The sequence below is a fragment of the Alexandromys fortis genome, unplaced genomic scaffold, assembly GCF_014885135.2.
Source record: "Alexandromys fortis isolate MF-2015 unplaced genomic scaffold, M_Fortis_MF-2015_v1.1 scaffold_39, whole genome shotgun sequence".
NCBI classification, from domain to species: Eukaryota; Metazoa; Chordata; class Mammalia; order Rodentia; family Cricetidae; genus Alexandromys; species Alexandromys fortis.
Genome location: NW_026067918.1, coordinates 13,173,009 through 13,234,117, shown reverse-complemented (window position 1 = coordinate 13,234,117; position 61,109 = coordinate 13,173,009). Strand labels below are relative to the sequence as shown.

The 61,109-nt window shown below is 53.3% G+C and overlaps 5 protein-coding genes and 1 long non-coding RNA gene across 15 annotated transcripts in view; 5 read left to right on the top strand and 1 right to left on the bottom strand.

The window, feature by feature from the left end:
- The first annotated feature begins 5,169 nt into the window (after nt 1-5,169).
- Arhgdia (Rho GDP dissociation inhibitor alpha) lies at nt 5,170-6,414 on the top strand. The gene is given in 4 exon segments (XM_050140359.1): nt 5,170-5,381; nt 5,513-5,892; nt 5,981-6,044; nt 6,129-6,414. Coding segments are annotated over 4 exon segments (834 nt in total). The 5' UTR covers nt 5,170-5,191; the 3' UTR covers nt 6,329-6,414.
- A 5,891-nt stretch (nt 6,415-12,305) lies between these two features.
- On the top strand, nt 12,306-26,270 carry P4hb (prolyl 4-hydroxylase subunit beta). Its single transcript, XM_050140310.1, has 11 exons — nt 12,306-12,482; nt 13,396-13,602; nt 15,582-15,715; nt 15,843-15,980; nt 22,705-22,809; nt 22,895-23,020; nt 23,240-23,440; nt 23,802-23,922; nt 24,023-24,204; nt 24,316-24,402; nt 25,357-26,270. Exons 1-11 carry the CDS (start codon nt 12,332-12,334, stop codon nt 25,432-25,434), a joined length of 1,530 nt encoding a protein of 509 aa, XP_049996267.1. The 5' UTR covers nt 12,306-12,331; the 3' UTR covers nt 25,435-26,270.
- A 6,653-nt stretch (nt 26,271-32,923) lies between these two features.
- On the top strand, nt 32,924-34,830 carry Ppp1r27 (protein phosphatase 1 regulatory subunit 27). The gene is made up of 3 exons (XM_050140316.1): nt 32,924-33,769; nt 33,867-34,017; nt 34,321-34,830. Exons 1-3 carry the CDS (start codon nt 33,580-33,582, stop codon nt 34,442-34,444), a joined length of 465 nt encoding a protein of 154 aa, XP_049996273.1. The 5' UTR covers nt 32,924-33,579; the 3' UTR covers nt 34,445-34,830.
- Nucleotides 34,831-35,146: 316 nt separating this feature from the next.
- On the top strand, nt 35,147-40,975 carry Mcrip1 (MAPK regulated corepressor interacting protein 1). 2 transcript variants are annotated; one of them, XR_007591336.1, is made up of 6 exons: nt 35,147-35,511; nt 39,496-39,547; nt 39,625-39,743; nt 39,928-40,029; nt 40,146-40,260; nt 40,362-40,975. XR_007591336.1 is itself a non-coding variant. In XM_050140314.1 (6 exons), exons 1-5 carry the CDS (start codon nt 35,355-35,357, stop codon nt 40,208-40,210), a joined length of 495 nt encoding a protein of 164 aa, XP_049996271.1. In that variant the 5' UTR covers nt 35,147-35,354; the 3' UTR covers nt 40,211-40,249; nt 40,362-40,975. The 2 variants fall into 2 exon arrangements, 1 of the variants encoding a protein (XP_049996271.1); XM_050140314.1 differs by having other exon boundaries at nt 40,146-40,249.
- A 6,864-nt stretch (nt 40,976-47,839) lies between these two features.
- Nucleotides 47,840-56,531, bottom strand: Gcgr (glucagon receptor). Of its 2 annotated transcripts, none has more exons than XM_050140312.1 (14): nt 56,221-56,531; nt 52,160-52,293; nt 51,945-52,047; nt 50,730-50,837; nt 50,503-50,624; nt 50,300-50,406; nt 50,054-50,210; nt 49,812-49,971; nt 49,678-49,738; nt 49,353-49,422; nt 48,992-49,080; nt 48,734-48,872; nt 48,624-48,665; nt 47,840-48,323 (listed from the first exon to the last, which is right to left on the bottom strand). In XM_050140312.1, exons 2-14 carry the CDS (start codon nt 52,214-52,216, stop codon nt 48,093-48,095), a joined length of 1,446 nt encoding a protein of 481 aa, XP_049996269.1. In that variant the 5' UTR covers nt 52,217-52,293; nt 56,221-56,531; the 3' UTR covers nt 47,840-48,092. The 2 variants fall into 2 exon arrangements, with proteins under 2 accessions (XP_049996269.1, XP_049996268.1); XM_050140311.1 differs by having other exon boundaries at nt 49,678-49,753; nt 56,221-56,345.
- LOC126500421 (uncharacterized) overlaps nt 52,303-61,109 on the top strand; it is a 24,081-nt gene continuing 15,274 nt past the window's right edge. For 7 of the 8 annotated variants that reach the window (XR_007591344.1, XR_007591343.1, XR_007591340.1 and 4 more), the window contains exon 1: nt 55,258-55,600. This is a non-coding gene — a long non-coding RNA (uncharacterized lncRNA). The other variant, XR_007591339.1, reaches the window with a different exon arrangement.

The following is a 61,109-nucleotide window of genomic DNA, read 5'->3' as shown; positions in this document are numbered from 1 at the left end:
CCCTCGCCAGCCCAAAGAGCAATCAGGGTTCTCTGCCCTGTGGGAAGTCCAAGGACCACCCTCCTCCATCCAGGTCTAGTAAGGTGAGCATCCAAACTGCCTAGGCTCCCACAAAGCCAATAAGTGCAGTAGGATCAAAAACCCATTGCCATTGTTCTTGAGGTCAAATCCTCTGCTCTTGAGCAAGTGTTCTTAACCACTGCATCCTCTCTCCAGCCCCTACAACTTTTATTTAGTGTGTGTGCACGCACATGGAGGTCAGGGACAACTTCTTTCACCTTTGGTGAGGATTTGGTTCTCTCACCTTTACATGGCCAGCTTGTGCGGCAAGTGGACCTGCATCCCTTTTACCAGCCAGAGCCCAGCACTCTCGAGCCTCAGGCCAGAGCATCTTGAGTTTGAGGCTGGACTGGGATGCAGGGTGGAGCCCCTTAAAAGACAAAAACAAAAAACAGAAAAAAACAACTGTAGTAAATTTAGTCTTTGTGACTAAATCCTGTGTATTTCTAAGGTTCTTCTCTCAAAACACATCTCTGAAAATGACATCACAGAGCCAAAGTACCAGTGTGGTTTACCTTAAGGTATTCCTTACACTGAGCTTTGTGCTCCTGGGTACTGAACGTGTGTCTCCTCCTTTTGTGATTTTTCAGAAAAGATTAAAATAATATTCCTCTCCTGGTGTGGGAAGTCCGTCTATATATGTGTTGCTTTTATTGGTTAATGAATAAAGAAGCTGCCTTGGCCTGTAATAGGGCAGAGCAGAGCTAGGCAGGGGAAACGAAACTGAATATTGGGAGAAAGAAGGCGGAGTTGGGAGACACCAGGTAGCTCTGCCTGAGACAGATGCGGAACCTTGCCAGTAAGCCATAGCCACGTGACAACACACAGATTAATAGAAATGGGTTAACCAAAGATATAAGAGCTAGCTAGCAATATGCCTTAAGTGATTGGTCTAGCAGTGGCTTAAATAATATAGTTTCTAAGTGATTATTCTGGGTGGCTGGGACCGAACAAGTGGCCTCTAACAACACCCTTTTAGAACAGTACAGAAAATCTAAAGGGAGCACCATGCCTCATTCAAAAGTATCTGATCACACACAGCAGGAATGTGCTTACCACAGACTTCATTGTCCTGGCCATGGGGACTGTCCCAAAGAAAGTCCAGTCCTTTCAGAATGTCTCAAGAAACCAACTGTAGTTCAACTGTGCCCTCCCAAACTTTTTGTTGTTGTTGTTTGTTTTGTTTTTGAGACAGGGTTTCTCTGTGGCTTTAGAGCCTGTCCTGGAACTAGCTCTTGTAGACCAGGCTGGCCTCGAACTCACAGAGATCCGCCTGCCTCTGCCTCCCAAGTGCTGGGATTAAAGGCATGCGCCACCACCGCCCAACATCCTCCCAGACTTTATAGGTGAAAATCCAGACTCTTAAGGTAATTGCATAGAAGGGAGGGCCGCTGGGAGGTGTTCAGTTGCTTGTCTAAGAATATTAATCTACAAAATACCGTGATCCAGAGCTTCCAGCTTCCAAATGTATGCTAAATACATGTTTGTAGGCCATTAGGTCAATGATGGTTTGTTACAGCCACCGAATAGGACTAAAAAGGGAAATTCCCAGACCAAAACAATAGGTTTCCTTGGTTTACTTTGGCTCTGTAATTCTGGGCTGGCAAGTGGTGTCCAAAAGAGCTACACCTCAAAGCCAGCAGTTTTTTTTTTTTTTTTTTTTGTTTGTTTGTTTGTTTTGGTTTTTCGAGACAGGGTTTCACTGTGGCTTTGGAGCCTGTCCTGGCACTAGCTCTTGCAGACCAGGCTGGTCTCGAACTCACAGAGATCCGCCTGCCTCTGCCTCCCGAGTGCTGGGATTAAAGGCGTGCGCCACCATCGCCCGGCAGTTTTGGGGTTTCTTTTAGAAGATTTTTATTTATTTTTTTAAATATTTATTTATTTATTTTGTATACAATATTCTGTCTGTGTGTATGCCTGCAGGCCAGAAGAGGGCACCAGACCCCATTACAGATGGTTGTGAGCCACCATGTGGTTGCTGGGAATTGAACTCAGGACCTTTGGAAGAGCAGGCAATGCTCTTAACCTCCGAGCCATCTCTCCAGCCCCTCGAAGATTTTTAAAATTACTCTTTTGTTTTCTGAGAGACAGGGTTTCTCTGTGTGACTCTGGAGCCTGTCTTGGAACTCGCTCTGTAGACCAGGCTGGCCTTGGACTCCCAGAGATCCGCCCACCTCTGCCTCACAAGTGTGGGGATTAAAGTCATAGATGATCACCACCCTCCATTAATATTTTTTAAGCGCTTGAATCTTAGAAATTGTGATATAAACTGAAAGAATTTACAATCAGGGAAAATACTGACGGGGCTTTTAGATTTTTTGTTCTTTTTTTTTTCTTCAAATGTCAGTCACTGTATCTAGACCCTATGAAAAAGCTTGGTGGCAGGAATAGGCGGGAGAGATGACAGCTCAGCATCTGAGAGCACTGGGTCCTCTTTCAGAGAGGTTCAGGTTCAATTCCCAGTACTCACATGGTCACTCACAGGCGACTAACTCCAACTGCAGAGCATCCAGCGCCCTCTTCCGACCTCTGTTGGTACTGCATGCACGTGGTGTGCAGAGACATAATGCAGGGAAACCATTTACATACATGAAATAAATCTAAAAAATAAAAAAGCTGGGCGATGGTGGCGCACGCCTTTAATCCCAGCACTCGGAGGCAGAGGCAGGCGGATCTCTGTGAGTTCGAGGCCAGCCTGGTCTACAGAGCGACTTCCTGGACTGACTCCAAAGCTACGGAGACCTGTCTAGAAAAACCAAAAAAGTAAAAAAATAAAATAAAGAAGCCACTTTGGAAGATTTGCACTTGGGGTGCTTCAGACTAGGGTGTTGTGGGTGGGTCAGAGTTCAAACCGGGCCCATTCAGGTGCAGGACCACGAGGCTCCTGCAAAGCAAGCACGAGACACGCCTGGGCACACCTGTGCTGCGTGTGGAAGGCAAGCCAAATCTATCAGAGAATAAGAGCGGGGAAAACCAGGTGGTGATGGAGTTTGGTTTTGAAATACTTTGCCATAGAACAGCTAGGATAGGGTATTGCAGATCCAGCTTCCTTGGAGACAAAAATACTTCATGAAATAATTAACCTTAAAAGAAAAAAAATTAAAAAAGAACAAAGAAATAATTAAGCTTGAAAGAACTCTTGGCTTGCTTCAAAGTTGCTGACGTGTGGCCAGAGGCAATAAATGCTTGGCTGAACTAACAAGGCCGTAATTGCTGAAGATACATGATGGGCCACCGCATTCCTAATGTCATCTTTGAAGCCTGATGCCTGCAGCCAGCAGCTGCTGCCCACATGCCTCAGGGCAGGTATGCCCGGCAGAGGACACCAGTGGTGGCTTTTGTTGGATCCCAGTGCGAGGCCACCCTTGGGGGAAGCCACTGTGGCGTGCTCGGCCGGGGTAGCAGGAACTGAACCTTCAGGGGGAACTGGCGCTGCTGCCACCACCGCACGACAGGAAGGCCCTCGGCTAGGTCGGGTCCTTCCTTCCTGCAGACTGCGGAGCGCACGCGCTCGGTCCCCGGAGCGAGGCGCCCTCCACGGTGCAGCCGGGGACAATGGGACAGGGCGCGGGCGCAGCTACGGCGGAGCCCTGGGGGCCAGGGTGGCCGCGCGCCGCCGCTCTGGAGGACACGGCCCTCGTCTCGCAGGCACAGGCACCGGACACTCGGTGCCAGGCGCGACGCGGCCGCCCCACGCGGGACGCGCCCACGAGGCCCGCCGCAAAATGGCGACCGCGCCGACCGGCGCCCCCTGCCGGCGCATGCGCAGGGCGGCCCCGCCCGCGAGAGCGGAAGTCTTGTGACCCCGGAAGTGACCGTCGGAGCGGCGGGCAGCGGACGACGTTCGTCACTTGGTGCGGGAGGGAGCGCGAGAGCGGCGGTCGAGCCTCCGGTGAGTGGGCGCCTTGCGCGGGCGCGGGGCGGCGCGGCGCGCGAGGGGAGCGGGGCGGCTTTGTGCGGCGGCCCCGGCGGCAGCGGCGCTCGCGGGCGGGCGGACAGGCGGGCGGGGCGCGGTCACGACAGCGGGCGGGGCAGGCTCGGGGCGCCTCGGAGGTCCCGTCCGAAGGGTCGCGGCTGCCCAGGCCAGGGCGCCAGGTGCCCGTGGGACCCAATCCCCGGCCACGCGGGCGGGGTCCGGCGTGGAAGCCTCGCCCGGAGCTCCCGCCGCGCGGCCCCGCCCCGCCCGGATTGCGGGCCCTGCGGAAGTGCGGGCCGCGCCCTGGATGCTGTCGCCCGCGGCCACGCTTGGCCGCGTCGGGCGGGGTCGCCCGGAGCCTCACGGTGTCGGACCCCCGCTTTCTGTGTTTGTTTGGCGGACACCTCGCGGAGGGACGACGGCGTGGGGGCCTTGTGGCCGGGCTGTCCGCTCATCACTGCGCATCGCCTGCAGGGATCCGAGTGGGTTTCTGGGAGGAGACATTGGGGGAAATCTGCGGAACTGAAAGACACCCGAGGCGCTTCCGTCCGGGTTGGTTCTGCACCGCCACTGACGCCTTAGGGTCAGGGCCCAGAAACAGGTTCCTGAGATTTATTTACTAGCGGTGCACCAGCTCCCGAGTTGCATTCGCAGACCCTCACAAGCGAGGACCACCGTGCAATTTAGGATCTCCTTTGGGCTCTTAGGATTTAGAGCGGTCGCCACATAGTTGAGCTTAGGACGGCAATCGATTGGCAGGAACGCTCAGACGCTTGTCCTGCACGTGGTTTAGACACAGAGCATCCTCCTTTAGGAGAACTTACCTCCCGGACCCAGTAAGAGTGTCTTGGGATTAGAGCCTGGGCAGCTGGGGGCAGCAGGAGGCCCCAAGGGAGGTAGTGATCCATCCGCCAGTTCAGTTCGGTCTGGAGGCTCCTCATTCTTTAAGGGGAGGAAAGGTGTTTTGCTTCTGTGAGGCACAGGCTGTGGTCCCCATTTTGTTGCTTGTGATGTACCTAGGGTGTCGCCCTCTCAGCTGAGCCTCTGAGTTAGTTGAGCAGTGGCAGCAGCCTCCTGTGTCCTCACGAAGTTCCCCACGCGTGTTTACCTCCATCATTCCCTGCCGGTGTCAGGGTCTCCCTAGGGTGGAAGGCCTCCAGGCGGCCATCGTCCCACTCACTCCCTACCCACAGGTGTCCCAGGCTAGCGGTGAGCATGGCAGAACAGGAGCCCACTGCTGAGCAGCTTGCCCAGATAGCGGCCGAGAATGAGGAGGATGAGCACTCCGTCAACTACAAGCCCCCAGCCCAGAAGAGCATCCAGGAGATCCAGGAACTGGACAAGGATGATGAGAGCCTTCGGAAGTACAAGGAGGCCCTGCTGGGCCGAGTGGCTGTCTCTGCAGGTAGGTGGGTTGGAATAAGGATGTCACCTGACCCTGCCACCACCCCCTTTCCAGTTGGCCTCCCTCCCTTCAGAGAGTTGAAAAAAATCTAAGGAATGGGGCCCTGACTCTTGACGACTCTTACTCTCCAGACCCCAATGTCCCCAACGTCATTGTGACCCGCCTGACCTTGGTGTGCAGCTCTTCCCCGGGCCCTCTGGAACTGGACCTGACAGGTGAGTGGGTCCTGGAGTCCCTGGGTGGGGCAGCTGGCATCCAGTCGCTGCCCCTAAAAATACTTTTCTGCACTGGTGCCCTCTGGTGGGACAGAGGAGAAGTGCAACTAGGTGCTCTCCAAGGCTCTGCTTTGTGTCAAGGAAGGGGCTGTGGGAAGTGAGTGTGGGGGCAGGGTGGGAAGCCTCCAAGCCTTCAGCTGAACCTCCTCCCCAAAACAGGTGATCTGGAGAGCTTCAAGAAACAGTCATTTGTGTTGAAGGAAGGTGTGGAGTACCGGATAAAAATCTCTTTCCGGGTAAGGGAGAGGCTTCGTGAGGCCCGGCAAAGCGGGGCAGAGGAGCAGGACTGGGGAGCCAGCTGACCCTTGCTCTGTGTTCCCACAGGTGAACAGAGAGATTGTGTCAGGCATGAAGTACATCCAGCACACATACAGGAAAGGGGTCAAAAGTAAGTGGGTGCACTGTGGAGTGGGAGCTTGTGGGTTTGGGGAGAGGCTCACAGCACCGTGACCTTGTCCTTCCTGCCCCGCAGTTGACAAGACTGACTACATGGTCGGGAGCTACGGACCCCGGGCTGAGGAGTACGAGTTCCTCACACCCATGGAGGAGGCCCCCAAAGGCATGCTGGCGCGGGGCAGTTACAACATCAAGTCCCGCTTCACAGACGACGACAAGACTGACCACCTGTCCTGGGAGTGGAACCTCACCATCAAAAAGGAATGGAAGGACTGAGTTCCAGCTGGGAGGCGGGCAGGGCGACGGACAGACAGAAGGACCGACATGCCCCATCCCAAACCCCTACCCCCGCCCCCCCAAACCAAAGTGCTGACAGGACCCTCCCTCACCATTCCTCCCTGGTCCTCTCAGGCAGGCAGCTCTTCTGTCTGCCCCTCCTCCACCTCCTGCCTGCAGGCCCCTGTGGTCTCCAGTGTCACATTGCTGCTTCTGCCTGTGCGGTGGGGGAGGGGTTCCAGCCCAGGCCTCCAATCTGCTGTGTCCCTCCAGGTTCCCTCTGTCTTCCCTTCCTCAGGCCCTGGCTTCTAGAATGGAATGGAACACTGGGTTGCCCAGCCCAGTTGTCTCTGCCCCAGCTGAGCTAGGTTGCTCGGCGTGGGCAGGGTTGGGCTGTCTGTCCTTTAGCCCCACCACTCCCTGGCCAGGTCATCCATCACTGTCAGTCACTGTCTAACCATGATGCCTTAACATGTGGAACGTGTACTGGGGGCCGTCGCTAACTCTTAACTCCCCTGTCTGCATGAGCATGTGGTCTCCCCTGTCCTTGCCTTGTCTGCCATCCCCATCCTGGTGACCCACCCACGGAGGCCTGGGGTGCTGCTGTTGCTTCCTGCAGGCCTGGCCAGCTCTTCCCCCTCCCCGTGGCCAGGGTTGGGGTGGCTCCAGTAGCTAGGGGAGGGTCAATTGCCAAAACACAATGCCTCCAGCCCCATCTAGGAGGCAGGATAGGGTGCCTCATTCCTCTGCCTTCTCTGTCCTTAGAGGCAGCACTCGAAGCCCCTGCCCCAACAGAGAGCCCCTGAGGGACAAAGCCAGCCGAGCCTTACTTGTCTCACCTGGGCCCTAGGGCCTGAACCTCGTGCCTGGCCTGTCAGTATTTATTGCCTCCATCTGGGCCAGCTGGCCTGATGCCTCTGCCCTGGCTCTTGGTGCCACCATCCCTGGGCAGGCCCTCCCTGGACCCAGCCAGGACAAACGTGGGACCAAGTGCACACAGTTGGGAGCTGTCTCCTGTGCCTCCCCTCCCCCTCCCCGGTCCCCCGTGTGGAGTCTGCCAGGCCTAGGCCTCAACAGGCAGAGGAGCCTGTCCCTGCTTCTCTTCTGACTGGGAAATAAACACCCCTGAAGGAGTCTGGGGTGGTGTGGTCTATGCTCCTTGTGGGGCTTGGAGGGAATGGCAAGGCTCCCGTGGTGGGTGGAGTTCTCTGGCTAGGGGTGGCCTGCTGCTCACAGCCTTGTTGTGTCTTTGCTACTGGCTTCCTGTAGAGAAGTGAATATAAAAGAAACCCCGGAACCATGGTGACCTGACTCATTAATCTAGACCCTCCTGGGAGTTGGCCCTGGGCACAGAGGGATCACTAGGGTCAGCACGCCCTAGCAGGAGCTTGTCCTCAGGATGTAGTCTCACCGGCCACGCCTGGATGTCTTCACTTGGGTTCTCTCACACAGATGTCAACAGAATAGGGGCTCCACTAGAAGATCTAGAACCTTAAGAGACTGATCTGGGTCCGCACAACTTGTGTGGCTGGAACAGGAAGTTGGTACCCCAGAAGCCTCGCTCCACATTCGAGTATGGAGCTCTCTAGAGCATCTACAAGGCTAGGGACAGGCCCATTGCCCCATGTGGAAGCTTGTAGAGGAACCCTGAGAAGCGCCTGGGCCTTAACCAGTGCAGCATTAGCTGCTGCATAGCCCTGCAATGACCACAGGGAGGCAGGATTACATGTCTGAGCACAATGAAAGACAACCTCAAAGCCCTGCCCTGCCCTGCCCTTACAGGGATGTGTGCTCAGTGACCAGAAAACACCAAGCAGGAGTCACACCAGAAACTTAATTTTGACCTGGTGCCAGTTTTGGAAGCCACCCTCTGGTTAAGTTGTTCAGTAAGTAAAGTGGTTGTACTATCCATGCAGCTAGCAGTGGTCAGCTGCTACCCTGGAGCTTCCCAGGCTGGCTTTTGGGGTCCACCACTGTTGGCCAGTGGAGTGAAACTGCTGGCCTTTTATAAGTCAGGGGCCATGTCAGTCATCCCTACCAGTCCATGGGAACCCACAGAATAGTGGAGCCACTAACCTGTTAGTATTAGCCCCTCGCAGTAAGCAGCCAAATTGTTGACCCAAGCCTCTCCCAGAAATGTTCCTGGCACCATCAGGCAGGCCTTAGCAGGGTGAGGCTCTTTCCCCAAGCCCTGCAGCTTGACAAAGCCAGGACCGGCCAGTCAACTCTTAAAACTTTAATCTGTCAGCAATTGTTTATTGAGGAGGGGCTTATGAAGTTCACATCGGATCAAGAAACTTAATCTTACAACTCGAGGTTCGTCCTAGCCTGGTAGGTGTGTGAACTCAGACCCTGAGTGCCAAGTGTGCAAGCACACTGCCAACAACTAGGACTTTGCCCTGGCTCCTCCCTGAGCAGGTTAACTTACGATGTCCTAATAAAGTGCATGACGTGTTCCTTAGGTCCCAAGTCTAACCAGATCTCACCCCAAACCCCAGGAGCCAGAGGCAGGGGCCTCCCCATCCACTTCCCTCTATCCATGGCTCCAGGAATTCCCTCGTTTCTAGCTTCTCAGGCACCTCCAGATGGGCCTCCCTCCCCAAGGAAGGTCATGGTTGTAGGTAGTAGCAGTCACTGAGCAGTCAGTCGGCTTCCATGGTGTACGTAAGTAATCAGCTATTTTGATTTACAAGAACCTTCTCCAGCCGGGCGGTGGTGGCGCAAGCCTTTAATCCCAGCACTTGGGAGGCAGAGGCAGGCGGATCTCTGTGAGTTCGAGGCCAGCCTGGTCTACAGAGCTAGTTCCAGGACAGGCTCCAAAGCCACAGAGAAACCCTGTCTCGAAAAAACCAAAAAAAAAAAAAAAAAAGAACCTTCTCCATGCCCAGCATCATCCCATATCAGGGCTACTCTACCCGTGGGCTATGTATACCATGTCCTGCTTCCCGCTTCCCCCTAGGCTGTCACCAGCTCTCAGCTCATGCTCCAGTACAGATGTTGTGACCAGTGGCACCAACCTGCTGTTCACCCTACCGGACACCTGGAAAAATAGCAGTAATACTCAAAACCCTTAGCTCTGAGTGAGACTCTTTCCTGAAGGATATCCTGATACAGTTCTAAAAGTGGCCAGACAAATGGGCTCCAGCCGGTGTGGGTCTCGCATGACCTGGACTCTAGGTCCAAACTACCTCTTCTGCAGTGGGAGCTGCTCTTAGAAGTTATCAGCTTGGCCCTCAAGGCTACAGCCCATAGATGTTCAGATGATCCAACCTGCATTCTTTGGGTTGGGACATAATACCTCTATGTTATTTGGCTACTCAACAATCCCAGAGGGTCCAGGAATTTCAGGCCTCCCTCTGGCTTCTCAAGAACACGCTGCTGTGCCTGTTTGGGTCTGTGTAGAAGACCAATGCAGAAAGTAGACATTCATCAGTCTAAGATACTATGAGCACACGGGGAGGGGGGTGTTTTAGGGCTGGCCCCTCTTTCACACAATGTCAGTACCCCTACCTAGCTGTTATCCAGACAGGGCAGTTGCCTACACTGAGAGCCTTGTCCATCCTGTGCCTGCCCTAACAGCCCAGAGATAAGCTGAGATCTGATCCTATTTACTTCAGCCTGTCTTGTATATACCTGGAATGCTCCCGGGATGGTCCACTTCTTTTTTGTATTCTACTCTGTGTCCTGGAGGCAAGTTATCTTTAAACTATCACACTCAAAGCCCTACTCTGTTTACCTCCATAGACAAAACACCCCACCCCTACTTGTCCTTCAGCTCCTGGTACTCACCAGGTGTAGCTGAATGTACCTGTAAGTCCAGTGATTTAGGAGGTGGAGGCACCAAAATTGCTAAAAGTTCAGGGCCACACTGGTCTACACAGTTTCGAGACAATAGGACTACAGAGAGAGAGAGAGAGAGAGAGAGAGAGAGAGAGAGAGAGAGAGAGAGAGAGGGGGGGGGGGGGGGGGGGGGGGGGGGGGGGGGGGGGGGGGGGGGGGGGGGGGGAGGGAGGAAGAAACTTAAAAATAAAACAGAAGAATTTATCCATCTGCCTCTCCCATGCTGGGATTACAAGGGAACACTACCATACCAGCTGACTTTCTCTTCTCTGTCTTGGCTCCAAATTACAGTTTGTAAAACAGGTCAAGGCAACCACAAAACTACTGGAGATGGCGCAGCAGACCTGAAACAATTTCTATCACACCCAAGAGCAGGAGTGTGAACAGGTACTCCAGTTAGACAGAGAAAGGGAGACACACCTAGCCCAGCTGCTGCGGGACTGGGTACATCTGCTCATAAGCCCTCCTGGGCCTGTAGTCACCCTTTGGACACACGAAGGTTTTCCAGGGGGCACAACCAGTCTCTGACTCTCACCCTCCCTACCCTGGATGTGGTTGGGGCACAAGGGGCTTGGTCTTCAAGATAGAAACTCTAAGCAGAGTTACATGTAGGAAAGGTGGTAACACATGCCTTCATTTTGTGTCTCAAAAGAAACTATCAAAATACAGACGCATACTTAGGTTTCAACGTTTCTGAGAGCAGTATATTATGAGTCAATGTGTAGAGACTTAACATGGGAGTGCTTCCTGTCTAGTGACCCTTAGCTATCAGGACTGTTTCTGTAGTAGGAAGTGCAGAAAGGGGAGGCTGCCAGAAGGGAGCAAACAGAGCATGGGGGTGGGGGTGTGCAAGTCGGGTGACAGGCGTCGTGCAGTAAGGAAAAGAGTGGGCTGAACGTTGACAGGGATTGCTCACAGCTGTCACCCCAAGCACTCAGCCGGCTGGGGCAGCGCTTGAACTATCGCTTCAAGCTCGAGGCCATTGAATTCCAAGCAAATCAGGTCTAGAGTGGCTCAAACCCAAAAGACAGTGATGAATCTGGGATAAGTCGAGATAAAACGTGAGTCTCGTCTGTAACCCTAAAGGTTGGTTTACAGAAGTCAAAGTTTCCATTATTTAGCCCAACACACACAAATGCCACTTCAACATGAGGAACTGCTTTCTCCACTTCCCAATCGGGCTTCCACGAAGTCTGGGGCGCACTCTACTCCGCAGCTGTCTCGGGGGCGGGGGATGGCCGCAGTCCCTCGGACAACCAAGGATCGAAAAGAAGCGCCCAGGACGGTGGTGGCGCACGCCTTTGATCCCAGCACTCAGGAGGCAGGGGGATCTCTGTGAGTTCGAGGGTAGCCTGGTCTACAGAGCGAGTTCCAGGTCAGCCAGGGCTACACAGAAAAACCCTGTCTCGAAAAAAAGCAAAAACAAAATAAAGAGCCCGGCAACGTGCCCGCAGCCTGTGGGGACACCGAGCTGGAACCACGACGCCAACGAGCGGACCACGGAGCATAGACGTGGGCAGGGGCTGCACGGGCCGCACGCGCACAGGAAGTTGCATCACCCGGCTTCCGGGCGGGGCCGCAGGGGCGGGGCCAGTACGGAAACGCGGTCCAGTCAGAATGCAACACGAGGGGCTTCGGAGGCGCAGGCGTAGCTCCGCCCAGGAGCTCGGGGCTCCGCCCCACTGCCACGTTCGACGGAGAAACGCGCAGGGTGCGCGCATCTCTCGGCCAATCAGGAGCCACAGGGCCGGGCCGTGGAAAGGCTGCGGCCGCCCCAGAAGTCTGGAAGGCGTGGGAAAAAGTCGCCAGTCAGAAGTCCAGAAAGAGAAAGTTCGCCTCTGCCAGCCAATCAGAGGCGGGGGAGCGCGGTGCGTGTGCGCGCCCGCGCGCGCACTCGGGCCAATCCCGGGCGAGAACGGGCAGGCCTCCCGGTCTCCTCGGACCGTGCGGCGGAGAGGGCGGGCCCCTCGGCGTCTCGGCCAATCAGACGGCGCGGCGGGGCGCAGGCGCGCGGCGGCCGACGCGCGCGGCGAGGGGGAGGTGTGGGCGCGTCCCCGGCCCAAGATTTATAAAGGCGAGGTCTGGACCTACACGCGCGCTCTCGTCGCTTTGGCTGTCCCGGCGGCTCCAACCTAACCGCCCCGCCCGCTGCCGACGTCCGACATGCTGAGCCGTTCTCTGCTGTGCCTGGCCCTGGCCTGGGTGGCCAGGGTGGGCGCAGACGCCCCGGAGGAGGAGGACAACGTCCTGGTGCTGAAGAAGAGCAACTTCGCAGAGGCGCTGGCGGCGCACAACTACCTGCTGGTGGAGTTCTGTGAGTGAGCCGCGGGCCCGGGCGGGCAGGGCCCCTGGTCCACGGACCGCAGCTCAGGGCCGCACTCGGCGGCACCCAGCGCTGCCCGGTGCGGTGGCCCGTAGTTCCCGGCTTGTCCCAGGGAGCACAGGCTGGCGGGTTCCGGACTGGACCTCGCTGGGAGCACCTACTGTCAGCTTCTCTGCTTCCAAGCCTTCCAGAGAGCATCCTTCCCACCCAAAGTGGAAATCGTTGTGTTCAGGGCTCTTGGAAGGTGGCTGAGTGGCTTAGGATCAGGAAGGTGTCTGTGCCCGACGTCTGCATGGCCCGATCCGTCTGTTAGCTGGGAAGAACAGGATGGGCTGTGTGAGCAGTAGCAATGCCGATAGAACAGGTCCAGCCCTGTTTACTATGCCCACCCTCCGTGTAGCTTGCCCTCGCCTCCTCACTGGGAAGTAGGCCAGGTCCTAAGCCTTACTTCTCTTTACAAGTGTGTGAACTCCAGCACAGCTGCCAGGCTGCTTTGACAGATTGTCACGTTCCCACACTAGAAAGAGTAGATTCTGATAGGCATCTGGGCTAGTTCTTGCTAGGGATAGTGCTGGGCCAGCAACCTTTTAACCTTCCCTGCATTCTTAGTGGGGAATCCGAGGGATACATTGACCCTGATTACTGGAGACAATGGGACGTTACAAGTCAGGATTATTTTGCCGTGTTGGTGGTCACAGGGCAAAGTAGGGGTTGGAGTTGTCACTCATGGCCTCTGTCCTGATATTGCCCAAGAGCACCAGCTATCAGCTCAGTCTCGTGTCTGCGTTAAGAGGGGTTATCTTGGTCTGCTGATAAGGTTTTTATGAAAGGGAGGTACAAAGTAGAAAGGGGAGCAATAGACCTGGGTCAAGGACCGCCTTCCAGTGACCTGCTTCCTTCTCAGATGCCCCATGGTGTGGCCACTGCAAAGCCCTGGCCCCTGAGTATGCCAAAGCTGCCGCGAAACTGAAGGCGGAAGGTTCTGAGATTCGACTAGCGAAGGTGGATGCCACGGAAGAGTCTGACCTGGCTCAGCAGTATGGCGTCCGTGGCTACCCTACAATCAAGTTCTTCAAGAATGGAGACACAGCCTCCCCCAAGGAATACACAGGTGTGACCCTAGCGCTGCCCTCCAATGACTGTGTAGGCTTGGGGAGCTAAGCCAGAAGTGTGTCTTAGTGGCTGGGAACCTTCGCAGAGGCTTGGGAGCCCCAGAAGTGTGCCTTAGTGGCCGGGAACCTTTGCAGAGGTTTGGGGGGACCCTGTTGGCATCTGAGGACCATGGGAAGAAAGTTCCCTTTTTGGAGTACCTGACAGGAAGAGTGTCACATCTGTGATGACCCCAGAGTGGCATGTTGGCTGAGGCTTATCTTAGGATTGACCAATTAGGGGAGGGAGGCGACTGCCTCTCTGAATGCACGGGGCTTTGGGCTATTGGTCCTCACAGAAAATAGTGCTTCCAGATAGTGTAGGCGTGGCACTCCGGCTGCTTCATAGGCATCGCTCACAGTGTGTGCCAATACCTGGCCAAGCATTCGCTGCACTTCCCTTTGGAACCCTTTCACAGCCTCAACATCCGAGTCGTTGGTGACAGCCTGCAAATCGAAGCTTCCAGTTGTCACCCAGCCACTGCTAAAGCTATTTTCATAGCGGCTGGGCCTTCACATAGGCAATTCATTAGTTACTGCCCGCAGAAGACGACTTGGGTCTCCAAAGCCAGTTTCCTGAAATAGCCACTCAAAGCCATGTGCTGGGTGGCGTGAAAGCAACTTACCCTGTGCTGTAAAATCCTTTGAGCAGCCTTGTACTGGTCAGTGTCAGCCGCTCTGGTCACTTTCCTCGGCTGTCTGTGGTCTCTACTTTTTACGTGAGTTCACTGTCGGGGTAGTAAGTTCGTGGTCCAGAACTTTGCTCATGCCTGTGGCCGGCGCCTGGGAAGCAGAGGCAGGACTGTCTCGCAAGTTTGAGGCCAGTCTAGTTTGGGTGCCAAGCCATCCAGATCTGCAGAGTAAGACCCCACCTGAAAAGTACGCAGTTCAGTTGGGAGAGTTCTTGCGTGGTGTGTATGAAGACCTGGATACAGTCCCCACCCCTGAATAAACTGGGCATGGCGACATTTTATTGTGTGTGCGTGCACAGGCTCCAGAAACACTGTTTATTGTATCTTGTGCATTCTGTGTTGGATTCTTGGAACTGGAGTTACAGGCGGTTGTGGGCCACCCATTGTGGGTACTGACAACCATACACAGGTCCTCTTGAAGAGCAGCAAATGTTCTTTTTTGTTTTGTTTTTTGAGACACGGTTTCTTAGTTTAGCACTGGCTGTCCTGGAACACAGAGATCTGGGATCCCAAATGCTGGGTTTAAAGGCGTGAGCCACTACACCTGGCTTCAGCAAGTGTTCTTAACAATTGAGTCATCTCTCCAGCCCCCACAAACAAAATTTAAAGAAAAAAACATTTTTGTTTTTAGCCAGGTAGTAGTGGAACACCCAGAGTCATGGTAGATCCAATGTGCAGACCAGCCTTAATTAGTCCAAGTGACCAGTCCAGGAGGAGAGCATCACCTGTCAGCCTCTACCTCAAGGAAGAAGCAGGCCTTCTCTCTCCTCACTGTGTCAGTCAAGCACTCCATATCTTTCCAGTTCTTACCCATCTGAGAATTGGGTAGGGCCAGACAGAAACTCCTGGCCCACCCAGGTGTTGGGGTCAAGTTGAGCCTGTTTTAGGGTGGCAGAGCTTGCACTGGGGTTGACTAACCACATCTCCAGGGTGTAACCCGGTGTGGAGCAGTGGAGCGGAAACTGAGTGGAAGGAACTCTGGCACTTCAGGAAATTTGGAAAATGCAAGCAGACTGGGGAGAAGCAGCTAGTGGGCAAGCCCTGCTTTCCAGATGTGCACACTCCTTTCTTGACAGGCACGGCAGTAGCTTCTGGAATTCAGAGGCTGCGGCCAGTGTTCTGTAGGAGAGCGTCTTGTTCTAGGAATGGGCTGGCCTGTCTTGAGCCTACTGGGCACAGCTCAGAAGAGATGACCCGGTAGGGTGGGCGATACCCTGTCTCACAAGAACTTGCATTTGTTTGGGGCGCAGCTGGCAGGGAAGCTGACGACATTGTGAACTGGCTAAAGAAGCGAACAGGCCCTGCTGCCACAACCCTGTCTGACACTGCGGCTGCGGAGTCCTTGGTGGACTCCAGCGAGGTGGCCGTCATCGGTTTCTTCAAGGTAGAGCTTGCAGAGGGACCTTACAGAGGGAGGATCCTGGCGCTTGGGTGGGCACTCCGCTGCTGCTCCTCAGGAGCTCTGCTCAGAGTTGGGTGTGTGGTCACCTCTGCTTCCCTTCCTCTTCCAGGACGTAGAGTCAGACTCTGCCAAGCAGTTCTTGCTGGCAGCCGAGGCTGTGGATGACATACCTTTCGGAATCACGTCCAACAGTGGTGTGTTCTCCAAGTACCAACTGGGCAAGGATGGAGTGGTCCTCTTTAAGAAGGTGAGTCACCTTGGGCAGCTGTGCCTGGGCAGTTCAGGTGTTGGTCTGCAGGGGGTGGTGTTGCCTGCTTATGTTGGGAAGGACCAAGCTGGCTGATGGGATGGATAGCGATCAAGGGTCTCTGATGCTTCTTGTTGGAGTTAGACTGTGGCAGCCACTTCATACTGTGGCCTCTGGACCAGCTTCCTGTGACAGCCAACACACTAGGCCTCCTGAACAACATAAGGGGTGATTATGGCGAGATGTGACCAAGGTGACTGTTGGAGCCATTTACTCTCCCTCCCTCTCTTTTCCGGTCTTCCCTCTCTTTAAGATAGGGTCTTACCTGTAGCGCTGGCTGACCCGAAACTCGTATAGCCAGGTGGTCTGTAACTCATGGCAGCTCTCCTGACTCCATCTCTCAAGTGTTGAAACTATAGATCTGGTCTGAACCAGGTACCTGACCTGAAAAATCTTTTTTGTTTGTTTTTCGACACAGAGTTTCTCTGTGTAACAATTCTGGCTGTTCTGGCACTCATATTGTAGACCAGGCTAGTCTCAAGCAGATCTGCCTCCTTTGTGCTGCCTCCCAAGTGCTGGGATTAAAGGCCTGCACCACCCAGCTTAAAGATCTTTTTTTTTTTTTGTTTTTTTTGAGACAGTTTCTCTGTGGTTTTGGAGCCTGTCCTGGAACTTAGCTTTTGTAGATCAGGCTGGTCTCGAACTCACGGAGATCTGCCTGCCTCTGCCTCCCAAGTGCTGGGATTTAAGGCGTGCGCCACCACCGCCCGGCTTTAAAGATCATTTTTAAAATTTTAAAATTTATTTTTAATTTTATGTGCATTTGCCAGTATGTATGTCTGAGGGTGTTTGAGCCATCCACTGGGACTGGAGCTTTAGACAAGTGTGAACTGTGTGTGTGTGTGTTTTTTTTTTGTTTTGTTTTTTGTTTTTTCGAGACAGGGTTTCTCTGTGGCTTTGGAGCCTGTCCTGGAACTAGCTCTGTAGACCAGGCTGGTCTCGAACTCACAGAGATCCGCCTGCCTCTGCCCGAGTGCTGGGATTAAAGGCGTGCATCACCATCGCCCAGCGGTGTGAACTGTGTGGGTGCTGGGAATTGAGCTCAGGTCCTCTGGAAGAGCAGCCAGTGCTCTTAACCTCTGAGCCATCTCTCCAGCCCTAAAGATCATTGTTAAGTTCCCAGTCTAGTGACTTTAATTATATCCATGGTACCAAGGAACCTATTGTCGGGACTTTTTCCTCAGCCTAGACAAGAGCTCTGGAGCCTTGGCTATGGATCCATGACCCCTGTATCCTGGCCCCACCCCTGGCAGACCTCCCACTTGAACACCTTCAGATCCTAATCCTGTTGTCAGTTTTTCTGTAGACACCAAGTGTCGTTGCCACGTCTTCCCGTTACAGGGATGCAGCAGACTCTGATCTTTGTCTTACCTGAGAGTCGGGGTGCTGTCTGGGCACCCATACTTTTGCAGCCTAGCTGTACCAAGATGGGGGTGGTGAGAAGCTCATGTCACTCGGGTAGAAGGTGTACCAGGGAGAGAAAATTCTGAGAGGAAATATCTAGGGAGTGGGGAGACAGGAGCTGGTCCTCATGGACTGGAGAATAAAACCCTGGAGTGCTGTCCCCTGTGGGAGGAATGGCACAGAGGGGAAAAAAATACTCTGGGGGTCTGGAGAGATGACTCAGCAGTTGAGAGTACTGGCTGCTGTTCCCGAGGAGTCCAGGTCAATGGTCAATTCCCAGCACCTACATGGCAGCTCATTGACTGTCCGTGACTCCAGTTCCAGGGGGGTCTAACACCCTCACATTCATGCATATAAAATAAAATCAGATTAAAAAATTTTTTTGAAGCCGGGCGGTGGTGGTGCACGCCTTTAATCCCAGCACTCGGGAGGCAGAGGCAGGTGGATCTCTGTGAGTTCGAGGCCAGCCTGGTCTACAAGAGCTAGTTCCAGGATAGGCACCAAAGCTACAGAGAAACCCTATCTCGAAAAACAAACAAACAAACAAAAAAAGAAAAAAAATTTTTTTGAAAAAAAAAAAAAAGAATGATAGCCTGTTCAGGAAAGATGAGCCTAGATGAGAGGGTCCTCTTGGTTTTTAACCATGTTGCTGTGTTTCCTGTCTCTGAAAGGGTTTCACCAGTTTGCAGGTGAAGGCATTTGAAGGTAAAGAACAGATGAGAGCTGTCCTGAGGGCTGGACATTGAGACAGCCACGAACTCGCGTCCCTCAGCTTATCAATCAGTGCTTTTGTCAGCCTCTTCTCTAGCCCTTCGTGGAGACCGTCACCTGGCTGCTACCCTTGCCCACTAGAAGACTTAGGGAGAGAAGAGCTGCTCAATTCCTGGTTGTCTTGGTAGATTTGCCCAGGAGATTTTAATTAAGTGCCTGATTCGAGAAGTGAGAAAGTGCTGGGTGAAGTTTTGATAGGACAAAAGCTCTTTCAGATGTTTTAAAATTTCATCCAAAGCCCACCTTTCATGGTGCACACCTTTAATCCCAGCACTCTGGAGGCAGAAGCAGGCAGATCTCTTGAGTTTGAGGCCAGCCTGATCTACAGAATGAGTTTCATAGCAGCCAGGGCTGTTACACAGATTTTTTTTTTTTTTAAAGATTTATTTATTATGTATGCAGTGCCTGCGTGTATGTCTGCACACCAGAAGAGGGCACCAAATCTTATAGATGGTTGTGAGCCACCATGTGGTTGCTGGGAATTGAACTCAGGACCTCTGGAAGAACAGCCAGTGCTCTTAACCACTGAGCCATCTCTCCAGCCCTTGATTCCCCTACACACACACACACACACACACACACACACACACACACACACACACACACGTGCAGGGTGTCCAGACTTGTTTTGAACTGTGTAGTCGAGGCTGCCCTTGAGTTCCTGATCTCTAGTGTATTCCAACACACTCAGTGATTTGGTTTTGTTTTAGGTTTTTTTCGTTTGCTTGCTTGTTTTGAGTTAATAGACTCACTCTGTTGCCCAGGCTGGCTTCCTACTGTTCTACTGGATTTTCCTGTCTGCCCCAGGGAACTGTCTGAGACAGACTAGTAAGGGCAGATAGTTCCCAGTGAGGCCAGGCCAGCCAGCTACATCTGGATGAGGCCCGCTACTGCTCACTTTCTGTCTTGCTTTGAAGACATGTAGCCTAGACTGAAGAGAGACCTGGGACCAGGGAAGGCTGCCAGAGCCACTGGTGTGGTATAGTGTCTGTCATGACCTGGTGGGGCTGCTGTTTACAGCAGGGACAGCGCTGTAGTGGTATTGAAGGGAGCTGTTTTACCATAGTAGACTGAAGCAATTGTGTGACCTCACTGCCAAGAAGACAGCAGCCCAGCCCAGGTAGTCAGTTTTTCTTGCAACCCTCAGTGGGAGGTGGTGGAGTGAATGGTTCTGCGCAGGAGGAGCCTTGTTGGTAATGGTGACTCCGCATCACACCTGGAGAGTCTGCTGGAGCCTTAGCCAGCTCAGTGTCCCCTCCATGCGGCTGGTGTGGGCACGACAGCATGGACACCTGTACCCTGTGGGCTCCGGTGGAGAGTAAAGACTAGTCCGCTCACCTAGTTTCCTCAGTCCTGCCCCGACTACCTGCTCCTCCTTTATCTTCTTGGTTTTTTAGGTTTTTCATTATGTGGGTATTTACATGTCAGCTGTACGGGTGTGTGCATACAAGTACAGAAGGGAGGGCTCTGGATCCCTTAGAACTGGAGTTACAGGCAGCTGTGAACCGACGGATGTGGGTCCTGGAGTGTCGCAATGCTCCTGAAAGAGTAGTGTGTGCTCCTAGCCACTGAGCCGTCTCTCCAGCCCCCACCTCTTTTTTTTTTTTGTTGTTGTTGTTGTTTTTTCGAGACAGGATTTCTCTGTGGCTTTGGATCCTGTCCAGGAACTAGCTCTGTAGACCAGGCTGGTCTTGAACTCACAGAGATCCGCCTGCCTCTGCCTCCTGAGTGCTGAGATTAAAGGCGTGTGCCAGCCCCCCACCTCTTCTTGAAGTTACTTTGAGGACTAGAGTAGAAGGTGGCCAGTAAGAAAAGATGGGTAGTCAGCCCACCACATCCTTGGATCCAACTGTCTTGGCTCAGAGTGTTGGGAATAAGCTGGACATGGTGGCACAGTCTGTAATCCCAGCACTCAGCATGCTGGGGCAGGAGGATCACAAGTTTGAGGTTAGCCTGGAGCACAGGATAAACCCTGTCTCAAGAAACAAACAAAAAAAACAAATAAAAAAAAACTGGTAGGGTTTTTGTTGTTTATTTTTGTTATTTTTTTGAGACAGGGTTTCTCTGTGTAGCACTGGCTGTCCTGGAACTTACTCTGTAGACCAGGCTGGCCTCGAACTCACAGAGATCCCCCTGCCTCTGCTAACCTAGTGCTGGGATTAAAGGCATGCACCACCACAACCATCTGTAGGACTTCAATCCCACCACTGGAGTTGAGACCAGCCTCATCTTTGTAAGAGGTTCCAGGTCAGCCAAGGCTACAAATTATACAAAGAGTTATAACTGTATCTAACATGAATAGGCTTTTTCCTCCTTTGTCATTGCCTAAACAATACAGTGTAACAACAAACCATAGAGTATTTACATTGTTAAGAATTACATCATCAGTCAGGCAATGGTGGCACCAGCAGTCAATCCCAACACTTAGGAGGCAGAGGTAGGCGGATCTTTGATCTCTTGAGCTTGGGGCCACTCTGGTTTACAGAGTGAGCTCCAGGGCAGCCAGAGCTACACAAAGAAACCCTGCCTTTAAAAAAAAAAAAAAAATGTGTCATCTACCAGGCTTTAGTCCTAGTACTCCAGAGGCAGAGGCAGCTGGATCTCTGAGCTTGAGGCAAGCCTGGTGATCATAGTAAATTTAAATTCTAGAACAGCCAGGCTGTCCAAAACACTGTCTCAGACAAACCAAAAGTCATCTAGAGAGGATATAGACAGATCACAGGTGCTGTGATCTTTTCCATAAGGGACTTGGCATGTGGATTTTGGATGGGAGGAGTTGAGGAACACCATGTGCCCACACAGATACTAAAGGGCGGGTGGGCGTGACTTATTCCCAGAACCTCACATCAGAGGTCTCAGAGCAGTGATGGACTCGTGGGATTTTCACTTGAAAAGTTTTAAGAAAGCGTTTTCTCCGCGGAACTTGTTTCTTGTCCACTCCGTATGTGAAGCTGTGGCTTGGATGGTCTAAGCTGTCCCGTCCCGAAGCTATGGAGGTGGAGCACTGTTTCTGCTTTGTGACCTCAGAATGCCTTAATCTGGTGGTGCTGATGGTTAAGGATCCCAAGAGCTTGTATGTGCGGATTCCATTTGTCATTCGTATTATGTTAGAGCCAGGTGTCCCACACCTGTAGTCCAACACTCTGGAGGCTAAGGCGTGAGAATTGGTGAGGGTGCTAGGCCAGCTGGTGCTTTGTGAAGAGACTCTGTCTCCAAACAAGAGATAGGTAGACCTAAGGTGTTACTGGGAATGAAGGTGTGGAGTGGGTTTTTCTTTTTACAGTAGAGCTTGTGATGTGTGGCTGTCTATCTGCTGCAGAGGCTGGGCTGGGAAATCATCTGGCAGCACAGGGAGACACCTGTCTCACGTCAGTCACCATAGGCTATCGATAAGTTCATTCTGTTATCAGGTATAGCATTCATGCGAAACTTTAATTTCCATGTCGGGTCGGTTCAGAGACTAAGTGATGTTTGTGTTCACCAGCTCTTCCCATATCTGGTGTGTATATCCCATATTGGGAGGTAGCTGAGTTCTTTCTGTTCCTTCAGTCTGTTCTGGACACATCCTCCAAGCCCCTTACCCCTTGCTGCAGACTAGGAACACCATGGAAGATGGGTACCAGTAAGTGTGGCTGAGGTGGGAGGATTGGGAGCTTGGGCTGCAGAGCCTCTCGAGAGCAGCTGTGAGTCACTATGGGCGCAGAGATGGCTCAGCACACAGATGTTTCCTCCAAAGCCTGATGACCCAGGTCTAATCCCCCAGTACCTGCCTACATGGTGGACGGACAGACTGACACCGCCAGCTGCCCTCTGACTTCCAACTTGTGTGTATGCACCACGCCTCAAAAAATGCATTAATTTTTTTTTTTTAGATTTACTCATTTAATGTGTATGGATTATTTGCTTACATTTATGTTTATCCGCCACCATGTATGTGCCTGGTGCTTTGGAGGCCAGAAGAGGGCAGTGTTCCCTGGAATTGGAGTTAGAGTCAGTTGTGAGCTGCCATGGCAATTCTAGGAACTGAACTCGGCTCCTCTGGAACAACAGCCAGTGCTTTTATCCATGGAGTCATCTCTCCAGCCAGCATTTGTTTTTCTGCAAAGTAGCTTTATCTAGTAGATGTCCTAGAAGGTCTGGTTTCCTCTCTCACCAGTGTAGTCCCACTCCCGCTCATCCCTAGGAGGATCGTGTTTTGTGGGCCACTGTTTCTGAAACACAAGTGGTTGTTTTCTCAGCTCTGTGTTCTGTGGAGATGCTATCTCTGTAGTGATGCCTGCTGCCCTGGCCTGCAGAGGCGGCACTAACTCATGCCTGTGCCGTTCAGTCAAAGCGGAAGGACCATGAGGTGTGAACATGCCGGCCGTTTGTGGGCTGTCGCTGGGTCCGGTGGTGACTGTGTTCAGTTTAGGCCGTCGGGTACAGTTATTGTCTGTCCTTTGAGGCTGGCTGACCACAGCAAAGCTCACAGCCCCTTTTCTGTCCGTAGTTTGATGAAGGCCGCAACAACTTTGAGGGTGAGATCACCAAGGAGAAGCTGCTAGACTTCATCAAGCACAATCAGCTGCCTTTGGTCATCGAGTTCACTGAACAGGTGAGGCCTCTCTGGAGGAACCCCTGGGAGAATGGTCTGAGAACAGCTCATGGCTCAAACCTAGTAATTGTTGCTTGTCCCACAGACAGCCCCAAAGATTTTTGGAGGTGAAATCAAGACCCACATTCTGCTGTTCCTGCCCAAGAGTGTGTCTGACTATGACGGCAAGCTGGGCAACTTCAAGAAGGCAGCTGAAGGCTTCAAGGGCAAGGTGAGCCACCTCAGGACGTGGGCTGCTTTTCCAGGTGCTAAGAGGCCTGCCTAGTCTCCTGCAGTACTACCCATTTGCCCATTAGGGTCTGCACCATGTGGGTCCACTGGCCTAGCCCTGTTACCCTGGTGAGGCAGCCCCAGACTCACGGTGTACAAAGCCAGTTCAGGGGTGAGCATGTGTCCAGGTTCCATCTGAATATGCCTTTTCTCCCCCAAGATCCTGTTTATCTTCATCGACAGTGACCACACTGACAACCAGCGCATCCTTGAGTTCTTTGGCCTGAAGAAGGAGGAGTGTCCCGCTGTGCGGCTTATTACCCTGGAGGAAGAGATGACCAAGTACAAACCAGAGTCGGATGAGCTGACAGCTGAGAAGATCACAGAATTTTGCCACCACTTCCTGGAGGGCAAAATCAAGGTGTGGAATTGAGCCTGGGCTGTGGTGACACAGCTGACCTTGCAGGATAGCCTCTGCCTCTGGGATCTAGTGTCATGTGCTTCCTGCAGTGCTGCCTTCAAAGTATGAAGACATTAGCATACATTCCTAGAGCCTGTGATGGTCATGTGCCCTAGGATAAATCCCTCCTCATGTGCTAGCCTAGCCACGTGAGCTTCAAGCACCAGGACACATCTGTATTTCAGTTGATCTACCTGGAGACTCTCACCAGATTGCCGGCAGCATTGGCGCTGATGGTTTCTGGGGGACAGCATGGGTCTCAGCTATCCAGGGTTGGGGACTGGGGCAGAGCTGTGCCTGACTGTACTCTCTCTCCCTCTAGCCTCACCTGATGAGCCAGGAACTGCCAGAAGACTGGGACAAACAGCCAGTCAAAGTGCTTGTTGGGAAGAACTTTGAAGAAGTTGCTTTTGATGAGAAGAAGAATGTCTTTGTTGAATTCTGTAAGTGAGGGCTCTGGGGGGCTTACAGATTAGAGAACACATTGTGAACACTGGTGGGTGGCTCTGTCCGCCGTGGCCCTCCAGCACTGCTCTCTTTCAGATGCTCCTTGGTGTGGTCACTGCAAGCAGCTAGCCCCCATTTGGGATAAACTGGGAGAAACCTACAAGGACCATGAGAATATCGTCATTGCTAAGATGGACTCAACAGCCAATGAGGTGGAAGCCGTCAAAGTGCACAGCTTTCCCACCCTCAAGTTCTTCCCAGCCAGTGCAGACAGAACGGTACGCTTCCCACCAGGCCTCAGCTGGGCCGTTGGGCAGGCAGGTCCTCAGAAGCTGCTGTCTGGGGTGGGCCCGGTTCTCTCATTCCTACCCTCTTCTCATTTCCTACAGGTCATTGATTATAACGGTGAGAGGACACTAGACGGTTTCAAGAAATTCCTGGAGAGTGGTGGCCAGGACGGTGCAGGAGACGACGATGTGAGTGTGGTCAGCTCTGGGTCCTTGTGGGAGGTGCCAGCTCAGGCTTTGCCTTGGAGGCTTCGGTGGTCACGTGCCTGGCACAGCTGTGTGTATCCTGGGCCCAGGGACTTAGACTTTGTCTTTGGTGTAAAGGAAATGCTCCATTTGCACCACTTAGACAGCATTTAAAACGTAGAGGGGTTGGTTTTGGTGTCCTGTTTGTTTTCTCTGTGTTGCCCTGACTGCCCTGGAACTTGCTCTGTAGACCAGGCTGGCCTTGAACTCACACAGAGATCTGCCTGTCTTTGCCTTCTCTGTGCTAGAATTTAAGATGTGTACCACCACCACTTAGCCAAAGTAGAGATCTTAGAGGTACCTTTCAAAATGGTCCTACAGGGTTCTCAGTCCCACTTCCGTGGACTTGAACTGGCTAGGTCTGTGTTTGCTCTACGGGTACTACACACTTGTTAGTTCCTGTGGGGATTCTCTGGCCCTAGGCTGGAGACTGGGTTCCCAGGAGCTCTATACTTTCCAGATCAGTTTATGGCCAGCAGCTTGATGTTGCTAATTTGGGGGAAGCAGAGGGCAGGTCAGGATTTGGTAGGGTGGAACTTGAGGAGGCATGAGCGTGTGTCCTTGAGGGGCTGGTGCAGCAGGAAGCGGTGTACAAAGGAGCTGTAGAGTAGAAGACAACACAGAGCCTGGGGAAGTGGCCAGCAGGCAGTGCTTGGCCTCGTGCTGGAGCTGTTGTCCCGCAGGTTTACGATTTTGCAGGTTCCTAGAACCATGCCCAGTTGGAGGTTATGGCGGCTTAGCTGGGCTTCCTGGCTCTGGAAGCCGTGCTGTGTCTTGCCTTATGCTGAAGCCTCGTGCATCCCAATACTCAGTCCTTCACCCAGAGCCACTGCTGGGGGTGGGGGGGGGGTCCACTACGGCGGTGGTGCTCTAACTGGGATTTCTTCCTCCATCCAGGACGTGGACCTAGAAGAGGCTTTGGAGCCCGACATGGAGGAGGACGACGATCAGAAAGCCGTGAAGGACGAACTGTAGTGGGGGAGCAGACCTCGGGGGCCGTGCTCCCCGCAGCCCACATCTCCGGAGCCTGAGCCTCACCTAAGGAGGGAGTGCCATCAGAACCCAGGGAGTCTTTCTGAAGCCACACCCATCCAACACACGTGCACCTAAACCTGTCTCTTTTGCTTTTAAATTTTGAAAGGGATCTCTCTCCAGGCCAGCCCATCTTAAAGAGCTATCTTTTGGTGTGTTTTTGTTTATTTGTTTGTTTTGATTTTTTTTTAATTGTGATGTATTTTTTTATATGTGGATTTTTGTCCCAAGTGCTCACTAAAATATTTGGGGATCTCACACTGGTAATATCCTTCCTGTTAGAGAGGTTTATGCTGCCGCTTCAAATGTCATCTTTCACCTGTTCACCGTGGAAGGCCTCCCTGAGACTCCTGCCCTCTGTGGGAGCGATGGACCTGGGTGGACACAGTCACTCTCCGCCTACCTTGCACTAGTGTTGCCGTGGCAGCATGGCTTTTGTAGATTTCAGTTAACCATGGGACTTACGCATCCTGTCAGAGGGTGGGTCCCTCACGTGTGGAAGAGACGGTGTGGCTGGCTGCTGGGCCCAGGCCAGGCCTGGACGGCCTTCACTCTTCAAGTCAGGACTACCCCCAGCCGGCTGTGGGCACATCACTCTGGCTGCTGGATTTGCCTCCAGCACGGCTGTGGCCTGTGTGAGGCAGAACTGGGACCCTTGATTCCCAGACTGGGAGTCAGCCAAGGACTCTGGGACTGAATCAAACGCCCATTCTTGAGGCATTTCTACCATAATATTGGAATTGAACACATTGGCTAAATAAAGTTGAAATTTTACTACCCATTGTCACCTCTGCTTTCTGTCTCCGAGCCAAGGGAACTGAGCTGAAATCCTCCCAGGAGGGATAGTGAGCTTGTTGGGGTCCCTTGGTCAAGAGGACACCACTACCCCCACTGTCGGCAGAAATGATGGATAACTGCTCACCACACAGGCTATTTGACTCGAGTGCTTCCTCCCTTTGTCTAAGATCAGTACAGTGGCCCCATCACAACCCTGGAGGTAGGCATTATGGACAGGTGATGCTATTGATGGGTGCTGGGTCACTGTAGGACCTACAGTTATCCTCTGCCGTGCATCATGCATGCCTGCATGCACATACGTCATACACAATAACCTCTCTGTGTAGCACTGGCAGTCTTGGAACTCACTCTGTAGACCAAGCTGGCCTCAGACTCACAGAGATCCGCTTGCTTCTGCCTCCCGAGTGCTGGGGAATGCTGGGATTAAAGGCATGCCCCACCACAGCCTAGCCACAATAACTTTAAACTCCGGATTGAAGCAGGTGTGCAGAGACTGGGCATGCAGCTCTCCAAGTAAAGAAAAGTCTGGTAATCTGGGTAGAAGTGGCACACCTTTTATCCTTGTGCTCGGGAGGCAGAGGCAGGCAGATCTCTTGAGTTTGAGGCCAGCCTGGTCTACAGAGTGAGTTGGCAGAAATGTCTACACACAGGAATTCTGTCTCAAAAAAAAAAAAAAGCAATTAAAGAGACATTTCTGGGACTGGATGCAGCTCAGTTGGTAGGGTTCTTGCCTAACATGCATCAGGCTTTAGGTTTGAGGTTTGATCCACAGCGTGTCTGCTGTCCTGGCTTGGGATGTGGGGGCAGTAAGACCAGAAGTTCAAGGTTATTCTCGTCTATATCCTGAAGTTTTGGGGACCCCTGGCCTACATGAAAGCCTATGTTTTACCAGGATGGTGGAGCATGTTTGTAATCTTAGTGCTTAGGAAGTGTAGGCAGGAAAAACAGGAATTCCAGGTCATCCTTGTCTGTACAAATTCACAGATTATGATACTTGATGCCCTCTTCTGGCCTCTCAGGGTACCCTCCCCACATAAATTAAAATGTTTCAAAAGCAAGAGCTAGCAATACAGCTTAGTGCGTAACGTTACCTACCTCCAAGCCTATCTCAAGACATTTCTGCTGGACGTGGTAGAGTGTGTGTGTGTGTGTGTATGTGTGTGTGTGCTCACAGACAATCACATGAGTAACTGGGGAACACCTTCAGGTTCTCTGCAGCAGCAGCAGTGCTCTTCACTGTTGAGTTCTCTCCAGCTTTGGATGCACTTTGAGAACCAGTGCTGGTAAGGCTGAAGCAGGAGAACTGGGGTCGGAGGCCTTAACAAAACAGCCTGGGGATGCTGGGGATGGTGGTGCACATCTTTAATCCCAGCACCTAGGCAAAGGCAGGCGGATCTGTGACTTCGAGGCCAGTGTGGCTTTCATAGTAAGTTCTAGACATTGTAAGACTCTGTCTCAAAAGAAAGAAGGGGTGGGGGAGGCAAGGCATGGTGGTGCATACCTGTAATCCTAGCACTTGAAGAGAAAGTAAAAAGACCATCTTCAGCTACACAAGGAGTCCAGAGACAGCCTGAGCTACATGAGATTATAAAAAAATAAAATAAAAGGAGCTGGAGAGATGGCTCAGTGGTTAAGAGCACCGCCTGCTCTTCCAAAGGTCCTGAGTTCAATTCCCAGCAACCACATGGTGGCTCACAACCATCTGTAATGAGATCTGGTGCCCTCTTCTGGCCTGCAGGCATACATGCATACAGAATATTGTATACATAATAAATAAATATTTAAAAATAAATAAAAAATTAGTTTAACTTGAAGACTTAGTTCAACAGTCTGGGGTTCAATGGTTAAGAGCCAGAAAAATAAAAATAAATACACACACAAGCACATACACTTAGGGCTGAAGAGATGGTTTAGCAGTTAAGAGAGCTTCTGACATCTGCACACTGACATACATGCAGACAAAACACCAGTGAACACAGAATAAATTTAAGCCAAGTGGTGGTGGCATACTCCTGTAATCCCAGCACTCAGAAGGCAGAGACAGGTGGATTTCACATGCAATGGGGATCATGATACTCCTGAGGTTGACTTTCCCAAACTTCCCTTCTGATATGGACACCTTTGGGAGCACCGAGGTGCCCTAGAGTCTCAGGACTGGAGTAGAGGCACACAGGGCCAAAGGGTCACAGGACTCAGGGTGGTCACAGGGGCCCTGAGGTAAAGCTGCAAGCTGCCTGAGGTCAGACAGACAGACACCCTCACCTGTATTTTTTTGTTTGTTTGTTTGTTTGAGACAGGGTTTCTCTGTGGTTTTGGAGCCTGTCCTGGAACTAGCTCTTGTAGACCAGGCTGGTCTCGAACTCACAGAGATCCGCCTGCCTCTGCCTCCCGAGTGCTGGGATTAAAGGCATGCGCCACCACCGCCCAGCACCTGTATTCTTACTACATGCACACTGAAGATATCCAGACCAAGACATTGTCTCAGCACCAAGGCTAGATATTCCCCTGCTGATAGCCATTGTGCCAGACCCAGCTCTTGGAGTGCACTGAAAGGCTTCCTGTATGATTCTCTCCCAGGTCTAGGGGTGTGGGTTGTGTCATTTCCTCCATGGCTGCCTTATCCCTCCATAAAAGCTCCTACAAACCCAGGGATGATCCTCGCTGGCTTGGCATACAAGCAGGGGAAGAGAACTCTGTCACCTCCTCAAGCAGGGCCAATTTCCCAGGTATCTGTCACTCTACAGTCTTCATTCTGACTCAGCAGTTAGGGCAGTTGTCCGCTTACGCTGCCTTCACTGGCTCTTGGTGACTCATCATAGGGCTGGTTTCCAGCTGCTTCTGCTCCAGAAGTTTCAGCAGGGGCCTGCTGGCACAACGGACCTTGGTCCCCTTAAAGTGTGTACTGTCACTGTGGAGTTTGACAGGGGAAGGTATAAATTTTGTCCTCAGAATGTGAGTCAAGGCTGTCAAGGGAATCCATGGGATTGGCTGGAGAGACGGGTCAGCGGTTAAGAGCACTGTCTGCTCTTCCAGAGGACCCAGGTTCAATTCCCAGCATCCATATGGCAGCTCACACCTGTCTGGAACTCCGGTTCCAGGGTTTCTGACATGCATTCACACAGACATGCATTCAGGCAAACATACCAATTAAAAAAAAAAAAGACACAGGACTTCGAGGGAAGAAAACCAGCAGGGCTGTGAGCAGACTGTTTCCAGTCCCAACTATAAAGGTATGCTGTACACCCCTCCCTTAGACAGACAGCGCACCACTGCCCAGCTGTGCAGGGACTTGGTCTCTGGGTAAGAAGGCTCAAATTGGGCAGCCAATGTCACGCGCTCCTGAGAGGAGTGTGACTCACAGATACCTTTCCCCTTTTTGCAGAGGCAGCTGATGGAGCATTCCAGAGCCAGACTGTGCAGGGCAGCTACAGGGTGGTGTCTAAAACCTCTATGGCTGGGATTGGTGGATTAGTCAAGCAACTGAGGCTCTTAGGGGAAATGGTGAAGGTTTAGCAGACTGGGATTTCCCAGTTCCCCCAAATACCCAGAAGCCAACAGCTTGGAATTTAACAACAACAACAAAACCAAAAGCACTTCCCTAAGGGGCTTCAGACCCTGAAGTTGAATTTTTGACTGACCAATTCTGAAGCCTATGCTGGATTACCTAGCACCGCACAGCCCCTGAGTACACGTCACTGCTGGTGACATTACCAGACTTTTTTTCTTTTTCTGGTTTGTTTCAGTTTAGACTTGTGCCACCCCTTCTGGCCTTGAACTCACTATGTAGCTCAGACTGGCTTCGGACTCATGGCAAACAATCTGCCTTAGCCCCCAGAGGTTGTGTTACTATGGCAAATTTGTGTCGAACTTTTCGTTGTTGCTGTTGTTGAGACAGTGTCTGGCTGTCTCGCTAGGCAATACTTTACCCCAGAACTATGTTCCCAGCTCTGGACTTTGATAAATTGGAATTGGGTATGGTAATACAAGCCTGAAATCCCAATGCTTAGGAGCTCAGGCAAGAGGAGTTTTTTGTTGTTGTTGTTGTTTTGTTTTGTTTTTGTTTTGAGACGGTGTTTCTCTGTGTAGTTCTAACTGTCCTGGAACTTGCTCTGTAAACCAAGCTGGCCTTGAACTCTGCCTCTAGTGTGTTGGGACTACTAAAGGTGTGTGCCATCACTGCCCTGCTGGCAAGAAGATTGAAAGTTTGAGGGGTATAAAATGCTGGAGGGCTGGATGGTGGCTCACACCTTTAATCTCAACACAGGCAGAGTCAGGTGGATCTCTGCAAGTTTGGGGCCAGCCTGGTCTACAAAGCAAGTTCCAGGAGAGGCTCTAAAGCTACAAAGAGAAACCCTGTCTTGAAAAACCAAAAAGGAAAAAGAAAAAATGTTGGAGGGAAACCTTTGAATATTTTTTTTTGAAGCTTGAACTTCCTCGTTCTGTTTCCCAAATGCAGGAAGGACAGAAATTGTCACCACTGCAGCTTTGTGTAAATGCTTTAGCCCATTCTTCAGAAAGTAGAAATTCTAAGATCACAGACTAGTAACCTTGTAAGTCCATACTGTCTGAGAGAATCAGGGACAGAGGTCGGTAATTCCAGGCTTTGTTCTAACATCAACCACCATAAGGGGCTTGAACAGCCCACCATGGCTCCTGTTGAAAGTTGAGGAATACCAGGCAAAGGCCTCAGCTCAGAACACACAATTCCCAGGAATACTGTCTGGAAGATTTGGGGGACTCCAACTCAAACAGAAACTCCGAACTCAAGAACCTCTGTGCTCCAAGTGGCCAAGGCTGCACATGCGAAGAGTACCCGGACCTTGTCTCATTGGAGGCAGGCATTCACTGACGGGTGGACGGGCGGGTCTGTGGATCCTCCCTGCTGCTCTGTGGGTGGCACCTTCACTCATATGCTTTCTTAAGATCCTCTGAGCTGGGAGCGCAGACGAAACTTTTCCACAACACACGAAGAGATAATCTTCACATACAAGCGGCGGGGTGAGGTGGGGTGTCTATCACCCAGCTACAGCGAAGAACGTTTAATTTCCCTGCTTTAGGGAAGCAAGTTAGAAGACATGGTGCCTGACTCCTCCTAAGAGACCAGAACTGAGCCCTGGAGATGCAGAGCCACAGAACCAACCGTAACAGATTCTCTCAGGACTGGGGTACACAAACTCAGGAAGTAGCCTCTGAGCACTGAGGGATGGTGGAAACACCCCTGCCAGGCAGGGAGCTCTCATTCAGTGTGTCCTCGGCTTTACACCTAAAGGGTGTGTAACATGTTGGCTTGGTGCTGGCTGGAAAGGAGCCAGGTGATGTAAGGTCAGCTGACTACATTGCCTTCCCAGCTCCCCAGTCTGTCAAGGAGCTACCCAGTTTCGGGCCTCCCGTGACCACCTAGTAGCTTGGGTTTCCCTGCTTCATGCCCTAGCTCCCAGCACTTTTGAGGGTGAGTTTCTTAGAAATAGGGTCATTTTTAGTAAAAATGGATAGGGTGAGGTCACACTGGAGTAGGGTGTACCCTAAGTCTTCGTAAGAACATCTATGGGCGGCGTCTTTATAAGAAGAAATCCGCGCCAGATATGATGGCACATGCCTATAATTCCAGCACTTTTTTTTTTTTTTGAGGAGGCTCAGAGAGGAGAATTATGAGTTGAAGGCTGGCCAACCTGGAAAACAACCACCTTTCCTAAAGGAAAAAAAAAAATTAATGGGGTCGCTCAGTGTGGTGGTGCACATCTGTAATCCCGGCACTTGGGAACTGACGGCAGGGGTGCTCAGGAGTTTGCCTGAGTCACAGTTCAAAAGGGAGTTCCCAGCCAGTGCCTCTGTCTGGAAAACAAACAAACAAGGTGGGGTTAGTTAGGACGTGGACACAGGAATAGAAAGAAGCCGTTAGAGATGAACGGGCAAATATTTTTAGAAGCCAAAGAACACCAAGGACTGGACTGACTTCCGGAGGCTGGGAAGCCTGGAGCAGAGGCTCCCTCAGAACCTCTGGAGTCCTCCCTGGTCTCAGGCTGCCGGGCTCAGGAACCACAAGAGCAAACGCTTGTTTTTCTAGGTTTATTTTTTGAGACAGGGTTTCTCTGTATCTTTGAAACCTGTCCTGGAACTCGCTCTGTAGACCAGGCTGGCCTCAAACTCACACAGATCCACCTGCCTCTGCTTCCCGAGTGCTGGGATTAAAGGGATGCACTACTACCATCCGGTGAGAGCAAACCCTTCTTTGAGAGTTGAGACCCGGGTCTGTGTGACTTGGTCACAGCAACCCTAACGGAGCCAACCGTTAGCTTTCAGGAAGTCAGGGAAAACTGTAGAGTCAGGTTATCCACAGCTCCGTAACCAAGTTTCAGGGCTCCTCTGGCCCAGCTGTATTCCTGCCTTCCATCTACCAGGTAGTCTCATGCCCCCAAGCAAAGCACCACCTGAGACCTTGGCTGAAGCTGTTGCAAAAGCAAGACAGAGTCTGCAGCAAACTAACGTGTGGGGTCCTTCCCTTTCTCCACCTGTAATGGGCACCACCTGGTCTCTTAGGAATGGACTGGATGACACCTTCAACATAGTCTCTAGGAGACTGTCCAGAACCCAGAGGCAGCGTGTGTGTGTGTGTGTGTGTGTGTGTGTGTGTGTGTGTGTGCTCAGGACTGGTAGTGTTGGCCTGCAGGACTGAGATCCCAGCCAGGGCAGCAGCAGTTCCTGTCAGTACGATACACCCCAAAGCGGTTCTGGGAATCTTTAGAAGCTACAAGGGAAGGTTAAGAGCGACATGTTGGGAAATGAACAGCGCTGAGACCTCCTAAATGACAATGGATCAGTGCTTTTCAGATAGCGATGGGGCTCAGCTTCCAGCAGGTAGACAGGTAAGCCATCCTTCAAGGTCGGCCCCTCCTGATGCCCCTGAGCCCACATCCACGGCTTTTCCTGTGGGCTCTCTCCTCGTCCTTCTCCTAGTCCTCTACAAGGCACCTTCTAGGTCCAGCTGCGGACAGGGTGTAGTAGCCAGGAAGGATCTGACCCCTTTGGCCGGACATAGCAACAGGTGTGCTGAAAGATGAGCCACTAAACATGATCCTGTGCTCCGGGAGGGGGGAGCAGCTCGGTTTCAGCCCCTCGCGTCTGCAAGCATGACTGAGCGGCTTTATATAGCCCCGCAAGCCCTATATAAGCTGGAATTGAGGTTCTGTCAAGCCAGAGAGCCTACACACCGATCTGGTCTGGCTGGCATACTTCCCATTCATACCTACTGAAGTAGGGGTCCCACAGAGATAGTCCACCCCAACCCCCGGGATGCCCAGCAGAACTGCCCGCTATGCTCGCTACAGCCCCAGACAGCGGCGGCGGCGGCTGTTGGCCGATCGCAGCGTGCGTTTCCCTAACGATGTTCTCTTCTTGGACCACATCCGTCAAGGCGACCTGGAGCAGGTGGGGCGCTTTATCAGGGCTCGGAAAGTCTCCTTGGACACTATCCACCCCTCAGGTGAGTACGAGTCGCCAGACTGGTCTGTCTATAAAGAGGTAGGGGAAATTCTATGCAGAGGGTTACAGCTTTGACCCTGTCTTCCCACCCTGCCTAGGCCTGGCCGCTCTGCATGAAGCTGTGCTCTCTGGAAACCTGGACTGTGTAAAGCTGCTGGTCAAATACGGTGCGGACATTCACCAGCGAGATGAGACTGGCTGGACACCTCTGCATATCGCTTGCAGCGATGGGTACCCTGACATAGCCAGGTGAGACTATGGAATAGGGCACAGAGGCTCCATCCCACTCCCTCCAGGCTTCAATTGGTCTCCAGCATGTGAACCCCCAAAGATAGCTCTGACGGTGTAGGCAGCAACTCTGAGGGATTCTGGCAGTTTCTACCCGATTGCAACATTAGAGCAAACTGGAAAATCTGGCCATAGCTTCCAAGGGGTCAGGTTTCTCCCTCCTCTGCCTGGAAAGAACAAAAACAAACAGGTGACCCCCAAATTCTAGCCTTCTGTTCCTGGGAGGGCTGAGTAGGCTTTAACCAAAAGCCCTTCACACCCCAGGTATCTCATCTCTTTGGGAGCAGACAGGGATGCAGCCAACGATGATGGCGATCTGCCCTCCGACCTTATTGACCCAGACTTCAAGGACTTGGTGGAACTCTTCAGAGGAACCAGCATGGACTGAGGAACTGAGCCAGCCCTGCCCTTGGGTTTGTGCCTCCCTGGAGGAGAGGCAAGCACCTTGTCCTAGGGGCCAAGGTGTGCGCACTGAGCGTGCCAGGGAGGCAGCCAGGATGCTAGGACTTGTGGGGGCACAATTTCCCCTGCCCCCAAACCCATTTTCTCTGGCCTGACTTTTTCTCCAGGTTTTGCTTTTTTGTTTTGTTTGTTCCTTTTTTATGATGATACTTTTTACTTTTTCAATAAACGTGATTCCCAAGCTGTGATGATGACTAATTAGCGCGGTCCAGTGCCAAACCATCGCCACGCACGCTGAGATGCGGCTTCGTGGAGGCGCAACGCCTCGGGTTAGAGCCGCTGGGACCCGGGCCGCCCCTGTCCCGGTCCAGCCGTCTCCTTTCTCAGACACGCGGGGAAAAACCTCCCCAACCCCGCGTTTCCGGGACGACCTCGCGCGCCTCCGACCTCGCCGTACCCCGTGCGCCGGCGATCACGTGGCCCACGCCGTGCGCGCCTGCGCGACTGCGTCACTTCCGGCCGGCCCACTGGCAGCGGCGGCGGCGGCAGCGGCGGCGAGGAGGGCGAGGTGAGGAGGGCGCGGCGCGGGTGGCGCGGCGGGGCGGGGCGCTGCGGGCTCCGCGGGACCTTGACCGCTCCGCCCCGCCCCGCCCTGGTGTCGCTGGGTCGCCCGGCCGGCGCGGGGAGAGACGAGGCCGGTGTCGCCGCGGGGTGCGGACGTGGCAGCAGCACGGAGGAGCCTCTCTTGCCGGGCCTCCCGCGGGGAGACGACGCCCGCAGTCCCGGGGCAGCCTCCCCGCGGGCTCTTCCCGCTTCTGGGCCGCGCAGGCCCGGCTTCCCAACCCGCGCCCGTGTCTTTGCCCGTTACCTGCCCTGCCCACATCGCTTTTGTGCAGATGCAGTGGCTCTGCGCAAGTCCAGTCCGCAAGGTGGACGGGATGGATGGTGGCCGGAAGTCCCGTGCCCCTGTTGACAAAGCATCCTGGTTCTGGGGCGATCGACCCTCTGGATGCCACCTTTCAGATAGAGGACAAGCTCAAGCAAAGGTCTCCAGTGAGTTAGGATCAGCTGTGAACTTGTGGCTGGGGAGTATCTAGGGCAGAGAGGGAGGCACGCACACACCACACACACACACACACACACACACACACACGACGGAGGGGGGCAGGAGGGGCCTGGGAATACTGTGGTTTGCTAGTCCAGGGAAAGAAGAGGCTGCACCTGACATTCTAGGTCATCATCCGGAAGCACGTCTGTCACTGCACAGCGTCCCTTGCTTGTTTGGTTAGTTATTAAGTAAAGGCCTCGTAATCTGTAAAGGATACAAGACACGGAAGGACGAACCAGAAACTTTGAAGCAGGGACTGATGACACCTGTCTGTAAGCCCAGAACTTGGTGAGGTAGAGTCAGGAGGATCAGAAGTTTAAGACCAGCCGGGACTTTATGAGACCTCTTTTTCTAAAAGGGATGGGGAGTGGAAGGAAGAAAACAAAATTTGGATAGCAGAAATTCCAAAAGAATAATAATGACCAGTCTTTGCACCCTTAGTTCTGGTGGGGGACCCCTGTTGTCGCTTTCGTGGGCAGCAAAGCATGTGCTACATAGCATCATGTCCCTGGCATGTTGAATGCGTTTAGAAAAGTTGAAGTGGGTTTTGGATCCCCCTGCAGCTTGTCCTGTCTCCCCACATTGCCTTCTATGAAGTCCCTGAAGGCCTTGGGTCTCTTAGAAGCTAATGGTTCTGCATAGAATAAACCCAGTCAGTAAGAACTCCCGGTGGGATAGAGGACTGTGAGCAGCCCCACATGGTGTTATTGGGAAGTGGGCATTTCAGAGCAGAGAGGAACCTGATGTAGCATGCAGACAGGAATTGAGGCAAGCTCAGGGAAAATCAGCATCCAGCACCTCGGCCAGCAGCTGCAGCCGTGAAGGCTTTGGGTTGGGTGGGGGCTGGGAGAGCACCTGTGCTAGGTGACAGCTACTTCATCCTCTGCAATAGGCTCTCCAGATGTCTTCTTCCTGGCTAGCTGTGGTAGGAACACGGATAGTATATAAAGTTCCAAGCCCAGGGACTGCCTTATAGTCCTTCCTTGGCAAGGGTCTGCTGTGGCGTGTGTGGTTCTCAGCCCCTGGACCTCCACCTTGTTTAAGTATGAGCTGACACCACATCTGTCTCATACCCAGCGGTCTGCAGCATTCCTTTAGTTACTAGTTTCCACTGGGATGGGGCAGTATGGCTCTGTCGTGGCCATTACCCTGTTGGCTGAAGATCCAGGCTTCAGGTGGCTGTGCATTCGGTGGAGCAGGAGGACCTGGTAAACTGTCCATGGTGACCACTTCACTTTCAGCAGGGAGGACCTCTGTCCAGTGTACCTGTGGTCCCAGGGGACTGGACAGAAGATTAGGGAGTAGGACTTTTAAAAGGCGGCTGTGGAGAAACTGGAGAGAGAAAGAAAGACTTGGTCTGACCTCAGGTGGGACCGTGTTTATTCATGGAGAGCGCTTTGTACCCAGCAGTGCAGATGGCCAAAATGCCTGCAGAGGAAGATGGGATGTGGCCCCTTATAGAGGCGGACTGTACTTCCATGGTCGCAAGGGAAGCTGGGAGGTGTAGTCTTTCAGCAGGAAGCAAGTTTACACCTGACTGCTCTGGGGGCTGTGGTATAGTAGCTGGTGACACAGGAGACACACATGGACCAAGAGCTGTACGACAGTGCACGGCCCAGGTGGACCCAGAGCCGCACGACAGTGCATAGCCCGAGTGGATCCCCTGAGAAGTGTCAGGAAGCTATGCTGCCACTTCAGTCTACAGTGGAGTCGGAAGCTGGGGCCGCAGGGGTGAGTGTGCAGGTCAGAGGAGGGCAGGGCCACAGGTAGGGATGTGTCACTGAGGGTCATCACATCGGAGATATCATCATTGTTAGTTGTGTCTTATTTTATGAGTTTCCCCCCCCAAAATAAAACAAAACACACAAAAGCACCACCACCAACAAAAAAACCAAAAAGTGTGTCTACAAACACAGCAGAGCTTAGTGGTAGCATAAGCTCGTAGCCTAGCTACTCAGGATGCCGATGCAGGAGGATTGCAAGTCCATGGCCTGCTTAGTTAACAGTAAGTTCAAAGACAGCCTGGGCAAATTAGATTCTTCTCAGAAGTAAAGAAGGAAGAGTTTAGACCTAAGGTAGCGCAGTTGCCTAGAGTGCACGAGGCCCCAGAGTTATGGACTTGGATGTTCAGAATTACTGGGACAACCACTTTGAAAGATACAGAGAAAAGAGGTTGTGGGTTGTGCCAGACATAGTGGTAGTTTATGCCTGCAGTTCCAGCCCTGGGGGCTGAAGACAGGAGAACCAGGAGGTCATGGCTGGCCTTGACTACATGGTGATTTTGAGGCCAGCCTGGGCTTCCTGTCTTTAAACACAAACAACAAAAAGACCCAAAAGTACTGTGGAGTTGATGGAATGAGGGATGTATGGCTAGGGCATTGAGACACTTGAAACAGAAGAAAAGCGGGGCTAGGAGGTATTGGGCGTGGAGCCCGGGGTGGTCTTGCCCGACCTCTGCCCCTGCTGCCATCCTAGTGGGAGTCCCACGGTGTAGAGGCCTGGATACTGCATGAATTCTTGTGCAGTAGGGTTCTTTCCCTGGCTGCTCACTCACAATGGATGCCCTTTGTTAGACCACCACCCCATTTACATAGGCTGCTGGGCAGTGGCCTGTGATCTCAGACCCTGCAATGTGCTCAAGTTTGTGGACATCCATGTGCTTCTGCAAACTCTGCCATTATTAGTCCATTGTCCCCGCTTTGGTGCTGGATCCCGACACATTCAGCCTTTTTAGAGACCCTGCTCGCTTGATATCATGTTACTTCATTCCTCGCCAGGAAACATGCTCAGGTTTCTCTGCTTCACCAAACAGAGCCTGCTGCCAGCAGGGCTGGAGCACCCAGGCAGAGGGCATTGGAGGATGTGACCACCAGAGCCCAAGGCTGTATGGGTAGGAGAGGCAGCAGAGAGTAATGACCTGGGGACAGGCACTACCAAGCACCAATGACAGAAAAAGGATGCTTGGTCCCTGGAACTAAGGCCGGGGTTAGCCCCGAGCACTGCCCTGCTGTGTCCTGGATGTAACTGGAGCTCCCCAGCTCGTCTCGCTGCCCCCATCACACCTCAGAGGGCTTTCCTTGTGCTTGATGTCCTGGGCTGGCAGCTTTGGGAAAGACTAAGACAGTGGAGGCAGGGAGCCAGGTTTAGGGAGAGGACAGGTTCTAGAGCTCTTACAAAAGCTGACGTGATGCTGTCGAGGTGTCCACCCATCTGAAGAGTTAATGACGGCTCACTGACCATAGAAGAGCCTTTGGGAAAGCCTGGCGTGGCATGCTTGGGACTGTCTGGGTCTCCTTCCTCTTCAGCATTTGGGGTTGCCCCATCTGGACCAAGGCCAGGCTTAGAACTAACCTTGTATGACTGGTTTTCTCGTCTTGGACTGTGTGTCCTCAGCTGGTTAATTATGAGATTCTGACCCTAAGCATAGATATCCTACCCATTCAGCAGCAAAAATCCTCTGGCCTATAAAGAGGTTGCACCCCCAGGTTCCAGTCACTGGGTCGGGCCAGGCCTGGCTGCTCCCTCCAGGGATGTCTTCCTCCTGGTCTGCTTTGTTTTTGTTCTCTAGTATCCTGGGGTCACTGGTCAGATGTCCCTGAGCTCAGGAAAGCTGATTTTCTCATGTTGCAGTTCCCACGGACAGTGGGGAAGCCGAGTCTTAGGCTTTGCAGAAGAATGCACTGAGTCCTAGTAGCCCTCCGGGGCAGAGCTGGGGTCTGCAGACTGAAGACAGGAGTGGGTGCGAGATGGGGCTGAGCTCATGGCCTCAGTGTCCTCTTGTGCCCTTTGTGTCCTGACTGATACTGACCCCATAGCTGTTCCACTGACGACTCAAGCCTAAGGGTCCTGGTGGACTCAGGGCCGCAGAGGTGGTTCCTGTTTGTGCTGGAAGGGTGACATCTGCAGTGCTTTGGGTTTCTGTTCCACAGGCCGCAGGATTCAGCAGCCAAGCACCAGGACCAGACACCCAGAGATGACCAGGTGGGTGTTAAGTTTATGTGGGGGGGTTGGGACCCCACGTGTCCCACTATCACTTCTCACACTGGAGCTTCCCCCAGCTCGCCTGTCTCCAGAGTCGTCTATAACGGCAAGAGGAACAGCAGTCCCCGCTCCCCCACCAACAGCAGCGAGATCTTCACGCCGGCACACGAGGAGAATGTGCGCTTCATTTATGAAGGTTGGTGAAGCCAATGCAGAGGGCTCTCTCTGCAGGACACCCTCAGCTGACGGGGAAACTGGTGGAGGCGGGATGGGTACCACGGAAGGAGACAGCCGTCTGCTTGGCCCAGCGTCAGGCAGACCCTCTGCACCCGTACTATGGGCTGAGGACTGCAGAGCCCTGACCCACTGTCCTGTTGCAGCCTGGCAGGGTGTTGAACGAGACCTGCGCAGCCAGTTGTCTGGTGGAGAGCGGGGCCTAGTGGAGGAGTATGTGGAGAAGGTTCCCAACCCCAGCCTGAAGAGTGAGTGGGGGACCTGGGGAGCCGCACTGCTGCCCTTCCCAAGGCTCCTCGGTTGGTGCCCCGTGGAGACCGGGTGGGGTTCTGTCCCGAGCACCAACCAGACTGTCTCCTCACAGCCTTCAAGCCCATTGACCTGAGTGACCTGAAGCGCCGGAACACGCAGGATGCCAAGAAGTCCTAGAGTGCCTGGCGCCCCTCCCCTGGCCTCCGGAAGAGCAGGGTGCACGTGATGTTGGTTTCCTCTGCTCCTGGGAGGGGGGAGAGTGCTCTAGTGGGCTGTAGTCCCCAGGGCCAGCAGGATTGGTGACCAAGGCCCTTCCTTTCCTCTCCAGGGTCTCAAGTTGCCCCTGTCACTGGGGGAACAGGGGTCTGGCTATGTCAGCCCTTGTCCCTTTCCCCTGCCAGCTGCATCTTGGGTAGCACCTGGCCCTGCCTACCCAGCCCTCTTTGCTGTTACCTGCCATGCCTCGCGCCTCTCCTTCCTGGCCACCTAAGGTCAGAAAGGAAAAAAGGGACCTCTCTTCGGCTGTTGGGACCTCGAATGACCGGAAATCAGGACTGTGCAATCCCACCTGCATCCAGTGTGGCTCTCTCCGTGGAGCCTGGACGTTTGGGGAGCTCCCTCATCCCACTGTCCATCTCGCCCCTTTCTTGCCTCAGTTTCAGAGTGGAGTCAACTCTGAGCCGAGGACAGTGCTGGCTCCTGAAGGGGCCTCTGGCGACCAGACCTGGTCTCCTGGTACCTGTAGCCCTGTGGCCACAGCAGTGCCCGTGAGCAGGGGCACTGAGGCTGACCTTGAAGGAGTGGTGCTGCCAGGCTTGTCCTGGCTTTCTGGGGTGTACTGGGAGGATCACCAAGGCCCCCTTTTTTGTGCCCTCTTGAATCCAGGTGTCTGTGTTGGAGACAGAGACTGAGGGTCTGTGAATAAAGGCTGGTGGCACTGGACGTGGCTTCTTAACAGTCTGTCAGGCCCCGTGAACCCCCCCCCCCCCCCCGTAGTCTGTTAAGTGATAAAACCAGCTCCTCATGTCATCCAGGCTGCCCTCCTGTGGAGTCCTGAGCCATAGTTAGCACGCTTTGGCCACCTTGAGCTGCTGGCTTGGTCTATGGGCTGTGAGGAGCATGGGCTCCTCCGCTGTCCCTGGGCAGCTGCTGGGCCCAGGAGAGGCCTGACTGCATTTGACCTTCAGTCGTGGAACCAACCCTGGAATGCTCCTGGTCCTGAGAAGATGCCAAATCGGAATTTATTTCAGGACCATGCTTTCCCAGAAGAGTATTCCGGGGCTCAAGTGGCCCCCAGAGACATCTCCTGGGCGTGGGTTGGGCAAGACAAGTCTCCTCAGGGAGGTGCAGGCAATACAGGGCAGTGATAAATAGCTGTTGGAGGTGCCAAGCCACCCCATGACTTGGCATTGTTAGTTCTCTGGGGCTCCGTGTCCTAGGCTGTGGGTCAGCCAATCTGCTTCCCATTGTCAGGACTGGAAGGGATCAAGCAAAGCCCTAACCTGAGAATATCCTGCCTCCTAGTGGTGTTGATTGAGTCCAGGTGCACTTCAGGGTTGCCCGGCTTTTCCTGCAGGGGTAGTGGGCCTGGACTCCAACTGGGCTGGTGCCACACACATGACCTTCAGCTGAGCTGTCATATCCCAGCCTCTTAGTGCTTGGTTCTCATGTGGTTTCCCGGGCTAAGTACCTGTCGCCACTGTCAGTCACCATGGATTCTCTTGAGGTAATCCCAGTATAGAGAGCTCAGTACCAGACAGTTCTTGGACTTACCTAAATGCCCCTGAAATGTATCAGAGCCTTATAACTGGGCTCCTAACAAGTGTACCAGTTCTGTACTGGCCTGTGGGTTCTCCTGCCTTCTTCCCCAGTGACCCCAGCCCCCTAGGCCTATGTGGTTTGCCTCTCTGTTCCCCAAGAGTCCCTGCCTTGTACTCAGTGCTAGCTGGAGTCCATTGTAAACCCTGGGAGGGCTTTCGAGGGACTTCCCAGTACCCGTGCCCACTGCACGGGGCCTCGCGTGCTGGAGGATCCCAGGTCAAAGCTGATGGGCCTCTCAGGTCAGATGGTGAGCAGGGGTGGGGCACCTGCTTGGAGGACTCAGGGAGGTTTGCCATTGTTACATGGCCCCCAAACTGCAACAAGCCAATCTTCCTTCCCTGCTGAGGGCTGCCACAGGGTCCCCACCTCCTACTGCCCATCCACCCTGGTGCGGGCTTTGCATCCCTCTGCCTGCGGAGAGAGGGGTCAGGATCTGAGTACAGATGCCTGCAGCGGTCTCCCATCCACCCTGGTGCGGGCCCATCCTGAAGCTGCTCTGTCCCCACTGTACTTCAGTGATACCTGTAACCCTTAGCCATCCGAGGGCTACCAGGCTTAGTGGGTTGTAGAGTGAGCGAGAGGATGAGTGTGCCCCTCCACCTGTGCTGTTTACAGATGACCACACGGCACAGCTGGCTTTCAGCCAGTGGTAACAAAATTGCATATAAAACTAACATGGACCTGGAACTCTCGCAGATATCCTCTGCCTCCCATGTTCTGGGAATTAAAGGTGTGTGCCACCACAGGCAGCCATGCTTGAGTTTCCATTTATCGATTGTCCACTTCTTGCTGCACCCCTAATATAAAGCTTGGGCCATTCCTGTCCGATGTCTTTTCTATAGTTTTTTTTTTAATTGTGTTTATTATAAGATTAAAAAAAAAAAAGCCAGGTGGTGGTGGCGCACGCCTTTAATCCCAGCACTCGGGAGGCCAGCCTGGTCTACAGAGTTCCAGGACAGGCTCCAAAAACAACAGAGAAACCCTGTCTTGAAAAACAAAACACCACCCCCTTTTTAGACGTCTTTTTTTTTTTTTTTTGACAGTAAAGTGAGAGGTACAAACTGTCTTTATTATGGGGATTTAAAGGAAATGGGGTTCAGAGAGAAACAGTCTCACGGAATAACAGACCAGCTACAACCCGCTGTCCCGCTGCTCTGCCCTGGGGAGAGGCCACCAACCACAGAACTCCCAAGAAGGCTTCTCTCAGCTTATCCGTCCACACACAGCACCTCAGACCACGCCCTGAGGGCCGGTACCCCAAAATTCCCACAACAAAACAATCTCACTGTGTAGCTCCGGCTATTCTGGAATTCCTATGTCACCATGTAGACCATCTGGCCTCAGAGTCATGAAGATCCATCTATACTATAACGCAAGTTGTATGCGTGCGTGCGTGCGTGCGTGCGTGCGTGTGTGTGTGTGTGTGTGTGTGTGAGTGTCCGTAGAGACCCAGGGTACATGTTGGATCCCCTCGACTGGTAGCTATAGTTAATTGTGAGCTGCTTGTATGAGTGTTGGGATCTGAATTCCAGTCCTCTGCAAGAACAGAAAGTGTTCTTCACCACAAAGCCATCTCTCCAACCCCCACAGTGGTTTTTCTTCTGTCTTTGTCTTCTTTTTTTTGGTTTTTCGAGACAGGGTTTCTCTGTGGCTTTGGAGCCTGTCTTGGCACTAGCTCTGTAGACCAGGCTGGTCTCGAACTCACAGAGATCCGCCTGTCTCTGCCTCTCGAGTGCTGGGATTAAAGGCGTGCGCCACCATCGCCCAGCATTGTCTTTGTCTTCTTTTTTTTTTTTTTTTTTTTCGAGACAGGGTTTCTCTGTAGCTTTGGTGCCTATCCCGGAACTAGCTCTTGTAGACCAGGCTGGCCTGGAACTCCCAGAGAGTCTTTGTCTTCTTGAGACAGGATCTCAAGGTGGCCTCACCCTTGCTATGTAGCTGAGGTAACCTTGAATTTCCAATCCTTCTTCCATCCAGCTTTGTGAATGCAGGGGCTGTAGGCATGTGTCCCTACATCTAGTTTATGCTGAGGACCATGCTAGGCAGGTACTCTCTACAACCGGGTCACCGCCCCAGCCCTCCTAGATGGTTCTGTTTTCGCTACAGTTTTGGCTACATCAAGACTGAATGAGCCGGGGATAGTGGCGCCCGCCTTTAATCCCAGCACTCGGGAGGCAGAGGCAGGTGGATCTCTGTGAGTTCGAGACCAGCCTGGTCTACAGAGTTAGTTCCAGGACAGGCTCCAAAGCTACAGAGAAACCCTGTCTCGAAAAACCAAAAAAAAAAAAAAAAAAAAAAAAGATTGAATGGTTACATTCTGATGTTTCTGTTTGTATTCAAAAGCCAAACACATGGTAAATTGTTTTTTTGTATTTTCCCCTTGGAATTGCTAATTGCTGTCTTTTGCCATCTGCCTCATCTTCTTTCTCTTTTTACCTTTTTTGTGTGTCTACATGTGTATACATGAATGTGCATGTTCGCGTGTGTGCAGGAGTGGAAGCTTGGGAAACGCCAAATGCCAAAGGCCGCCTGCCTCCTTGGAGACAGGTCTTTTATTGGCCGGAAGCACTTGTCAGTTAGGCTGGACTGGCTGGCTGGTTTCCCAGCACTGGGATTACACTTACCCAGCATGCATTCTGCCTTACTTGTGGAATTAACCACAGATTCACACACCTATACCCTCTGCCCTTTAGGGCTTTGTTGTCTGTGCGTTTGAGACAGTGTCTGTCTTTCTACATAGCCCAAACTATGTCCTAGAACTCACCATGCAGACCAAGCTTGCCTCAAAATCAAAGAGGTCCGCCTGCCTCTGGAGAGATGGCTCAGTGGTTAAGAGTTCTGCTTCTTCCAAAGGACCTGAGCTCAATTTCCAGCAACCACATGGTGACTCACAACCATCTGTAGTGAGATTTGGCACCCTCTCCTGACCAGCAGGCATACATGTAGACAGAACACTGTATACATAATAAATAAATATTTAAAAATTTTGGGAAATATGGGCATAGTTCTCTTCAAATTACTTCCTGCTGTTTGCCAAAGTATTTTTCTTTTGGGGGTGTTCATTGGCAATCTTTCAGGGGGTCTTGGTGAATCAAACCACATTATCCTGGAATTAATCCACAGGTTCTCATCCTCTGTGGAAACAAAAGAAGAATCTCTTTTCCAAAGCAATATTTCCTTAGACCCAAATTCTGAAGTCAAGATACCTTTATAATAAACATGCTGGTTTAGCTTAGCAGCCCATACAATGAAATGTCTCTCTGTACTTAGCTCTTTCACAGTCAAAAATTCAGAGAAAACACAACAATATACATAATCCAGACTCTCTGTGAGTTTTCCATCTTTACATGGTTTATTTTTCTTTACTCCTTTTAATCTATGACTGTCTGTACTATGTCTCTTTAACGACTTTACCTTTTAAAAAAAAACCTTTTGCTTCTTTTTATCACTGTCTGTACTCTTTTTTTCTCTCTTGTAAGCCTATGTACATTTATCTAACACTGTGACCCATTTAGAGGTCTAGAGGTCTTTTCCATGTGAATTTGTCTTTATTGGGTTTTTTATAATTGTTTTTTTGACCAGAAGTGCTTCTTTTTTTTTTTTTTTTTCCGAGACAGGGTTTCTCTGTAATTTTGGAGCCTGTCCCGGAACTAGCTCTTGTAGACCAGGCTGGCCTCGAACTCCCAGAGATCCGCCTGCCTCTGCCTCCCGAGTGCTGGGATTAAAGGCGTGCGCCACCACCACCCGGCCAGAAGTGCTTCTTAAAATGCTAAGCCTTTTTTATGAACTTAAGTGACGCCATTGCTAGGGGAAATGGCCCTGCCTGCTTGCCCTGCCCAGCCCAGCATGGTGGAGCTATTGGCTGCCTCTGAGAGCCATGCTCACAGCCCCATTTTCAGGCACACAGCCAGTCTATGTCGCCATTAAGCATGTTGTAGCGCTCTGTTTACAAGCCCCATTTAAATGCTCCATAGCCGGACCTCCAGATAGAGTCAGAGCCATTTGTGCTGGTGAACCAGGAAGCCACCATTTTTAAAACCCTGTGGCTCCCCCCCCCTACTGCTGAATCAGGAAGACCTCCTTCAGAGGAGCTGCAGCATGGCGCCAGCAAGCAGAGTCCACCAGGGGGAAAACATGGCCAAACTTGGTTTTTTAGTGTCTAGAATTCATTTCCAAGCCCCGTCAGGTTTTATGTGGACTTTGTCCGCCATGTTGGTGCACCAGTTGTCGAGGGAGGCTACTTGTTTGTTCCCCAGCTGCCCAGCAGCTCAGGCCCGAAATAATCATACAGAACTGTATTATTTAAAACACTGCTTGGCCCATTAGCTCTAGCTTCTTATAGGCTAACTCTTACATCTTAATTTAACCCATTTCTAGTAATCTGTGTATCGCCACGTGGCTATGGCTTACCGGGTAAAGTTCCCAGCATCTGTCTCTGGAGGGGCTACATGGCTTCTCGCTGACTCCGCCCTTCTTTCTCCCAGCATTCAGCTTAGTCTTCCCGCCTACCTAAGTTCTGCCCTATCAGTACCATTGGTACTCACAGCATACAGAGGGGATCCCACATCAGGCACCTTCAGGTTTTTGTTGTTGTTTGAAAGTCTCATGTAGCCCAGGCTGGTCTTGAACTTGCTATGTAGCCCCAGGCTTTGAATTCTTTATCATCCTGCCTTCTAACAACAGACACAACTCCATCGCACACATTCCTCGGGAACATCGAGGATTTATATGCCAGCCTCAGGACTGTATTTCTTTTCTTCCGTGTTCACATAGCTGCATCCCTCCGAGGCACCTGGGCACACTCACACCCTCTGCTGGACAGCACCCAACATTCCTACGGGGGCGGGGGGAGACTGACATGCTGGACTGAGGGAGGGGAGAGAACCATGGAGGAGGGATGGGGTCCCCAGAAGCAAAAGTGGTCCTGGGTTGAGCTGTCTGGCCATGGTTCACGCTCACTGGCTAGGCAAACCTGCCTGGCTCCCACCTCTTCCCCTGCCTACACCAGCCTGCTCCAGTTCCCTCGGGGGCAGAGATGGGGACAGGGGTGAAGGAGGACAAGGACAGAGGGACTCAAGATGGGGAGGGCTGTCAGGAGGCCCTCAGTGAGCTGCATCCCCCAAGGCAGTCACCAACCCTGAGCTCAGCTGGCGTGAAGGAGAGTGTACACACTCATGTGCTGGTGTGGAGTGGCTTGGTGCCCACAGCAGGCACTCAGGCAGCTAGAGCTCAGGATCTGGGGCCGGAGCCTGGAGATCCGGGATGAGATGCAAGGTCAGAAACTCCTGGTCTCCAGCAGGTGCAGCGAGCATTGCTGGCTTCCAGCTCTTTGTCTCCCACCAGTTAGTCCTAGTAATTCAAACACCCACCTGGGCCAGAGGTGCACCAGTGTTCCCAAGTCAGCCTCCTTCCTTCCGGGCTGCTCCCAGGCCCCCTTCAGGCCCCAGTGCTTGGCCTGGCAGGTGAGTCATTCTATTTACCTTTCCTGAGAGGCCTCCTGCCCCTTCATTTGTTTCAATTAGCCTGGCTCTGCCTGAGCAGCTACAGCCCACGTGGCCCGATGCCGGCTGTGTGCACCCCTCCCCCAGGGTCCTGCATTTTCTACCACCAGCAACTAGAGCAGAGGTACCTGGCTGACTCCTTCCGCGCCCTGTCTTCACACTCCGCTGGGCATCAGAGCACAGACCCAAGGGACAACCCTAGAGGTGGACCTCAGTCCTTCACGGGTCCCATTCCGCCCAACAAGGCTCTGGCTTGCTCACATGGCTGCGTCAAGAGCCTTTATCACAAACACTTTATCAAGGGACTACTTAGACTCAGGGTGCTCCTAGAGGAAGCCCCACTGTGGTGACAACTGTTTCCTGGACTGAGTTAGCTTAGCCCACTCCGCCTGGCCTGTTCCCATGCACAGCGGCTCCAGCCTCCCAGACTCTCCAGCACTCCCTGGGCGCTTCAAGCCCCGCTGTCCAGGATATGCACAGCAGCTACTCCTCGACCCTTTATTGAAGGACATACATTGGGCACATGGGACACCACAGTTCATAGCATGACTCCTCCATCATATTCACCCCCACTCCATCAGTGTGGCCTGTGCCAGGGTCAGGACAGGCTGAGGGAGTGTGGACAGCGCAAGCTGCTGTCTGGCTGCGTTGTCTCTCCAGCCTTGGCCAGGCGTCTGGTTCTGAGTTGTCCTGTAAGGCCCTTACTGAATCCAGCCTGGCTGGGCTCCCGTGGGGCTTCAGGTGGGGCTGTCAGTCAGCCCTGAGAGACTGCTGGCGATGGAGGTCTCCACAGAGGGTTTAGTCCCATTGCAGCTGCCTGCAGTCACGAGCTGAAGTTTCTCTCCAGGTTCACCGTGACTAGACCCTGCTGGGACCGTGTGGTTGCCACGGCAGCTAGCCATCTGTTCCTCCTTAAGGGCTTTGCCTTCTCGCCATCGCCTCCAACGCAGCAGTAGCTCTGCCTGCACCTAGGGGAACCATGGGTAGGCCCACTCTGCCATCCCAACTCACTAGGTCCTGCCTGGGTCACTCTGAGGTGCCCAGCCTCAGTCTAAGCAGACCTAAAACATGGCAGACTCCACAATGGGTACAGCAGGGCAGTTTGTCACCGGGGAAGGCGGGAATCACCTACACACTGAACTCCTTGAGGACCTGGAGGAACCTGACATCTAACACATGCACCCATAACAATGGGGAGGAAGCTATGGTCATACTAGGGCATGGCCGGCCTCTCACCCGGCTCCAATCCTGGGGCCAGTCTCACCTACCTCCTTGTTGAGGAAACAGTAGAGGACAGCCACCAGCAGACCCTAGAGAAAGAGGGAGGTCAGGGGCAACACTCTGGGCCCGAGGTATGGAGGGTATGGCGGGGACTCACCTGGAAAGAACTGAAGAAGAGGTCGAAAAAGAGCTTGATGGAACGGAGGGCGCCCTGGGCATGCTCGTCAGTCACAAAGGCAAAGACCACCTCATGGACCCCCAGCAGAGGGATGAGGGTCAGCGTGGACCTGGCTAGCCTGCAGGGGCAGAGCTTGACCGTCCTCACCTGCCGGGGCTCCTGGGCTCTCCCCACAAAGGCACCAGTCCCCAACCCCAACCCTCTTTGGCCTGGGCCCCGGCTTTTGCCCATGCCCACCGGAACTTGTAGTCAGCATAGTGCATCTGCCGGGCACGCAGCTTGGCCACAAGAAGGTTAATGATGCGGACAAAGATGAAGAAATTGATCTGTGTGAGGGAGAACAAGGTTAGGGGCCGCCTGAGAACTTCCTGTGTCTGGCATGGTGCTCATGTGTCCCCCTCCAGGCGAGGTTGTTGCCAAGTGAGCCCTAGACACAGGGTTCCAGGGCTGGCAGGCATCCAGCCAAGGACAGGCAGCCTGACCCACAGCCCAGGCTATACAGCCTCTTGGATAAGTGCTGGGATTACCCTCCTCGTAGCCTGAGAAGGGAGAGTAACCCTTTTCCTGCTGAGCGCAACAAAGTAACTTGTTTCCTCACCAATATGGCCAGTAAGACAGGGATCCGCAAGATCCACCAGAAAACCATGTTGTCATTGCTGGTCCAGCACCTGCAAGGGCCAGTTGCTCACATCTTGGGGATAGACGCAGCTCCCCAGCACCTACCCCTATCTGCTGGGATCTACTGAGTGCCCCAAGAAAGGAAAAGAGAGCGTCTTTAATGAACCCCAACTCCAGACCCTGGATTTACATTTCTTGCCAAAGTGTGACCCTCATCCCCATCTCCCTACCCCCTGGGGTCACTTTACAAAGCCCAGCGCCATCGGCCCCAGCTGCCCCAGCCCATCCTGTGAACTCATACTCACTGGACATTCTCAAACAGACACTTGACCACCACCCAGGGGATGACAAACAGCAGGGGTGCCCCTGTGGGAACAGCAGCTGTGGTTCCAGGGCCCCGGTTAGCTTGCCTCCCCGTTCTCCCCACAAGCCTACTCACCCCAGCCAATGCCCAGGTAGAGGGAAAAGAAGCTCTTTTCTTGGAAGGTGGCAAGGCTCAGCAGGCTGTACAAGTACACACCCTCCACCAGCAGCCAGCAATAGTTGGCGATGATGCCGTACTGCGTGATCACCGTGGCCACTCGGCAGCCAGCCACCGCCTGAGCAAGGGGAGGCACGATTGGGGCCCACGCCACCCTGCCACCCCACACAGGCTGGCAAGCGCTCAGAGATCTGGCTCACCCCATCGCTGAGCCAGACGCTCACGCTAAGGTCATCTCCAATCTTCTGGCTGTAGCGTGTCTTGAGCAGCCAGTCTACGACCAGCACAGAGCCGGCCTTGAGCACAAAGGACGCAAACAGGTTCCCGTGGATATAGTTCCGGGTGCAGTGCATCTTCCTGTACAACAGCAAGTCAGCACCACCCCTGTCCTGTCCCTCTGTCCCCCTTCACCACAGCGGGCGTGAGCTGAGCGATCAGCAATATACCTGAGGCCCAGCAGGATGACCAGGGCAAGGAGCAGGGCCCCCAGGGACAGACTGTAGCCCACAGTGTACATCACCTGGTAGCTGCTATACATCTTGGCCACTTCCTTCTGCAAACCAGAGGTTGAATGGGGCCTGGCAGCACCTCATCTCCCCGGCTCCACTCAGCCCCACTGGGATACCACCCCAAACCCTCCAGAGCTGACCTGGACCTCGATCTCTTCGTCGTCCATCTGGCACTGGGAGGCGTTGCGCCATGGCTGCCCCCGCGGCCCTCGCACCCACTGCCCGTCAGGCCCGCACCTCTTGAACACCAGGCGATGCTGCACTGGGATTGAGTGCAAGGTTGGGGTCAGCCCACCCCCATGCTCCGCCTCGGGTCAGCCCACCCCCATGCTCCGCCCCCTAGGCTTCCCAGGGCCTCCATAGTTACCTTTGTGGTACCAAGGTAGGTACCAGGGGCAGGAGATGTTAGCTGTGGTATTGGGCGGGGTGTCAGGCCAGCAGGAGTACTTGTCGAAGGTTCTATTACAAACCAGCTCTGTGAAGATGAAGGAGGGTGGAGGAGGGGCTCCCATCAGGACCAGAAGCCCCCCCTACCCCCCCCCCGAGGATCACCATCACTTCATTGAGCCTGCATCCCAAGAGGCTGCCTCCCTGACGTGGGACACAAGGTGCAGCTCCTGGCCAGTTATTTTGCCTCCTGAACTCCATACCCGCCTCCCCCTCCAGCCCAGCCAACGCTTGAGTTTGCCAAGGTCCCTTTCCTTCAAGATCTCACATCTCAGCCAAGCGGTGGTGGCGCATGCCTTTAATCCCAGCGCTTGAGAGGCAGAGGCAGGTGAATCCCTGTGAGCTTGAGGCCAGCCTGGTCTACAAGAGCTAGTTCCAGGACAGCTAGGACTGTTAATAAGGAAACCCTGACTCGAAAAGCCATTAAAAAAAAAAAAAAAAAACTCTCCCATCTCAAATGTGCCCCAAACTGTGGCTTTTTTCAAAACTAGTATTAAACTTTTTTCATTTATTTATTTTATGTGTGTGCATATGTACATGTGTGTTATATACAGATACATGCACACACGTGTGCACATAAGCGTATAGGGTCATAGGACAGCCTTGCATGATTCATTTCCCCGTTCTCACTGTGTGAGTCCCACAAATCACTGCCCCCCTCCTTGTGATACATTCCTTCCCAGATGCTGATCTCTGGTTTGGTTAGCATCCTTTCCAGGCCCAGGCCGAGTCCCAGCTGCAGCTCCTACATCCTCCTCCCTCTCTTCCGGGCACTGGTCATCTCCCTCAACTGGACAGTGGTATGGACCCAGTCTCTCTCAGCACCCACCCGTGACCCTATCCACTGTCTGCCCACTGTGAGCAGTGAAAGCAGAGGCATCTGATGGCTGAGGAGGGGCGTCCTGCAGCACGGAGGACAGCAGAACAAGCCAGCCATGCGCCAGTTCTGCAATTCTACTGTCTCCTGACCGTGCAGCCATAGGGAATCTCTTGCTTCTGGAGGTCAGTCGCCTGGCCTGTATATGCGGGCAGGTGGCTGGGCATGAAAAAGCCACTGAACACTCCCATAAGAAGGTCTCCTGCACTGCACACTGAGGCAGGGAACAGGACCCAGGAGTCTGCAGGCGGGACTCACCCGTAGGTGGGGGCAGTAGGCTCAGGTTGTGGAGGCACTGATCACCATAAAGCTTCCAGTTCTCGAACAAGAAGTCCATCACCTGGGCAGAGGGTGCTTTCGGCTGGGAGACCGGTGGGCCAGCAACCAGGGAGACAGACGGAACAGGGAGCCATCAGCACTTCTGTGCAGAGCAGGCAGCCCTCCGTGCAGGGTGTGGGGTGCACAGCGCTCACCAGACATAACAGCAGCAGGAGCAGCAGGTGGGGACTGTGGAGCAGGATGCAAGGCATGCCCTTGGTTAGCCAACCCCCACATCTGGCAGGGGTTGCACGTCTGGGTCCTTGGGGTGTGTACACCCCTCCTCAGGCTGCAGAGAACAAGAATAGAGAGTCTGGAGAAAGTCTATAGAGTATTGTGTCCTCTAAGACCAAGCCTCTGAGCCTAAGGCCTCCTGATAGCTGAGGCTTGTAGAGGGGACGTGTGAGTAGCTCCCAGTGCCAACCCAGAGACAAGTGACTAGGGGCAGCTATTTTCCTGCTCCCTGGGGCTGACAGGAGTCAGCCTTCCTATCTGACCACCCAGACCTCTCAGACTGGCACCAACTACCTCCTCCCTCCGTTCTGTTGCCCTGGCTGGGCCCAGACCTCCCCACCTATGCTTAACCCTTGGAAAGTTGACTGGTCAGCAATCTAACCCAAGATAAAGAGGGTGAGGGTAGCGTGCCCAGGCCCGTCAACGCTTGGCCCTTGTGTTGGAGCCATTTCTGGACCGCCAGAGGCCAGGCGTGTGTTGGGGCGTGTGTTCATATGGTCTCCTCCACCCTATGTCCTCTTTCCCAGGACCAGTGTGTCCATATAATGTTGTGGACCTTGTACAAGGCTCTCAGATTGGGCCTCTTGGTCACAAACTGGTGGCACATTCCTTTAAGATTAGCACTGCTACTGCCAGGGCCCAGATGGGGGACACCTCTGCCTGATGCTGCCTGTAGGTCCTGGGAACACCAGTGACAGGCCCTGAGCAGAAGCAACTACACACACATCAGTCCCACACTGCTTCAGAACCCTTCCTGGCTCCGATGCATTTTCATGGAGGGAGAGAGAAGAGCTACTTAGGGCCTGTAAGAGGTCGCACTATGAACTTCCCAGGGCTGAGGCAGGCCTCCTGTAAACCCACAGACAGGATATTATAACACAGAGCCAGGCATGGTGGCACAGACCTGGAGTCCTAGCATTTAGGAAGCAGAAGCAGGAGGATCACCCAAAGTTCAAGAGCAGCCTGGTCTATATAGTGAGTTCTTGGCCAGCTGGGACGATATAGCAAGATCTGCCCCCTCCCACAGAGGTGGGGAAGAGAGGGAGGATGAAGGGGAGAAGAGAAGACGTGGATACGGCTAAGGTAGAGGAATTTGCAGGGATCCCAGGTGCCAGAAAAGGGGACCCCTGGATTTTAGTCTGCTATAGTAAGCCCAGTTGAGCTCTAGAGGCAACAGCTTCACTTCTGCCCTGCCCTCCTGTACTTCTCCTCCTCCTCTTCTCCTTTTTCTCCTCCTCCTCCTCCTCCTCCTCCTCCTCCTCTTCTTCTTCTTTTTCTTCTTGACAGGGTTTCTTTATGTAGCTTTGGTGCCTGTCCTGAAACTAGCTCTGATAGACCAGGCTGGTCTCGAACTCAGAGCTCTGCCTGCCTCTGCCTCCCGAGTGCTGGGATTAAAGTTGTGTGCCGCCACCACCACCAGGCCACTCCTGTACTTCTGACCCCCCTTCGGTCACACCTGGCTCATAGCCTACTGTGGGACTCCTGAGCCTCACTCTTGGTCAGTAGAGTCTAGCAGGAGGCAACATCAAGGAGTTTTAAGTCTCTGGAACCTGACCCTTAGAGCAAAATAAATACCCACAGAGTATAGGGTTCCTGCAGAGAACAAAACAGCAAACAGGCTGAAAAGGAGTTTAGGTGTCCCTATCTCCCGGTCACCAAGTAGCCTTACTCTCCTGATTTGGATCAAATTGCACCATCTGCTGCCCAGGTCACTAGTGGGCTCGGTATGGAGAAGTCAGAAGCTGGGCCTTTACCCACTATGTCTGGTCCCCACCCCAGAGCTGCTGGGGTCCCCCAGTGGCCCTGAAAAAAAGGAAGGGTAGAAATGGGAAGGCTTCAGGGTTGAATAACAAGGAATGACCAGCATGAGTAGACAGATAGGGGGGATACAGGTAAGGGGCACGGGGAGAAGGAATACTGGTCCAAGGCCCTGCAAGGGTGGACATCAGTCCACTAGCAGCAAACCGTCCTTAGAGCCCAGGTCCCCCTCCATTGCCCTGCTGAAAGCATGAGTGTTCAACAGCTGGGTGGTCCCAGCAGCCTGCAGTCCCAGCACTCAGGAGGCAGAGGCAGACAGATCTCTGAGTTCAAGGCCAGCCTGCTCTACAGAGTGAGTTCCAGGACAGTCAGAGCTACATAACGAGATCCTGTCTTCTAAAATCCAGAAATAAGACTGAGAATACTTGAAGATTTCCTCCCTCACAGATCATGGAGGGTGAGCTAGAACAGGTCCAGGAACCATACATCGGGACCTCTGTGGGTGGTAGGGGAACAACAAGGGAGTTTCTAGGCAGTTCGTGGACGGTGAGCTAGGGAACATCATGGGGTGGAGACAGATTTTCATTCCCACAAGGCTGAGACGCTGGGGTCTCCGCACTCTGCATCCGGGCCTCATGCTGAAGCCAGGGAAGGGGGCAAACATGAAGTTCAGGACCAACAGGGAATGCTTTTCCTGTCACTGAAGGGGAATGACCACTGGATGGACTGCTCAGCCTACCCTGTGCAGCCGGCCTCCTGTCCCCACGGTGGGGGGTAAATCCTGACACTCAGACAGAGTCCATCAGCGCTGATAAATATTCACCCAATGAGAGCGCAGTCCTAGCCCCGGGGTGCCAGGTAGCCAGGTGTGGATGCAACGCCTTTGCTCCTGTGGCCGGAGCTGTAGGTCTTTTTCCACCTTATTACCCTCCCCGGCTAGGAACAGATGGGGAGAAGGGACAATGGACCAGGGACCCTACTCTCCTTCCTTCTTGGACGAGGCAGCTGAAATCCCTCTCAGGTCTCAGACTTCACGAGGCCCAACTGTCAGGGAAGTACGGAAGATGCAAGACCCAATTCCTAAGACGTCAGCCTGTCTTTACTGCGTGCGCTTGCTTATGCACGCCAGCTACCTGGACTGGCACTGGCCCATGCCACCACTGCTCCCAGCCGGCTCCAACAGGACAAAGGACGCCTGGGTGTTTGCAGTGTGGCCAGCGAGCCACCGATTTTCTCTGCAGGTGGCTGAGGGTAAGACCGATGGCCCAGCGGCCAAGGGAGGTATCACTGGGGAGGCTCTTGGTTCCCTAGGAGCCAAAATCAGAGAGGTATCAAAGTCTTTGAGAAATCCGTAAAGTTAACATCTGGAAGAGGGTTTTGGTCAAAACAGAAAAACTAGCCCAGGTCATAGACCTAGGGCAGGGACAGGATCAGGGTCCACAGGCTGTTGACAAAACCTAATTCCTGAGTCCTTCCCCCGAAAGGGGGCGGGCAGGCCCTGAGATACCCGCCAGGGTGAGCTCTGACTCCCCCTCCCATGTCTCCAAGACAGAAGGACAGCAAAGTATTTCTGGTCGATCCTCGGAGGGTGCCAGAGCCAAGAGGTGAACTTCATGGGTCTGAAGTGGGAAGGTAGTCGCTGGGGAGGCAGGAGCAGAAAAAGGGGCGGTGGCCCACGCTCGCAGGAGTCAAAGTGAACGATTGTGAGCCGCGGAAGAAAAACCCTCGAGGCAGGGTGCCTACGCACCGCACCTTATCCCAGCAAGACTGGGTCACTGCTGGGGAGTCCTGGGCATCAGGGACAGATAAGAGGGGAAAGCGGATCGAACGGAGGGAATGAGAGAGCCATTGGGGGAGGGGCGGGGTCCCGGAGTGCATTAGCCGCGCAATGGGGCAGCAGGACCCACGTCTGCGCCCACCCTCTCGCCGCTCCCGGATTGCGCGCCCGGAGGACAGAAAGCAGAGGTTGAGACCGCCAACCTGACAGACGGTTAGGGATCAGGTGACTGACCAGACAGTAGGACCTATCCCCGGGCTGGAAACTGAGGTGTTCGACTGGGGCGAGAACCGCGACACCTAAGACACCAGGGACAGCTGGCCCCCCACATCCAGGCCCCGGGCCGGCTCCTCACCATCCTCCTCTGCGCGCCCTGGTCACGCCCGTGATCCAGCGCCCCATAGACCGCCTGAGACGGTCCCCAAGGGGCCCGACCCTGGTGCTTACTGTGCTCTGTCGCTCGGGCTAGGGCTGGGCGTCTCGTGGTCCTCGAGCTCGCTCAGGTTTGGGAGCTGGCAGCCACTCGTCTCCGCCGCGCTGCGATGGGGGTCCGGCGCCGGCTCCGCGCCAGCCGCTAGCAAACTTTCCGGCGGCGACGTTGGGCGGCGGCGAAGGGGGAGGGGGTGGGGGCGGGGGTGGCCGGCAGGGGACTGGGAGAGCCGAGGGTCCGCGCCCTGCGCCTTAGCGCAGCGGACCTGTTGCGAGCCCTCAACCCTCCCGGTGTAACCCCGACGGCCTCTCCCGTGCGGCGTTCGCTCTGCGGCTGTGCACCGAGCGCACCCGCTTCCCCTCCCCTCTGGCACACAGAGCCTTGCGCAGGACCTGACCCGGACTCCGACCCCACGGGTCCCTTCCGAGGACCCTCGCTTGGTGTACCGCGACCCTGAAGATCCAATCTTGCACACCCTGGACTTCAGGACCCTCCGCGAATGAATCCTGACCTGGCCAGCGCGGGTCTGAGCTCGCTAAGGAAAGAAATAGGATGTGACTCAGCGCGCCCCTTTCTCTTGCAATATCTGCTGTCCTGGGGTCGCACCGTTGCATTCAGGTTGCAGTCCAGATTTTCCGGAAGATTAAGTCCCTTACTTAAGTCCCATCTGGCTTCTGCGTGAAACTCTTGCAGTTGTCACACGTGCATCAATCACAGACGGGGGGTGGGGGGGTGGCGGTGCAGGAGGTAGGAAAGGTCAAGGTATAAGGGCTGCTTTGCAGGTTTTAGACAAGGGGATCCCCTAAGAGTGGCTCTTAATCCCGTGCCAGGTTACATCCCCTGTGGCCCTCAGGGACTCGTCCTGTCCATCAAGCCCCCTCCAGCACTGCTCCTTTGGCAATCCGTTGACCTGACCCGGACCTCAGTCCGCACACCCTTCCCGTTCCTCCTTTACTGAGGAGTCAAATGTTCTGAGCCCCAGGTTCATCTTTCACCTCCTAATCTCAGCCCTGCAAATTCTCTCCCGCTCTGTTGCACACCCCTGTGAGCCCTTGAACCACCTTTTAGGGCCTCAGCTCACGTCTGCTGGGGCACTCCCCTCTTGCCCAGTGACCTTGAGGTCAGAAACTCCCAAGGGTGCTTTTGGGCTTCACTTCTCTGGCTTCTCCACATCCTGTAACACTAAGGGTCATGTTGCTTTCTAGAAAGTTCTCCGTGTGGCTGTGGCTTTCAGGCCGGGTACTCGCTTTCTCGGGCTTTCGTGGAGATGTCCCTCCTCACGATTTCCACGGTCCCCAGACCACTCCTCCTCCTACTTACTACTGAGGGCCATGTCTCCTACCCATGCGCCATTTCCTGCACCTCTTACCTGCAGATCACCTGGCCGTGAATCCAAGGCTCCTCCAGCAAGAGTTTATTTCCTCTGGAACACATTTGGTCTCTTCTCTGTCACCTACTGGCCCCCTTCCCAGACCTCGCCTCTGGTCCTTGGATAAACTCTTTATTCAGATACTACCCTTTTCCAGGTCTCCATTTCTGTTTTAGGGGACAGTGAATCCTGCGCCCCAAGCTGTAGGTCCTCCACTGGTGAGCCAGTCTGCCCCCAAGTGCCTCTGAGGCAGTTCCTGCTTTGTACTCTGTCGGCACCGCAGGACGACCTCCATCTGGTCCCTAGTCCTCCTCCTGTGCAGTAGGACTCAGGAAGAGCGAAGATCTGGGCTCATTGTCTTCTGTACACCAATTTCAAAAATTCTGCACGGAGCCACCCTCTCTGTTTCACTCCCGGCAATGACCAGAAGGCAAAGACCTGTTTGCTTCTGCCATGCAGGGGCCGCTTGTGCAAGGCTGAGAAATACATGCAGCCCCTCCTTCAATTCCTCTTCCACCTCCCTGGGGAGCAGACTGGAAGGCTGAGCACCATGACCAAGGGCTGCCTTTCTGTGAGCTGGGTAATGAGACTTAGGGTGAGAGGCACCGTGAACTCTGTGACAATGTGGCCTCAAACTGAGGGTGCCAGCTCGCTCCTCGGGGGTCAGGGACAGAGTGGAGCAAGCAATGCATCTCGTTTGCCTCTGTCTTGGTTCAGTGGTTCACTTCGGCTTCTTGTCCCTCGCGGAGGAATCTTCACTGGCAGATATAGGACTTTCCTGGTGGGACCCTCGGAGGACCTTTCCATCCGGCCTTGTTTTCTTGAGGACAGAGTGTTGTGGGGGGGGGGGGCAGAAGGAAGGGACAGTTTTGAGAGTGTCTAAGAGGCAATACAGAGCTGGCTGCAAAGGCTGCCTGGCCCCTGGTAGGCTCTATGTACCTCACTGAGTCTGCTTGGTCACACTTCATCAGACTCCTGGACTGTTGGTGATCCCACAGGTGCTCAACCTTGTGAGATCCAGTTTTAGGGGCTGGAGAAAGACTCAGAGTACATACAGTATAAGCATGAGGACCTGTTTGGATCCCTGAACACGCATCTGTTGTGTGTACCTGGAGCCTTGCTGCTGGAGGTTATAGAGACAGGGGCTCACTGGGGCCTGCTGGGTGCCAAACCGGCCGAAAAACAGTGAGCTCAGGTCACAGAGAGACCCTGTCAACAGGGAGGAGGGCAGAGAGTGACAGAGGAAGACACCTTCAGCCATGCCTCTGGCACGGGTGTGTGAGCGTGTGTGCACGCTTGTGTATGTGTGTGAGTGTGTGGGGTGTGTATGCGTGCACACATATTGATGCATACAATTATAATCTATTTTGTTTTGGTTTTGGTTTTTTGGAGGCAAGGTAGCCCTGTGTAGCCCTGACTGTTGCGAACTCTCTCTAGACCAGGCTGGCCACAAACTCACTGAGATCTGCCTGCCTCTTCCTCACAAGTGCTGGGATTAAAGATGTGCACCATGATGCCCAGTTTCAGTGATGAGCCTGAAGTCTGTGGGAGCACAGACTCCTCAGCCTCTGCCTCCCCTACCCTGGTCTGCCGTTAGTTTGCATCCTACTAGGTTGATGTAGCAGATTTCCCTGAGCTGCTTCCATGGGCTGTTGGTTCCCACAGGCCATGCTGTGCTGAGCTCAGTTCCAGACCCAAGTGTCTGCCCCATAACAAGAACCCTGAATAAAGTGCTTCTGCCTCTTGACTGTTCGGCTCCAAGTTCCTCATATCAAGATACATAAACAGAGTGGAGATGAGAACGAAGGGGGCTGGGCCTTCCCATGCGTAGCCAGCGGCTGGGGGCCAGGGACCCGGATGGCGCCTGGTGTCCACACCATTGGGGGTTCTTAGTGAGAATGACCTCCCAGGAAATGCACTGTTTTGTGTTCCAAGACTGGCTGCACATTTGCTCAGAAAACAAGCTGAGGCCGTGCAGGGAAAGGGGCAGCAGCCAGTACTGCAGGACCCTGGGGCAGCAGAGTTGCAGCGTTGCCTTCCAGAGAGTTCTCTTCTCTCCCTTCACCTCTCCTTCAGGGTCCCAAATACCTCAAACCTGCCTTGGAGTGTCAACATTGGCAAAAATGACTTTAAACAAGTGAACGACTGGTCTTCCCACTTCCTGATTGCCGGGATTTCAGGCATTCGCCACCATGCCTGCATTCCTTTCCCCTTTCTGTTTTCTGTTTGTCCTGCTAGGATGGAATCCAGGCCTTGGGGCATGCAGGTAGCTGCTGTCCAGGCCCCTTTACTGGGGTAGCACAGCCCGTAGTTCAGGCTGATCTCAGAAGTCAAACATAGCTGAAGACTCCTCCTCCAGCCTCCGCTTGTAGCTAAGGGTAGCCCAGGACTATGTAGCTCAGGCTGCCCTAAGTTAAGTCTTCCGAGTGTTGAAATTACAGATATAAATCACTATGACTTGCTACCTTAGTATTTTGAGGCTGGAAGAAGGCACTAGATGGGAAATTGTGACCTAGGAAGCAAGGGTGTTGGGAAACAAAGTTTGGTCTTCTGAAAGAACAGGATGTGCTCCTAACTGCTGATTCATCTCAAAGAGCACTTGGGACCAAGTGTTCAAATGCCCAGGACTACGCGGAACATCCCAAACCACCGCATTACCTGTGTCCTGTAGTCCCAACACTCGGGATGTGAGCCAAGACACGCTGGGCAAATGTGTGAGGTCCTGGCTACCACTGAACTGCATTCCCAGTCCTTTTTTAAATACCTTGTTTCTGGAAGCAAGTTTTATTAAGTTGTCCAGCCTGACACTGAACTCTTTCTATACATCTTTAATTAATAAAAATTTTTGGGAGGACTTTTTTTCTTTTTTCGAGACAGGGTTTCTCTGTGTAACAACTCTAGCTGTCCTGGAACTCATTTTTGTAGATCAGGCTGGCCTCTGCCTCTCGAGTGCTGGGATTAAAGGCATGTGCCACCACTGCCTGGCTATAAAGATGTTTTAAATTGCATTTTTTATTTGTTTGTGTGAGATGACTCATCAGATAAAAACACCTGCTGTCAAATGAGGTCCTGAATTCCAACCTCAGGTCCCATGGGATAGAAGGAGAGAAGTGACTCTTTCCGGGGTCCTCTGACCTGCATGGGAATACCTTGGCATGGGTATATCTACACACACACACACTAAAATAAGCTATCAGGTGGCAAGCTTTCTTATAGATTTTGAGTATAAATCTTTCATTAGAAACCTGTTTTGGGCTGGAGAGATGGCTCAGAGGTTAAGAGCATTGTCTGCTCTTCCAAAGGTCCTGAGTTCAATTCCCAGTGGCTCACAACCATCTGTAATGAGGTCTGGTGCCCTCTTCTGGCCAGCAGGCATACACACATACAGAATATTGTATATATAAGAAAGAAAGAAAGAAAAAAAGAAAGAAAGGAAGAAAGGAAGGAAGGAAGGAAGGAAGGAAGGAAGGAAGGAAGGAAGGAAGAAAGAAAGAAAGAAAGAAAGAAAGAAAGAAAGAAAGAAAGAAAGAAAGAAAG

What these genes read in the sequence shown, in the direction of transcription:
- P4hb (XM_050140310.1), top strand. Translation starts at nt 12,332, where the DNA reads ATGCTGAGCCGTTCTCTGCTGTGCCTGGCCCTGGCCTGGGTGGCCAGG. An exon ending in CTGAAGGCTTCAAGGGCAAG is followed by an intron (nt 23,021 to 23,239) that starts GTGAGCCACCTC and finishes TTCTCCCCCAAG; the next exon opens with ATCCTGTTTATCTTCATCGA. An exon ending in GAATGTCTTTGTTGAATTCT is followed by an intron (nt 23,923 to 24,022) that starts GTAAGTGAGGGC and finishes GCTCTCTTTCAG; the next exon opens with ATGCTCCTTGGTGTGGTCAC.
- Ppp1r27 (XM_050140316.1), top strand. Translation starts at nt 33,580, where the DNA reads ATGCCCAGCAGAACTGCCCGCTATGCTCGCTACAGCCCCAGACAGCGG. An exon ending in GGACACTATCCACCCCTCAG is followed by an intron (nt 33,770 to 33,866) that starts GTGAGTACGAGT and finishes CACCCTGCCTAG; the next exon opens with GCCTGGCCGCTCTGCATGAA. An exon ending in GGGTACCCTGACATAGCCAG is followed by an intron (nt 34,018 to 34,320) that starts GTGAGACTATGG and finishes TTCACACCCCAG; the next exon opens with GTATCTCATCTCTTTGGGAG.
- Mcrip1 (XM_050140314.1), top strand. Translation starts at nt 35,355, where the DNA reads ATGCAGTGGCTCTGCGCAAGTCCAGTCCGCAAGGTGGACGGGATGGAT. An exon ending in TGTGCGCTTCATTTATGAAG is followed by an intron (nt 39,744 to 39,927) that starts GTTGGTGAAGCC and finishes GTCCTGTTGCAG; the next exon opens with CCTGGCAGGGTGTTGAACGA. An exon ending in TCCCAACCCCAGCCTGAAGA is followed by an intron (nt 40,030 to 40,145) that starts GTGAGTGGGGGA and finishes GTCTCCTCACAG; the next exon opens with CCTTCAAGCCCATTGACCTG.
- Gcgr (XM_050140311.1), bottom strand. Translation starts at nt 52,216, where the DNA reads ATGCCTTGCATCCTGCTCCACAGTCCCCACCTGCTGCTCCTGCTGCTG. An exon ending in ACGAAGAGATCGAGGTCCAG is followed by an intron (nt 50,407 to 50,502) that starts GTCAGCTCTGGA and finishes TCTGGTTTGCAG; the next exon opens with AAGGAAGTGGCCAAGATGTA. An exon ending in TATGCTGACTACAAGTTCCG is followed by an intron (nt 48,873 to 48,991) that starts GTGGGCATGGGC and finishes CTGCCCCTGCAG; the next exon opens with GCTAGCCAGGTCCACGCTGA.